The sequence below is a fragment of the Ambystoma mexicanum genome, chromosome 4q (assembly GCF_040938575.1).
Source record: "Ambystoma mexicanum isolate Mex_15411 chromosome 4q, UKY_AmexF1_1, whole genome shotgun sequence".
In the NCBI taxonomy this organism is placed as follows: domain Eukaryota; kingdom Metazoa; phylum Chordata; class Amphibia; order Caudata; family Ambystomatidae; genus Ambystoma; species Ambystoma mexicanum.
In genome coordinates this window covers 1,313,798,159-1,313,870,247 of record NC_090928.1, presented here as the reverse complement: position 1 = coordinate 1,313,870,247, position 72,089 = coordinate 1,313,798,159, and the positions used below count along the sequence as shown (strand labels likewise).

The 72,089-nt window shown below is 44.0% G+C and overlaps 1 protein-coding gene across 1 annotated transcript; it reads left to right on the top strand.

Annotated features, from left to right (window-relative positions):
* The first annotated feature begins 26,226 nt into the window (after positions 1-26,226).
* Positions 26,227-66,370, top strand: LOC138468423 (zinc finger protein 271-like). The gene is made up of 2 exons (XM_069608977.1): positions 26,227-26,364; positions 63,770-66,370. The coding sequence occupies exon 2, from the start codon at positions 63,816-63,818 to the stop codon at positions 65,229-65,231; it is 1,416 nt and encodes a 471-aa protein (XP_069465078.1). The 5' UTR covers positions 26,227-26,364; positions 63,770-63,815; the 3' UTR covers positions 65,232-66,370.
* Positions 66,371-72,089: the final 5,719 nt, after the last annotated feature.

The window sequence follows — 72,089 nt, the reverse complement described above, 5'->3', positions numbered from 1 at the left end:
GTGTCTACAATAAGGATGCCAAATAGGAGTACAATCAATATCAGGTGTCTACAATAAGTATGCCAAATAGGAGTACAATCAACATCAGGTGTCTACAATAATGATGATAAATAGGAGTAGAATCAACATCAGGTGTCTACAATAAGGATGCCAAATAGGTGTACAATCAACATCATGTGTCTACAATATGGATGCAAAATAGGAGTACAATCAACATCAGGTGTCTACAATAAGGATGCCAAATAGGAGTACAATCAACATCAGGTGTCTACAATAAGGATGCCAAATAGGAGTAGAATCAACATCAGGTGTCTACAATAAGGATGCCAAATAGGAGCACAATCAACATCAGGTGTCTACAATAAGTATGCCAAATAGAAGTACATTCAACATCAGGTGTCTGCAATAAGGATGCCAAATAGGAGTACAATCATCATCTGGTGTCTGCAATAATGATGCCAAATTGGAGTACAATCATCTTCAGGTGTCTACAATAAGGATGCCAAATAGGAGTACAATCAATATCAGGTGTCTACAATAAGGATGCCAAATAGGAGTACAATCAACATCATGTGTCTACAATATGGATGCAAAATAGGAGTACAATCAACATCAGGTGTCTACAATAAGGATGCAAAATAGGAGAACAATCAACATCTGGTGTCTGCAATAAGGATGCCAAATAGGAGTACAATCATCATCTGGTGTCTACAATAAGGATGCCAAATAGGAGTACAATCAACATCAGGTGTCTACAATAAGGATGCCAAATAGGAGTACAATCATCATCGGGTGTCTACAATAAGGATGCCAAATAGGAGTACAATCAACATCGGGTGTCTACAATAAGGATGCCAAATAGGAGTACAATCAACATCGGGTGTCTACCATAAGGATGCCAAATAGGAGTACAATCAATATCAGGTGTCTACAATAATGATGATAAATAGGAGTAGAATCAACATCAGGTGTCTACAATAAGGATGCCAAATAGGAGTACAATCAACATCAGGTGTCTACAATAGGGATGATAAATAGGAGTACAATCAACATCAGATTTCTACAATAAGGATGCCAAGTAGGAGTACAATCAATATCAGGTGTCTCCAATAGATATGCCAAATAGGAGTACAATCAACATCATGTGTCTACAATATGGATGCTAAATAGGAGTACAATCAACATCAGGTGTCTACAATATGGATGCCAAATAGGAGTACAATCAGCATCAGGTATCTACAATAAGTATGCCAAATAGGAGTACAATCAACATCATGTGTCTACAATATGGATGCCAAATAGGAGTACAATCAACATCAGGTGTCTACAATAAGGATGCCAAATAAGAGTACAATCAATATCAGGTGTCTACAATAAGTATGCCAAATAGGAGTACAATCAATATCAGGTGTCTACAATAATGATGATAAATAGGAGTAGAATCAACATCAGGTGTCTACAATAAGGATGCCAAATAGGTGTACAATCAACATCATGTGTCTACAATATGGATGCAAAATAGGAGTACAATCAACATGAGGTGTCTACAATAAGTATGCCAAATAGGAGTACAATCAATATCAGGTGTCTACAATAAATATGCCAAATAGGAGTACAATCAACATCATGCGCCTACAATATGGATGCCAAATAGGAGTACAATCAACATCAGGTGTCTACAATAAGGATGCCAAATAGGAGTACAATCAACATCAGGTGTCACCAATATGGATGCCAAATAGGAGTACAATCAACATCAGGTGTCTACAATAAGGATGCCAAATAGGAGTACAATCAATATCAGGTGTCTACAATAGCTATGCCAAATAGGAGTACAATCAACATCACGTGTCGACAATAAGGATGACAAATAGGAGTACAATCAACATCATGTGTCTACAATATGGATGCCAAATAGGAGTACAATCAACATCAGGTGTCTACAATAAGAATGATAAATAGGAGTACAATCAACATCAGGTGTCTACAATAAGTATGCCAAATAGGAGTACAATCAACATCAGGTGTCTACAATAAGTATGCCAAATAGGAGTACAATCAACATCAGGTGTCTACAATAAGGATGCCAAATAGGAGTACAATCAATATCAGGTGTCTACAATAAGGATGCCAAATAGCTGTACAATCAACATCATGTGTCTACAATATGGATGCAAAATAGGAGTACAATCAACATCAGGTGTCTACAATAAGGATGCAAAATAGGAGAACAATCAACATCTGGTGTCTGCAATAAGGATGCCAAATACGAGTACAATCATCATCTGGTGTCTACAATAAGGATGCCAAATAGGAGTACAATCAACATCAGGTGTCTACAATAAGGATGCCAAATAGGAGTACAATCATCATCGGGTGTCTACAATAAGGATGCCAAATAGGAGTACAATCAACATCGGGTGTCTACAATAAGGATGCCAAATAGGAGTACAATCAACATCGGGTGTCTACCATAAGGATGCTAAATAGGAGTACAATCAATATCAGGTGTCTACAATAATGATGATAAATAGGAGTAGAATCAACATCAGGTGTCTACAATAATGATGATAAATAGGAGTAGAATCAACATCAGGTGTCTACAATAAGGATGCCAAATAGGAATGCAATCAACATCAGGTGTCTACAATAGGGATGATAAATAGGAGTACAATCAACATCAGATGTCTACAATAAGGATGCCAAGTAGGAGTACAATCAATATCAGGTGTCTCCAATAGATATGCCAAATAGGAGTACAATCAACATCATGTGTCTACAATATGGATGCTAAATAGGAGTAAAATCAACATCAGGTGTCTACAATATGGATGCCAAATAGGAGTACAATCAGCATCAGGTATCTACAATAAGTATGCCAAATAGGAGTACAATCAACATCATGTGTCTACAATATGGATGCCAAATAGGAGTACAATCAACATCAGGTGTCTACAATAAGGATGCCAAATAAGAGTACAATCAATATCAGGTGTCTACAATAAGTATGCCAAATAGGAGTACAATCAATATCAGGTGTCTACAATAATGATGATAAATAGGTGTAGAATCAACATTAGGTGTCTACAATAAGGATGCCAAATAGGTGTACAATCAACATCATGTGTCTACAATATGGATGCAAAATAGGAGTACAATCAACATGAGGTGTCTACAATAAGTATGCCAAATAGGAGTACAATCAATATCAGGAGTCTACAATAAATATGCCAAATAGGAGTACAATCAACATCATGCGTCTACAATATGGATGCCAAATAGGAGTACAATCAACATCAGGTGTCTACAATAAGGATGCCAAATAGGAGTACAATCAATATCAGGTGTCTACAATAGGTATGCCAAATAGGAGTACAATCAATATCAGTTGTCTACAATAATGATGATAAATAGGAGTAGAATCAACATCAGGTGTCTACAATAAGGATGCCAAATAGGTGTACAATCAACATCATGTGTCTACAATATGGATGCAAAATAGGAGTACAATCAACATCAGGTGTCTACAATAAGGATGCAAAATAGGAGAACAATCAACATCTGGTGTCTGCAATAAGGATGCCAAATAGGAGTACAATCAACATCAGGTGTCTACAATATGGATGCCAAATAGGAGTACAATCAGCACCAGGTATCTACAATAAGGATGCCAAATAGGGGTACAATCAACATCAGGTGTCTACAATAAGGATGCCAAATAGGAGTACAATCAACATCAGGTGTCTACAATAAGTATGCCAAATAGGAGTACAATCAACATCAGGTGTCTACGATAAGGATGCCAAATAGGAGTACAATCAATATCAGGTGTCTACAATAAGTATGCCAAATAGGAGTACAATCAACATCATGTGTCTACAATATGGATGCAAAATAGGAGTACAATCAACATCAGGTGTCTACAATAAGAATGCCAAATAGGTGTACAATCAACATCATGTGTCTACAATATGGATGCAAAATAGGAGTACAATCAACAGCAGGTGTCTACAATAAGGATGCAAAATAGGAGAACAATCAACATCTGGTGTCTGCAATAAGGATGCCAAATAGGAGTACAATCATCATCGGGTGTCTACAATAAGGATGATAAATATGAGTACAATCAACATCAGGTGTCTACAATAAGGATGATAAATAGGAGTACATTCAACATCAGGTGTCTGCAATAAGGATGCCAAATAGGAGTACAATCATCATCTGGTGTCTGCAATAAGGATGCCAAATAGGAGTACAATCATCATCGGGTGTCTACAATAAGAATGATAAATATGAGTACAATCAACATCGGGTGTCTACAATAAGGATGATAAATAGGAGTACAATCAACATCAGGTGTCTGCAATAAGGATGCCAAATAGGAGTACAATCATCATCGGGTGTCTACAATAAGGATGCTAAATAGGAGTACAATCATCATCGGGTGTCTACAATAAGGATGCCAAATAGGAGTACAATCAACATCGGGTGTCTACAATAGGGATGATAAATAGGAGTACAATCAACATCATGTGTCTACAATATGGATGCCAAATAGGAGTACAATCAATATCAGGTGTCTACAATAAGTATGCCAAATAGGAGTACAATCAACATCAGGCGTCGACAATAAGGATGCCAAATAGGAGTACAATCAACATCAGGTGTCTACAATATGGATGCCAAATAGGAGTACAATCAACATCAGGTGTCTACAATAAGGATGCCAAATAGGAGTACAATCAATATCAGGTGTCTACAATAGGTATGCCAAATAGGAGTACAATCAACATCAGGTGTCGACAATAAGGATGCCAAATAGGAGTACAATCAACATCAGGTGTCTACAATAAGTATGCCAAATAGGAGTACAATCAACATCAGGTGTCGACAATAAGGATGATAAATAGGAGTACAATCAACATCAGGTGTCTACAATAAGTATGCCAAATAGGAGTACAATCAACATCAGGTGTCTACAATAAGGATGCCAAATAGGAGTACAATCAATATCAGGTGTCTACAATAGGTATGCCAAATAGGAGTACAATCAACATCAGGTGTCGACAATAAGGATGCCAAATAGGAGTACAATCAACATCAGGTGTCTACAATAAGTATGCCAAATAGGAGTACAATCAACATCAGGTGTCTACAATAAGGATGATAAATAGGAGTACAATCAACATCAGGTGTCTACAATAAGTATGCCAAATAGGAGTACAATCAACATCAGGTGTCTACAATAAGTATGCCAAATAGGAGTACAATCAACATCAGGTGTCTACAATAAGGATGCCAAATAGGAGTACAATCAATATCAGGTGTCTACAATAAGGATGCCAAATAGGAGTACAATCAACATCATGTGTCTACAATATGGATGCCAAATAGGAGTACAATCAATATCAGGTGTCTACAATAAGTATGCCAAATAGGAGTACAATCAATATCAGGTGTCTACAATAAGTATGCCAAATAGGAGTACAATCAACATCATGTGTCTACAATAAGTATGCCAAATAGGAGTACAATCAATATCAGGTGTCTACAATAAGTATGCCAAATAGGAGTAAAATCAATATCAGGTGTCTACAATAAGTATGCCAAATAGGAGTACAATCAACATCATGTTTCTACAATATGGATGCTAAATAGGAGTACAATCAATATCAGGTGTCTACAATAAGTATGCCAAATAGGAGTACAATCAATATCAGGTGTCTACAATAAGTATGCCAAATAGGAGTACAATCAATATCAGGTGTCTACAATATGTATGCCAAATAGGAGTACAATCAACATCATGTGTCTACAATATGGATGCCAAATAGGAGTACAATCAATATCAGGTGTCTACAAGAAGGATGCCAAATAGGAGTACAATCAACATCATTTGTCTACAATATGGATGCCAAATAGGAGTACAATCAACATCAGGTGTCTACAATAAGGATGCCAAATAGGAGTACAATCAATATCAGGTGTCTACAATAAGTATGCCAAATAGGAGTACAATCAATATCAGGTGTCTACAATAATGATGATAAATAGGAGTAGAATCAACATCAGGTGTCTACAATAAGGATGCCAAATAGGTGTACAATCAACATAATGTGTCTACAATATGGATGCAAAATAGGAGTACAATCAACATCAGGTGTCTACAATAAGGATGCCAAATAGGAGTACAATCAACATCAGGTGTCTACAATAAGGATGCCAAATAGGAGTACAATCAACATCAGGTGTCTACAATAAGGATGCCAAATAGGAGTACAATCAACATCAGGTGTCTACAATAAGTATGCCAAATAGAAGTACAATCAACATCAGGTATCTACAATAAGGATGCCAAATAGGAGTACAATCAACATCAGGTGTCTACAATTAGGATGCCAAATAGGAGTACAATCAATATCAGGTGTCTACAATAAGGATGACAAATAGGAGTACAATCAACATCATGTGTCTACAATATGGATGCCAAATATGAGTACAATCAATATCAGGTGTCTACAATAAGTATGCCAAATAGGAGTACAATCAATTGCAGGTGCCTACAATAAGTATGCCAAATAGGAGTACAATCAACATCATGTGTCTACAATATGGATGCCAAATAGGAGTACAATCAACATCAGGTGTCTACAATAGGGATGATAAATAGGAGTACAATCAACATCAGATGTCTACAATAAGGATGCCAAGTAGGAGTACAATCAATATCAGGTGTCTCCAATAGATATGCCAAATAGGAATACAATCAATATCAGGTGTCTACAATAAGTATGCCAAATAGAAGTACAATCAACATCAGGTGTCTACAATAAGGATGCCAAATAGGAGTACAATCAACATCAGGTGTCTACAATAAGGATGCCAAATAGGAGTACAATCAACATCAGGTGTCTACAATAAGGATGCAAAATAGGAGAACAATCAACATCTGGTGTCTGCAATAAGGATGCCAAATAGGAGTACAATCAACATCAGGTGTCTACAATATGGATGCCAAATAGGAGTACAATCAGCACCAGGTATCTACAATAAGGATGCCAAATAGGAGTACAATCAACATCAGGTGTCTACAATAAGGATGCCAAATAGGAGTACAGTCAACATCAGGTGTCTACAATAAGGATGCCAAATAGGAGTACAATCAACATCAGGTGTCTACAATAAGTATGCCAAATAGAAGTACAATCAACATCAGGTATCTACACTAAGGATGCCAAATAGGAGTACAATCAACATCAGGTGTCTACAATAAGGATGCCAAATAAGAGTACAATCAATATCAGGTGTCTACAATAAGGATGCCAAATAGGAGTACAATCAACATCAGGTGTCTACAATAAGGATGCCAAATAGGAGTACAATCAACATCAGGTGTCTACAATAAGGATGCCAAATAGGAGTACAATCAACATCAGGTGTCTACAATAAGGATGATAAATAGGAGTACAGTCAACATCAGGTGTCTACAATAGGGATGCAAAATAGGAGTACAATCAACATCAGGTATCTACAATAAGGATGATAAATAAGAGTACAATCAACATCAGGTGTCTACAATAAGGATGCCAAATAAGAGTACAATCAATATCAGGTGTCTACAATAAGGATGACAAATAGGAGTACAATCAACATCAGGTGTCTACAATAAGGATGCCAAATAGGAGTACAATCAACATCATGTGTCTACAATATGGATGCCAAATATGAGTACAATCAATATCAGGTGTCTACAATAAGGATGCCAAATAGGAGTACAGTCAACATCATGTGTCTACAATAAGGATGCCAAATAGGAGTACAGTCAACATCAGGTATCTACAATAAGGATGCCAAATAGGAGTACAATCAACATCAGGTGTCTACAATAAGGATGCCAAATAGGAGTACAATCAACATCATGTGTCTACAATATGGATGCCAAATATGAGTACAATCAATATCAGGTGTCTACAATAAGGATGCCAAATAGGAGTACAGTCAACATCATGTGTCTACAATAAGGATGCCAAATAGGAGTACAGTCAACATCATGTGTCTACAATAAGGATGATGAATAGGAATACAATCAACATCAGGTGTCTACAATAAGGATGCAAAAAAGGTGTACAATCAACATCATGTGTCTACAATATGGATGCAAAATAGGAGTACAATCAACATCAGGTGTCTACAATAAGGATGCAAAATAGGAGAACAATCAACATCTGGTGCCTGCAATAAGGATGCCAAATAGGAGTACAATCATCATCGGGTGTCTACAATAAGGATGATAAATATGAGTACAATCAACATCAGATGTCTACAATAAGGATGACAAATAGCAGTACAATCAACATCAGGTGTCTACAATAAGGATGATAAATAGGAGTACATTCAACATCAGGTGTCTGCAATAAGGATGCCAAATAGGAGTACAATCATCATCTGGTGTCTGCAATAAGGATGCCAAATAGGAGTACAATCATCATCAGGTGTCTACAATAAGGATGATAAATATGAGTACAATCAACATCAGGTGTCTACAATAAGGATGATAAATAGGAGTACAATCAACATCAGGTGTCTACAATAAGGATGATAAATAGGAGTACAATCAACATCAGGTGTCTGCAATAAGGATGCCAAATAGGAGTACAATCATCATCGGGTGTCTACAATAAGGATGCCAAATAGGAGTACAATCATCATCGGGGGTCTACAATAAGGATGATAAATAGGAGTACAATCAACATCAGGTGTCTGCAATAAGGATGCCAAATAGGAGTACAATCATCATCAGGTGTCTACAATAAGGATGATAAATATGAGTACAATCAACATCAGGTGTCTACAATAAGGATGATAAATAGGAGTACAATCAACATCAGGTGTCTGCAATAAGTATGCCAAATAGGAGTACAATCAACATCATGTGTCTACAATAAGGATGATGAATATGAATACAATCAACATCGGGTATCTACAATAAGGATGCCAAATAGGTGTACAATCAACATCATGTGTCTACAATATGGATGCAAAATAGGAGTACAATCAACATCAGGTGTCTACAATAAGGATGCAAAATAGGAGAACAATCAACATCTGGTGTCTGCAATAAGGATGCCAAATAGGAGTACAATCAACATCAGGTGTCTGCAATAAGGATGATAAATAGGAGTACAATCAACATCAGGTGTCTGCAATAAGGATGCCAAATAGGAGTACAATCATCATCAGGTGTCTACAATAAGGATGATAAATATGAGTACAATCAACATCAGGTGTCTACAATAAGGATGATAAATAGGAGTACAATCAATATCAGGTGTCTACAATAAGTATGCCAAATAGGAGTACAATCAACATCATGTGTCTACAATAAGGATGATGAATATGAATACAATCAACATCAGGTATCTACAATAAGGATGCCAAATAGGTGTACAATCAACATCATGTGTCTACAATATGGATGCAAAATAGGAGTACAATCAACATCAGGTGTCTACAATAAGGATGCAAAATAGGAGAACAATCAACATCTGGTGTCTGCAATAAGGATGCCAAATAGGAGTACAATCATCATCGGGTGTCTACAATAAGGATGATAAATATGAGTACAATCAACATCAGATGTCTACAATAAGGATGACAAATAGCAGTACAATCAACATCAGATGTCTACAATAAGGATGATAAATATGAGTACATTCAACATCAGGTGTCTGCAATAAGGATGCCAAATAGGAGTACAATCATCATCTGGTGTCTGCAATAAGGATGCCAAATAGGAGTACAATCATCATCAAGTGTCTACAATAAGGATGCAAAATAAGAGTACAATCAACATCAGGTGTCTACAATAAGGATGATAAATAGGAGTACAATCAACATCAAGTGTCTGCAATAAGGATGCCAAATAGGAGTACAATCATCATCGGGTGTCTACAATAAGGATGCCAAATAGGAGTACAATCATCATCGGGGGTCTACAATAAGGATGATAAATATGAGTACAATCAACATCGGGTGTCTACAATAAGGATGCCAAATAGAAGTACAATCAACATCAGGTATCTACAATAAGGATGATAAATAGGAGTACAATCAATATCAGGTGTCTACAATAAGTATGCCAAATAGGAGTACAATCAACATCATGTGTCTACAATAAGTATGCCAAATAGGAGTACAATCAACATCATGTGTCTACAATAAGGATGATGAATAGGAATACAATCAACATCAGGTATCTACAATAAGGATGCCAAATAGGTGTACAATCAACATCATGTGTCTACAATATGGATGCAAAATAGGAGTACAATCAACATCAGGTGTCTACAATAAGGATGCAAAATAGGAGAACAATCAACATCTGGTGTCTGCAATAAGGATGCCAAATAGGAGTACAATCATCATCGGGTGTCTACAATAAGGATGCCAAATAGAAGTACAATCAACATCAGGTATCTACAATAAGGATGATAAATAGGAGTACAATCAATATCAGGTGTCTACAATAAGTATGCCAAATAGGAGTACAATCAACATCATGTGTCTACAATAAGTATGCCAAATAGGAGTACAATCAACATCATGTGTCTACAATAAGGATGATGAATAGGAATACAATCAACATCAGGTATCTACAATAAGGATGCCAAATAGGTGTACAATCAACATCATGTGTCTACAATATGGATGCAAAATAGGAATACAATCAACATCAGATGTCTACAATAAGGATGACAAATAGCAGTACAATCAACATCAGGTGTCTACAATAAGGATGATAAATAGGAGTACATTCAACATCAGGTGTCTGCAATAAGGATGCCAAATAGGAGTACAATCAACATCAGATGTCTACAATAAGGATGCCAAATAGGAGTACAATCATCATCAGGTGTCTACAATAAGGATGATAAATAGGAGTACATTCAACATCAGGTGTCTGCAATAAGGATGCCAAATAGGAGTACAATCATCATCTGGTGTCTGCAATAAGGATGCCAAATAGGAGTACAATCATCATCAGGTGTCTACAATAGGGATGATAAATAGGAGTACAATCAACATCATGTGTCTACAATATGGATGCCAAATAGGAGGACAATCAATATCAGGTGTCTACAATAAGTATGCCAAATAGGAGTACAATCAACATCAGGTGTCGACAATAAGGATGCCAAATAGGAGTACAATCAACATCAGGTGTCTACAATATGGATGCCAAATAGGAGTACAATCAACATCAGGTGTCTACAATAAGGATGCCAAATAGGAGTACAATCAATATCAGGTGTCTACAATAGCTATGCCAAATAGGAGTACAATCAACATCACGTGTCGACAATAAGGATGACAAATAGGAGTACAATCAACATCATGTGTCTACAATATGGATGCCAAATAGGAGTACAATCAACATCAGGTGTCTACAATAGCTATGCCAAATAGGAGTACAATCAACATCACGTGTCGACAATAAGGATGCCAAATAGGAGTACAATCAACATCAGGTGTCTACAATAGGGATGATAAATAGGAGTACAATCAACATCATGTGTCTACAATATGGATGCCAAATAGGAGGACAATCAATATCAGGTGTCTACAATAAGTATGCCAAATAGGAGTACAATCAACATCAGGTGTCGACAATAAGGATGCCAAATAGGAGTACAATCAACATCAGGTGTCTACAATATGGATGCCAAATAGGAGTACAATCAACATCAGGTGTCTACAATAAGGATGCCAAATAGGAGTACAATCAATATCAGGTGTCTACAATAGCTATGCCAAATAGGAGTACAATCAACATCACGTGTCGACAATAAGGATGACAAATAGGAGTACAATCAACATCATGTGTCTACAATATGGATGCCAAATAGGAGTACAATCAACATCACGTGTCGACAATAAGGATGACAAATAGGAGTACAATCAACATCACGTGTCGACAATAAGGATGACAAATAGGAGTACAATCAACATCATGTGTCTACAATATGGATGCCAAATAGGAGTACAATCAACATCAGGTGTCTACAATAAGGATGCCAAATAGGAGTACAATCATCATCGGGTGTCTACAATAAGGATGCCAAATAGGAGTACAATCAACATCAGGTGTCTACAATATGGATGCCAAATAGGAGTACAATCAACATCAGGTGTCTACAATAGGGATGATAAATAGGAGTACAATCAACATCATGTGTCTACAATATGGATGCCAAATAGGAGTACAATCAACATCAGGTGTCTACAATAAGGATGCCAAATAGGAGTACAATCATCATAGGGGGTCTATAATAAGGATGATAAATATGAGTACAATCAACATCAGGTGTCTACAATAAGGATGCCAAATAGGAGTACAATCAACATCAGGTGTCTACAATAGGGATGATAAATAGGAGTACAATCAACATCATGTGTCTACAATATGGATGCCAAATAGGAGGACAATCAATATCAGGTGTCTACAATAAGTATGCCAAATAGGAGTACAATCAATATCAGGTGTCGACAATAAGGATGCCAAATAGGAGTACAATCAACATCAGGTGTCTACAATATGGATGCCAAATAGGAGTACAATCAACATCAGGTGTCTACAATAAGGATGCCAAATAGGAGTACAATCAATATCAGGTTTCTACAATAGCTATGCCAAATAGGAGTACAATCAACATCACGTGTCGACAATAAGGATGACAAATAGGAGTACAATCAACATCATGTGTCTACAATATGGATGCCAAATAGGAGTACAATCAACATCAGGTGTCTACAATAAGGATGCCAAATAGGAGTACAATCAATATCAGGTGTCTACAATAGCTATGCCAAATAGGAGTACAATCAACATCACGTGTCGACAATAAGGATGACAAATAGGAGTACAATCAACATCATGTGTCTACAATATGGAAGCCAAAATAGGAGTACAATCAACATCAGGTGTCTGCAATAAGGATGCCAAATAGGAGTACAATCATCATCGGGTGTCTACAATAAGGATGCCAAATAGGAGTACAATCATCATCGGGGGTCTACAATAAGGATGCCAAATAGGAGTACAATCAACATCAGGTGTCTACAATAGGGATGATAAATAGGAGTACAATCAACATCATGTGTCTACAATATGGATGCCAAATAGGAGGACAATCAATATCAGGTGTCTACAATAAGTATGCCAAATAGGAGTACAATCAACATCGGGTGTCGACAATAAGGATGCCAAATAGGAGTACAATCAACATCAGGTGTCTACAATATGGATGCCAAATATGAGTACAATCAACATCAGGTGTCTACAATAAGGATGCCAAATAGGAGTACAATCAATATCAGGTGTCTACAATAGCTATGCCAAATAGGAGTACAATCAACATCACGTGTCGACAATAAGGATGACAAATAGGATAACAATCAACATCATGTGTCTACAATATGGATGCCAAATAGGAGTACAATCAACATCAGGTGTCTACAATAAGAATGATAAATAGGAGTACAATCAACATCAGGTGTCTACAATAAGTGTGCCAAATAGGAGTACAATCAACATCAGGTGTCTACAATAAGTATGCCAAATAGGAGTACAATCAACATCAGTGTCTACAATAAGGATGCCAAATAGGAGTACAATCAATATCAGGTGTCTACAATAAGGATGCCAAATAGGAGTACAATCAACATCATGTGTCTACAATAAGGATGATAAATATGAATACAATCAATATCAGGTGTCTACAATAATGATGATAAATAGGAGTACAATCAACATCAGGTGTCTACAATAAGGATGCCAAATAGGAGTACAATCAATATCAGGTGTCTACAATAATGATGATAAATAGGAGTACAATCAACATCAGGTGTCTACAATAAGTATGCCAAATAGGAGTACAATCAACATCAGGTGTCTACAATAAGGATGATAAATAGGAGTACATTCAACATCAGGTGTCTGCAATAAGGATGCCAAATAGGAGTACAATCATCATCTGGTGTCTGCAATAAGGATGCCAAATAGGAGTACAATCATCATCAGGTGTCTACAATAAGGATGATAAATATGAGTACAATCAACATCAGGTGTCTACAATAAGGATGCCAAATAGGAGTACAATCATCATCGGGTGTCTACAATAAGGATGCCAAATAGGAGTACAATCATCATCGGGGGTCTACAATAAGGATGATAAATATGAGTACAATCAACATCAGGTGTCTACAATAAGGATGCCAAATAGGAGTACAATCAACATCAGGTGTCTACAATAGGGATGATAAATAGGAGTACAATCAACATCATGTGTCTACAATATGGATGCCAAATAGGAGGACAATCAATATCAGGTGTCTACAATAAGTATGCCAAATAGGAGTACAATCAACATCAGGTGTCGACAATAAGGATGCCAAATAGGAGTACAATCAACATCAGGTGTCTACAATATGGATGCCAAATAGGAGTACAATCAACATCAGGTGTCTACAATAAGGATGCCAAATAGGAGTACAATCAATATCAGGTGTCTACAATAGCTATGCCAAATAGGAGTACAATCAACATCACGTGTCGACAATAAGGATGACAAATAGGAGTACAATCAACATCATGTGTCTACAATATGGATGCCAAATAGGAGTACAATCAACATCAGGTGTCTACAATAGCTATGCCAAATAGGAGTACAATCAACATCACGTGTCGACAATAAGGATGCCAAATAGGAGTACAATCAACATCAGGTGTCTACAAAAGGGATGATAAATAGGAGTACAATCAACATCATGTGTCTACAATATGGATGCCAAATAGGAGGACAATCAATATCAGGTGTCTACAATAAGTATGCCAAATAGGAGTACAATCAACATCAGGTGTCGACAATAAGGATGTCAAATAGGAGTACAATCAACATCAGGTGTCTACAATATGGATGCCAAATAGGAGTACAATCAACATCAGGTGTCTACAATAAGGATGCCAAATAGGAGTACAATCAATATCAGGTGTCTACAATAGCTATGCCAAATAGGAGTACAATCAACATCACGTGTCGACAATAAGGATGACAAATAGGAGTACAATCAACATCATGTGTCTACAATATGGATGCCAAATAGGAGTACAATCAACATCACGTGTCGACAATAAGGATGACAAATAGGAGTACAATCAACATCACGTGTCGACAATAAGGATGACAAATAGGAGTACAATCAACATCATGTGTCTACAATATGGATGCCAAATAGGAGTACAATCAACATCAGGTGTCTACAATAAGGATGCCAAATAGGAGTACAATCATCATCGGGTGTCTACAATAAGGATGCCAAATAGGAGTATAATCATCATCGGGGGTCTACAATAAGGATGATAAATATGAGTACAATCAACATCAGGTGTCTACAATAAGGATGCCAAATAGGAGTACAATCAACATCAGGTGTCTACAATAGGGATGATAAATAGGAGTACAATCAACATCATGTGTCTACAATATGGATGCCAAATAGGAGGACAATCAATATCAGGTGTCTACAATAAGTATGCCAAATAGGAGTACAATCAACATCAGGTGTCGACAATAAGGATGCCAAATAGGAGTACAATCAACATCAGGTGTCTACAATATGGATGCCAAATAGGAGTACAATCAACATCAGGTGTCTACAATAAGGATGCCAAATAGGAGTACAATCAATATCAGGTGTCTACAATAGCTATGCCAAATAGGAGTACAATCAACATCACGTGTCGACAATAAGGATGACAAATAGGAGTACAATCAACATCATGTGTCTACAATATGGATGCCAAATAGGAGTACAATCAACATCAGGTGTCTACAATAAGGATGCCAAATAGGAGTACAATCAATATCAGGTGTCTACAATAGCTATGCCAAATAGGAGTACAATCAACATCACGTGTCGACAATAAGGATGACAAATAGGAGTACAATCAACATCATGTGTCTACAATATGGATGCCAAATAGGAGTACAATCAACATCAGTTGTCTGCAATAAGGATGCCAAATAGGAGTACAATCATCATCGGGTGTCTACAATAAGGATGCCAAATAGGAGTACAATCATCATCGGGGGTCTACAATAAGGATGATAAATATGAGTACAATCAACATCAGGTGTCTACAATAAGGATGCCAAATAGGAGTACAATCAACATCAGGTGTCTACAATAGGGATGATAAATAGGAGTACAATCAACATCATGTGTCTACAATATGGATGCCAAATAGGAGGACAATCAATATCAGGTGTCTACAATAAGTATGCCAAATAGGAGTACAATCAACATCAGGTGTCGACAATAAGGATGCCAAATAGGAGTACAATCAACATCAGGTGTCTACAATAAGGATGCCAAATAGGAGTACAATCAATATCAGGTGTCTACAATAGCTATGCCAAATAGGAGTACAATCAACATCACGTGTCGACAATAAGGATGACAAATAGGAGTACAATCAACATCATGTGTCTACAATATGGATGCCAAATAGGAGTACAATCAACATCAGGTGTCTACAATAAGAATGATAAATAGGAGTACAATCAACATCAGGTGTCTACAATAAGTGTGCCAAATAGGAGTACAATCAACATCAGGTGTCTACAATAAGTATGCCAAATAGGAGTACAATCAACATCAGGTGTCTACAATAATGATGATAAATAGGAGTACAATCAACATCAGGTGTCTACAATAAGGATGCCAAATAGGAGTACAATCAACATCAGGTGTCTACAATAATGATGATAAATAGGAGTACAATCAACATCAGGTGTCTACAATAAGGATGCCAAATAAGAGTACAATCAACATCAGGTGTCTACAATAGGGATGCAAAATAGGAGTAGAATCAACATCAGGTGTCTACAATAAGGATGCCAAATAGGAGTACAATCAACATCAGGTGTCTACAATTGGGATGATAAATAGCAGTACAATCAACATCAGATGTCTACAATAAGCATGCCAAGTAGGAGTACAATCAATATCAGGTGTCTCCAATAGATATGCCAAATAGGAGTACAATCAACATCATGTGTCTACAATATGGATGCCAAATAGGAGTACAATCAGCATCAGGTATCTACAATAAGGATGCCAAATAGGAGTACAATCAACATCAGGTGTCTACAATAAGGATGCCAAATAGGAGTACAATCAACATCAGGTGTCTATAATAAGGATGCCAAATAGGAGTACAATCAACATCATGTGTCTGCAATATGGATGCAAAATAGGAGTACAATCAACATCAGGTGTCTACAATAAGGATGCAAAATAGGAGAACAATCAACATCTGGTGTCTACAATAAGGATGACAAATAGCAGTAAAATCAACATCAGGTGTCTATAATAAGGATGATAAATAGGAGTACAATCAACATCAGGTGTCTACAATAGGGATGATAAATAGGAGTACAATCACCATCAGGTGTCTACAATAAGGATGCAAATAGGTGTACAATCAACATCATGTGTCTGCAATATGGATGCAAAATAGGAGTACAATCAACATCAGGTGTCTACAATAAGGATGCAAAATAGGAGAACAATCAACATCTGTTGTCTACAATAAGGATGATAAATAGCAGTAAAATCAACATCAGGTGTCTATAATAAGGATGATAAATAGGAGTACAATCAACATCAGGTGTCTACAATAGGGATGATAAATAGGAGTACAATCACCATCAGGTGTCTACAATAAGGATGCAAATAGGTGTACAATCAACATCATGTGTCTGCAATATGGATGCAAAATAGGAGTACAATCAACATCAGGTGTCTACAATAAGGATGCAAAATAGGAGAACAATCAACATCTGTTGTCTACAATAAGGATGATAAATAGCAGTAAAATCAACATCAGGTGTCTATAATAAGGATGATAAATAGGAGTACAATCAACATCAGGTGTCTACAATAGGGATGATAAATAGGAGAACAATCAACATCTGGTGTCTGCAATAAGGATGCCAAATAGGAGTACAATCATCATCGGGTGTCTACAATAAGGATGCCAAATAGGAGTACAATCATCATCGGGTGTCTACAATAAGGATGATAAATATGAGTACAATCAACATTAGTTGTCTACAATAAGGATGCCAAATAGGAGTACAATCAACATCAGGTGTCTACAATAGGGATGATAAATAGGAGTACAATCAACATCATGTGTCTACAATATGGATGCCAAATAGGGGTACAATCAATATCAGGTGTCTACAATAAGTATGCCAAATAGGAGTACAATCAACATCAGGTGTCTACAATAAGGATGATAAATAGGAGTACAATCAACATCAGGTGTCTACAATAAGTATGCCAAATAGGAGTACAATCAACATCAGGTGTCTACAATAAGTATGCCAAATAGGAGTACAATCAACATCGGGTGTCTACAATAAGGATGCCAAATAGGAGTACAATCATCATCGGGTGTCTACAATAAGGATGATAAATATGAGTACAATCAACATCAGTTGTCTACAATAAGGATGATAAATAGGAGTACAATCAACATCAGGTGTCTACAATAGGGATGATAAATAGGAGTAAAATCAACATCATGTGTCTACAATATGGATGCCAAATAGGAGTACAATCAACATCAGGTGTCGACAATAAGGATGCCAAATAGGAGTACAATCAACATCAGGTGTCTACAATAAGGATGATAAATAGGAGTACAATCAACATCATGTGTCTACAATAAGGATGATAAATAGGAGTACAATCAACATCAGGTGTCTACAATAAGGATGATAAATAGGAGTACAATCAACATCATGTGTCTACAATATGGATGCAAAATAGGAGTACAATCAACATCAGGTGTCTACAATAAGGATGCAAAATAGGAGAACAATCAACATCAGGTGTCTGCAATAAGAATGCCAAATAGGAGTACAATCATCATCGGGTGTCTACAATAAGGATGCCAAATAGGAGTACAATCAACATCAGGTGTCTACAAAAAGGATGCCAAATAGGAGTACAATCAATATCCGGTGTCTACTGTTAGGCAGAAACCTGTGCAGTTCCCTTAGGGAACACTGCAAAGGATTTATGACTACAGGTGTTGGCAGTAAACCCACTTGGTAGCAGTCTGTACCACCCAGATTTACCTGGTAGCTGTGGCTGAGCAGTCAGACTTCCCTCAAGAAGAGTTAGGCAGTATGCAAAGTATACTCAATAGGCACTCAGATGCAATAATACAAGCAAACACTGACCAGAGCTTTGGTATCAAAGTATATAATTATTTATTTAAAAACACACAGTTGAAACACTCCAGCACTCTTATTGTAAAATATTGTAAACACAGTTACTATTATGATATATACACCCCTTTTTCCCTATTAGAAAATCACAGTAAAACACCACTTATTTTCATACAGAGGTGAGCGCTTAACTAGATTGCACTCTAATAGTTTGTGAAAAAGGGAGGGAAAAAGACAGAATATGAAGAGGTACACCACTCTACGATTCCAGAACACTGTTAGCAAGGCAGAGAGCAAAAAGTCACTGGTGAGCCAAAGTCCAAAGGCTGGGCCCACTCTTAGAGAGAGCAGAGCACAAATGCGCCCAAGATCACACAGTTACACTAGGCTTAGAAAGTCTTGCAGAGGGTTCAGAAAAGAGTTTAGAGAGTCTTAGAAAAGTTTAGCCAAGGTGTCCCAGGCTAACCCAGGTTCGAAAGCTGGGGGCTAAATCTTCCCCGTACAGTCGGCAGCAAGGGAAGCCAGGCGGGACACGGTACCTTAAGTGGGAAGGATCCTCCAGCGGTGGCAGTTGTTCCTGGTAGTGGGTGCAAGTTGCGTCCTCGTCCAGGGGAAGAGAAGATCTCGACTTGGTGGATGGGCTGCCTGCGGGACATGAGCAGGGGTGCAGGGTAGTCCCCTGTGGTGTGGGCTGCCTGCAGGGGCCGTAGAGGGTGTAGAGGGAACACCTGGGAGGACCCACACGGCCAAATCACGTGTAGTACTCCCCGCGCACCCCTGAAATACACATACCCTGCTGAATTTGTGTGAGACTTCACGCGCACCCCTGAAATACACGTACCCTGCTGAATTTGCGTGTGATACTTCCCACGCACCCCTGTAATACACGTACCCAGGACAATCGCGTGTGGAACTTCCCGCGCACCCCTGAAATACACGTACCCTGCTGAATTCGCGTGTGAAACTTCCAACGCACCCCTAAATGACGTGCAAAGGGGTATGCGACAAACACGGACACCCGCTGTGTGAATAATAGCGTGTGTGTGTATTTCAGGGGCTCGCGGGTTGTTTAACACGCGATCGGGCCTGGGGGAGCAGGGTACCACTCAACGTCTGCCTTGCGTGTAGAAGACGCGTAGCCAACACCCACCCGCTGTGAAGTAATGGCGTATGAACCCCAACGCCTGCATAACACACGCACCACACCCCACGAAAGGCATGTACTGAGCAATGGAAATCCACGTGGGATCTTCAAGCCCTGCCAGGGCAACGCTCATGTGCGATACGTCACAGACGCGCTTACGCGCTAAGGGCCTTTGGTCCAATGGAATCGCGTATGCGTGCTGACGCGCTTAAGCGCTAAGGGCCTTTCCTTGAATTACACGCAGACGTGCTTGATTTTCACGTGCCAAATCACTCCGTATCAAGCTGGCCACGCGTAAGCACACGGAAGACCACTCTCCTGCCCAAAAGACCAGATTACTGCCCCCCAGAACCCTGAGCAGCCTCCCACGAGCCATCTGCTGCTGCCTGCCTGCCTGCCTGCTGCCACCGTGCCCTGCCATTTGGTGCCTGCACATCAGCCATCTGCAGGAGTCCAGTTGCTGTGTCCACCCCTGCTGGAACAGAAGACTCCCGACTGGGATACCTAACTCCACAGCCCAGCCCCAGGACCCAGTTGCCCACCCACGCCTGCCTCAGGGGTCACCATGTCGGGGCAAACACCATCCGAGACCACTGGTGACCCCCAGCCAGAGGGCCACCAGCTTTAGTCAGAAGGAAGTTGGTGTCCTGGTGGAGCTTGTCCTGGGGCATTATGATGCCCTCTTCGGATCATCACGCGCCGACAAGGATGGACGGACTCGGATCTGGACGGACATCGTGACTGCGATCAACATGGAGGGGGTGGCAGTCCGACTATTCCATCATGTCAAGAAGCGCTGGGAGGACTTCAGGTCCAGGACCCTCATCAAGGCCCGGCGCCTTTTGAAGTCAGTGGATGCTAAGGGGCGCTGGGGCCACTTGTCGGAAGATCAGATGAGGGTCCTGGAACGCATATCCCCAGCGCAGATAGTGCTCCCAGAGTTCATCAATCTGATACCGGATCATACTCAATTTACTCTTCAATTAGAAAACCAAACGAATAAAAATGAACGACTGATATTGAACTGAACCAACACACTTCTTCTATTAAAGGCAATTCCTTATTTGAGACCAATCTCTTCTTGCGATATCAAACTTATAACTTTCCAAGACCATGCTAGACTAGATAGAGTGACTATCGACTTTTGGGATCGAGCTACAATGGAAAAAATCCTCTCACAGTCTGAAGTATTATTAAACCTGGGATTTAAATGCATCAAAACGCAATCAGAGATACCAGCTGTACCATTACGTAGACAGAATGAGCGCTTAAATCCTCAAGTAGCCACGAATGTGGCAACCGATTGGTCGAATCATACAACATATGAGACACATTAGAGACCTCCGTTGTACCAGGAATTACCCATACCTACATTGAATAGGAAGGATAGCTACCCGTTCTATCGTGAATATGAAGATTCGATATATAACTCCTCCCAAGGCCTATCTACCGTTTCATAACCATCAACAACTGACTTCCAATGGTCCCTATGCACCTGGAATACGAGGGGTAATACGCATTTATTCAACCAACTAGCTGTCGACTTAGAACTACTAACCATAGTTTGCTTACAAGAAACTTGGTTGACAACGTGTCCAAGCAGTGAAGGTTTTATCACTTTACTGAACCCAGCAATACAAGGTGCACAGGGCAGACCAGTAGCAGGTTTACTGACATTAATCAAAGTTCTACCAGGTTGGTCAACTGTAAGTACCATAAATGTGAACCCCTTGGTGCAGAATACCATCATCAAAATTTCATCTGCCGACACGAACAACCGGGAGCGACTCATATCCATTATGAATTTATATTTGAATCCAACATCTATGAATGACAACTTATTTCTAGACGGAATCTTTCTAACCATAGATGAGACAATCTCAAACCATCAGCATGTGGAAGTCATTATATGTGGGGATTTAAATATACATTTATACAACAAACTTGGTCAACGTTTGGATTTCAACAAGCTGGCAATCCGCGCAAAAAAATGGCAGAAGGAAATTCTCATTCGAAACTTGAAACAAATAGAGCAACCCAAGGATCACATGAATAGATCATTACCTACATGGTGCAGTGGCAAAGCACAGCTATAATTGACTATGTATACCTTACATCAGAATTAATGGAATCGATCATAGAGACCTACACTAGGCCCACGCAAAGGAGCGACCACCACCAAATAATAATAAAGGGACTTGGCCTCGCTGAAGCCACGAAGACGAAGCCGCCATTGCAGATAGAACTCACTGGTAAAAATGGTAGGTTGCGATTAACCGAAGATCAAATGAGAGGACTTACAAACCACATACCAACATATCAACGGTGCTTGACTCTGCTAAATGAAACTATGATACCTTTTTGATTCCCTTTTTTCGACCAACGAAGAATGTTGTGAAGAATCATACTCATCAATAAGACTCTGCACTTGCTGAGAAAAAAAAGTAATGCGAAAGAATATCCGCAATCTAAAACCAACAAGTGGTACATCATTCAGCGTACAGAAACCAACAAGTGGTACATCATTCAGCGTACAGAAACCAACAAGTGGTACATCATTCAGCGTACAGAAACCAACAAGTGGTACATCATTCAGCGTACAGAAGAAAAAATCAAACAAGCCTATGTAAATTGGAAGAAATCACATCAGTCAATTTTGTTGCAAAATTACGCAGAACTTATCATGAAGGCCCACAGGAACAACAATCCAAGACAGCTCTGGAATCTTCTAAATAATAACTATAACAATGGACAACTTATGACAGCAAATGTGACTGAACAAGATTGGATAGTTAATTTTTCAAGTATATGTAACGCTTCTGTCCTTTCCACGCCCAGGCTCCCACAGTCTTCGATTAAAAATTGGAAGATCCATTATGAGAAAGAAGCGCTAACTTCCATCTTCCATAAATTAAACACCTCACGATCCCTGGGATCAGACAGCCTGTCAAACGCAGCTTTAAAACAAAATGCTGATTTATGGATTCTCTTCATGATATAGCTGCTAGAAATCATTAACAAGTTGAATAAAATTCCGCCATCCTGGAGAACAGCGATTATCATTCCAATCTATAAGCAAGGTGCTCGTGAGAATCCTCAAAACTTCAGACCAATTGTATTGTTAGACCCGTTAGGTAAGATCTTTGCAACACTACTTCTGAAATAACGTAAGGAATGGGCCACGAAAACTAAACAATTTGCTCCAAGGCAGACTGGCTTTACGTCTAACGTTGGTACCAATGTAAATCTCCTTATCATGAATCTGATTAAGAACAAAGCCATCAACAAAAAAACACCGATCTATGTGGCATTTTTAGATTTACACATGGCCTTCGATTCAATATCGAGAACAAGATTATGGCAAAAATTAACAATGTGGAAATGTCCTCTGGAGATTCTAGAGCCAATAAAATGACTCTATTCCAATACCACAATTACTGTGAGATTATCAAAAGCTGGCATTACCACCCCTGTGATAATTACAAACAAAGGCCCCCTTGCAGCCACCTTATACAACTTGTACACAGCGGATTGTGAAGAACATGTACGTGACCAGGCACTGAATCCTCCAAAATTGAATTCTGTTCCGATTCCAGCACTATTCTACGCCAATGACATTATCCTTCTCGATAAAACCATACCAGGCTTACAGCAAAGCTTACATCTCATGGGCGACTTCATGAAGGCCAACGACCTGCGTATAAATACTACAAAGACAAAAGTCATGGCTCTAGTTAAACTTCCGTTTAAGAAGAAAATATTATTGAATCTGATCATTGATGATACCTGCCTCGAAGAAGTATCAACCTTTAAATACATTGGCATCACGCTAAACCAGACGAAACTAGAAAAACCCTGATTTGACACTCTTGAAAGAAAAACTGATCTATTAGCCAGACAAAGTTGTAATATGGTAAATTTTCATTTAGGTCTATCATAACCTTCAACAGGCAGAAGGTTGTCCCGGTAATAACATACGGCAGTGATGCAATGATACATTCCCAACCAAAAAACTGGACTAAACTTGACGCAATCTTCTGGAGGAAGTTATTAAGATTGCCAGAATCTGATATGAAACTGCGATGCAATCAAATGCGTTAATAGTAAGATGGAAACAATTTGATCTGCTAAGAAAATTGCTGATAAATGACAATATACCAGCCATAGCAATCTTGAAATTCGATCATGGCGCCATGCACAACACAGTCTTACGGGCATGGCAAGAACATCTACTTCAACAGCTAAAAGCTGAGGACATTTCAGTTGACACACTCATGTATAGACCACAGCATGCAAAACTCAAACTGGCAAAGAATGACTGGATTAGAACTTGTCATACTAAAACTCTATACTCCAGAAACCTCCAATGCCACTCGGATATACGAACACTTAATGAAATCCCAAAATACTTGGAACTATTTCCTGACTCTATGGTCCGAGCCATTTCATGAAGATACGACTAAACAATCTACCCACAAGAGACAAACTAGCGACAATACGGAAAATACCAAAAAGTGAAAGACACTGCCACTTCTGCAAAAACAGTGAGGTTCCAGAGGCAAGTCATCATTTAGTAATGGTCTGTCCAGACCTCATGGACCAAAGACAAATCTTTGGCAATCATTTCAATATATCGGCCAAGCAGTTGGATGAAGATTCCCGTTGGTCATTAATACTGAATGGCCGGGATAAAAAACTAATTCTCACAATTGTGAAATGTTTACAACATGTTCTAAATCTGGATATTAGATGATGAAAATAGTAAAAAGGAAAACTGATTGACTATCTATTTTAGTTACTTGTAGAGGGAAACCAAGGAATAGATTTTATTTTCTTTTTTTCTTTTTTCTCTTTTTCTTTCTCCTTCCTTAAACTGTAAATAATAACAAATGAAAATAACAATTGTAATAAACTAAATAGTTTAAATAAAAAAAAAATAGAAAACATCTGCTAAAACACTTTTGGCCTTCTGTAAAAACGATTCACTTTTCTCACGAATCCTGCACTTTCAGTAAACCCATAATTGGAGTGGGCAACGTTCTTGCCAGGGAGGGAGAACACCTGCATCCTGGCCTTATACAATCTCTGGTGCCTTATTAGTAGACAAATCGGCCGGTGCAGAGCCTCTTGGAAGACGATTTACAGCGACACCCTTCAAATAACAAGGAGGGACAACTGACCCACAGAGCATGCGCACAAGATAAAAGTTTCACAGAACAGTGGCTCGCCGGGCCTACAGAGCATGCGCAGAAGCGACTGTTGAAACACCAAGGAAAACGACCGAACCACAGAGCATGCGCACAAGAGACACCCTTCACATAATGAGGGACAAAAGAGCTACAGAGCATGCGCACAAGATAAACGTTTCACAGAACTGTGGCTCGCCGGGCCTACAGAGCATGCGCAGAAGCGACTGTTGAAACACCAAGGAAAAGCGAGCGAACCACAGAGCATGCGCACAAGAGACACCCTTCACATAATGAGGGACAAAAGAGCTACAGAGCATGCGCACAAGATAAACGTTTCACAGAACTGTGGCTCGCCGGGCCTACAGAGCATGCGCAGAAGCGACTGTTGAAACACCAAGGAAAAGCGAGCGAACCACAGAGCATGCGCACAAGAGACACCCTTCACATAATGAGCGACAAAAGACCCACAGAGCATGCGCACAAGATAAATGTTTCACAGAACGGTGGCCCGCCGGACCTACAGAGCATGCGTAGAAGCGACTGTAAAAACAGACCAAGGAAACGCGACAGACCCACAGAGCATGCGTACAAGAGACACGTAATACAGGACAAGCAGCAAACCACGGAATACGCAGAAAGAGGCATCATTCACAGACCAAGGAGGCACGCCCGACACCACAGCACAGGTGGCGCTTGCAGGGAAGGGGGCGAATCCCGAACTGCAGAGGTGAGGCCCCGAGTGCACGCACATGTCCCTGACATGCTTCATTCTGCTGCTCCTGGGAAGTCCACTGGCCAGAAAGTCGCAGGAACACTGCATCCATGTAAAGAATGCGCCTCTCTGTGCACCCAAGTCACGTGCACCTGCTACATGCAGTTACTTTCTCTCCCATCTCCCTCACCCCCATAGTCACCTGCACAGCTCTCTCACGCCTCCCCCTACCCCAGTACCTCCCCCAGACTCCCCCTGTCTCCTAGTACCAGTGCTTCCCTCCCTGCCTCTCAGTACCAGTGCTTCCCCCACACTCCTCTCCTCTGCCTCTCAGTACCAGTGCTTCCCCCACACTTCTCTCCCCTGCCTCCCAGTACCACTGCTTCCCCCTGCCTCCCAGTACCACTTCTTTCCCCACACTCCTCTCCATCCCCCAGTACCACTGCTTCCCTCACGCTCCTCCATATCCCTATACCAGTGCTGCCCTCACACTTCTCTCCCCTGCCTCCCAGTACCAGTGCTTCCCCCCTGCCTCTCAGTACCAGTGCTTCACCCCTGCCTCCTAGTACCAGTGCTTCACCCCTGCCTCTCAGTACCAGTGCTTCCCCCACACTCCTCTCCTCTGCCTCTCAGTACCAGTGCTTCCCCCACACTTCTCTCCCCTGCCTCCCAGTACCACTGCTTCCCCCACACTCCTCCCTATCCCTATACCAGTGCTTCCCTCACACACCTCTCCCCTGCCTCCCAGTACCAGTGCTTCCCCCCTGCCTCCCAGTACCAGTGCTTCCCCCCTGCCTCCCAGTACCAGTGCTTCCCTCACACTCCTCTCCCCTGCCTCCCAGTACCAGTGCTTCCCTCACACTCCTCCCAATTCCAATACCAGTGCTTCCCTCACACTCCTCTCCCTTGCCTCCCAGTAACACCGCTTCCCTCTCACTCCTCCCTATCCCTATACCAGTGCTTACCTCACACTCCTCTTCCCTACCTCCCAGTAACTCTGCTCCCCTCGCACTCCTCACCCCTGCCTCCCAGTAGCACCGCTTCCCTCACACTCCTCCCTACCCCAATACCAGTGCTTACCTCACACTCCTCTCCCCTGCCTCCCAGTACCACTGCTTCCCTCACACACCTCTCCCCTGCTTCCCAGTACCACTGCTTCCCTCACATTCCTCTCCCCTGCTTCCCAGGACCACTGCTTCCCTCACATTCCTCTCCCCTCCCTCTCAGTACCATTGCTTCCCTCACACTCCCCCTCCCTAGCCCTGTACCACTGCTTCTATCACACCCCTCTCCTCTGCCGCCAGTACCGGTGCTTCCTTCACACTCCTTCTCCCCCCTGCCCCAGTACCACTGCTTCCTCCAGACTCCTCTCCCATTCCTCCCAGTACCACTGCTTCCCCTACACTCCGCACCCCTGTGTTAGGCAAAGTTTGTATGCAGTACCCTCTAGGACCACTACACACAACTAGGACTACAGGTGTAAGCAAAACCAACCTTTGGTATAAGTCTGTACCACACAGTTTTTGGTAGCGAGCTGAACAGGGAATGTGAGCTTGTAAGGGTGTTACACAAAGGTCTACAATAAGAAGTAGTCAGACACTTACTCAAGGTTTCTTGGTAAAACAATTATTAAATTATTACACAATCATTTAAAAGCATTGATTAAATGGAGCAACCAATATCACCCAAGAAAATATACTACAATAATGATTACTAAGCAACGGAGCTCCCTTGATTTCGGAGCCAAATCGCATTGAAGTAGGAGCAAAAAGGCATATAAAACGAATATTACAGTTACTTTAAAACAGTGCAAATAGTTTGAGTTCACCAGAGGAGTTTATTCAATGTAATAGATAGGCCAAAGTCAATGCACTAGTGTCTTGTATAAGTAAAAACGGTTCTGGTATTTAAAACTGAAAAGTCTTTGCCACAGTTCTTAGAAGTAGTTCACAGGAGAAAGGTCTGTATGTCGGGTCACAAGCTGACTAGGCCTGCAAGTTGCCAAAGTTGTACGCACTTTTGCAGTGAGAGATAAGTTCTCTCGGTCGGATTTTTACAGTACCTTAGGTTGAAGAAAAATATGCAGCTGAAGACTTCTGTTCCTGCAGATCTCGCTCTTCCTGAGCCTCAGTCATGGGGACAAGAAGGTGGACGTCGGGTACTCCTGCACTTCACGGGGACTGGTCGCAAAGCTGGCAAAATGGCAAATCTTCTATTCCGGTTGCTGTTCTTCAAGCACACAAGCTGGCATCCTTCCCCCTGGTTGATCATAACCAGCTCCGAGAATGTTATAAAGGTGGTTTACGAGTTGATTGGTCCTACCAACTCCTTGAAGGGCTTCTTTGTCGAGGTGAACTTGGCGATTCAGACCTGCAGCAGGGCTGCACTGGGCAAACCAACAGTCCAGTAGTTGCAGCAGCCGTCCTCTTCCAGCTCGTCTTCGGTTCTTTCGTTCCAGTGGTCGGCTCTGCTTTCCAGTGCAAGAGACTCACCTTTTAAACAGTTTTCTCCCATTCATTCCAGCCTACCTGCCACTCACCCAGCAGGGTGGCTGTCGTTGCCGGACGGTCAGCCAGCCAATCACTCCAGAGTGCATTTGGGTCTCCTAGGAGACTAAGCACAGGGAGTTTCGGGCACCTCCTTCACTTCCTGCCCTCCCCAGACACTCGAGCGCCAGAGGCGGTCTTCAGTCCTGAAACCCGCCAAAGGTGTAGAAACAAAGGGACCAAACCCTAGAAGGACCTTTCCATAAATAAATGGCAAAAAAAGAAGACCGGTACCTGTTTAAACAAAGGAGGCTCAGGTGCCATCTTGAAAAACATGGCTCCTGTGATTTTTAGCTACCGTTGTTCACGGTTGGGAAAAATAATGGTAGGTCATTGTAAAACCACTGCCACCAGCCATTTCGATAGGAATGGGTAGCATTTGACTGCTACATGAGTTTCTAGACACAGGGGATACTAGGTAACCCCTCCAGCACTCTATTGTAAGATAGTGTGTGCTGGGTCTAGGAATTTAAAAAGACTAGCAAAGTCAATTTAACTTTACATTCTCTGGGAAACAGTAGTTTATCCCAGAGAAGTTATTTAAACCTTGGCACAGCCTAAAGAGGCTACCCTGTGTCACTGCACTGAGGGTTCTGTGTAACACACATGAAAAGATGATGCCTATGGAGTTATGTAAAACTCCATAATCAAAGAACACAAGAGTAAAACACATATCAAAATAAATGAAAGAGTGGGAAAAAAGGCTCACACTCTTTCTAGTCCTCAAAATCCAGCAAATTTGCTGGGTGTTTCTAAGTTGAAGGGAATTAGCACATTTCTGAGAATTCTCCCTAACACCCTGTATTTTAATTTTTAATTTATTTTATTTATGTAAATTTATCGAGCGCACTCCAGGCATCGAGGCGGAATGAAGGCTTGATTCAGGGTTACATGAATGCGGCCCACAAAGTTACTTAATGCATAGTGATCAGTTACAATTACAGGGAAACAGACAGTGGCCCTCATTACAACTCAGGCGGTAAGGGGTTTACGGCGCCGTAAACAGCGCCGACCCTTACCGCCTGAGTACGAGGTCCCTTAGCGCCATGGCGGACTTAACACCTGCTTTTAGCAGGTGTTAAAATCCATGGCGCTAAGGGACCATGGAGTTAATTACGCCACCGTAATTTACGGTGGCGTAATTAACGCCTTCCCCACTCCCATTATGCCCTATGGGGCAAAAATGGGAATGGGGAAGGGTAAATGGGGATTGGGGACTTACCGCCCCGCCAAAGTCGGAATGGGGCGGTAAGTCCGCCAACCACCATGGCGTAAATGTAGTTTACGCCATGGTGGTAAAGTCACGGCCCAGGCGGTAACTTACCGCCTGGGTTGTAATGAGGGCCAGTGTGTAGCGCAGCTTACGACTGAACATGGATAAACATATCCTACAAAGAGCCTAGTTTTGATAGCTTTTCTGAAAGCTGCGTGAGAGTCAATCTGACGGAGTTCCGGTGGGAGGGAGTTCCAGAACGTAGCAGCCATACTGGGGAAGCGAGTGCCACCAGCCTGCACTCTGTGTGTGATGGGTGCCGTTATTCTGTTGGCATACGCCGCTCTTGGCGGTCTGGAGGTGGTGTGGGGGACAATTCTGTGGGCTAGGTGGGGGAGCAACCCATGAAGGCATTTGAGCGTCAATGCGATTGTTTTGAAAACAATCATTTCCTTGACGGGAAGCCAGTGGACCTTCCTCCTGACTTCCGAAATGTGGTTGTTTCTAGATATGCCCATTGTGGTTCTCAGGGCGTTATTTTGAGCAAGTTGGAGTTGGGCGAAGTTCTGGCGGAGGCCCCTACAAAGAGGGCATTGCAGTAGTCAATTGTAGAGCCAATAATTGCCCTTGCAATGATGAGGCAGTTCTCTTGGGACAGGAAGGGTCTGGCTGCATTAAGAAGTTTGGAATGGTACACTGAGGCAGACGCTACAGCATTAACCTGTCTATTCATGGTTGGGTCAGGTTCGATGTACACACCAGAGTCTTGATGACTTGGCGGACAGCAATAGGGATCTTGTCAACAGTAAAGGAGGAGTATTGTTTGTCGAGTTTACCCAAGGTACATGAGGATCCGATTAACAGAAGCTCGGTCTTCTCACTATTGAGTCATAACCATTTCTCTGCCATCCAGGATTGGATTGTAGAGTATATGGAGTTGAGGGTGTTGAGGTCAGCCAGATAATCACCCGAGAGGGGGATGAGCACTTGGGTATCATCTGCATAGTTGGTATAGGAGATGCCCAAGATTTTGAATAGCGGCCTTGTGAAAAGTTTGTATAGTGTGGGAGCAATGCATGAGCCCTGAGGGTACCCCGCATTTGATGAGACTCGGGTTGACACATGAAGATTCAGAAAAACCCTTCATGACTCTGTCCTGTAGGAAGGACGTTATCCAAGTACAAGCCCTTGGGGAGAAGTTAGCTGCGGTGGAGAGGTGGTGACAAAGGGTCTTGTGATGCACCAGATCGAAAGCAGCGGATAGGTTGAGTAGAAGAAGGAGCGCAGGTTTGCCCACATCTCTGAGATCGTCCATTTGATTTTTTAAGTCAAGCAAGGCCGTTTCCGTGCCATGCGTGGGTCGGAAGCCAGATTGCTGCAGACCGAGGAGGTGGTTGTCCTCGATGAATTATTGGACTTGCAGATATGCTGCCTTGTCTAGAATTTTTAGTAAGAACGGCACAGTAGTAATTGGCCTGTAGTTCCCTGGGACAAGTGGGTCAAGGGTATCCCAGTACCACTGCTTCTGCCAGACTCCTCTCCCCTGCGTCCCAGTACCACTACTTCCCTCACACTACTATCCACTGCCACCCAGTAACACTGCTTCTCCCACACTCCTCTACACGGTCTCCCAGTACTACTGCCTCACCTCCCACACTCCTCTCCAATGCCTCCCAGTACCAATGCTTCCCCACACTCTGCTCCCCTGTCTCCCAATACCACTGCTTCCTCCAGATTCCTCTCCCCTGCATCCCAGTACCACTGCTTCCCTCATACCCTTCTTCTGTCCTCCAGTACCAGTGATTCTCTCACACTCCTCCCTACCCCAATACCACTGCTTCCTCCAGACTCCTCTCCCCTGCCCCCAGTACTAATACTTCTCCAAACTCCTCTCCTCTGCCCCCAGTACCACTGCTTTCCTCACACTCATCCTCCCTACCCCAGTACCACTGCTTCCTCCAGACTCCTCTCCCCTGCCTTCCAGTACCACTGTATCCCCCACACTCCTCTCTCAGGTCTCCTAGTACTAGTGCTTCCCCCACACTCCTCTCCCCTGCCCCCCAGTGCTACTGCTTCCTCCAGACTTCTCTTCCCTGCCTCGAAGTACCACTGCTTCCCCCACACTCTGCTCCCCTGTCTCCCAGTACTACTGCTTCCTCCAGACTCCTTTCCCCGGCGTCCCAGAACCACTGCTTCTCCCACACCCTTCTTCTATCTTCCAGTGCTTCTCTCACACTCCTTCCCTACCCCAGTACTACTGCATCCTCCTCACTCCTCCTCCCTACCCCAGTGCTACTGCTTACCCCAGACTCCTGTCCCCTGCCTCCCAGTGCCAGTGCTTCCCTCACACTCCTCTCCCCTGCCTCACAGTAGTACTGCTTCTCCCACACTCCTCTTATGTCCTCCAGTACCACTGCTTCCTCCAGGCTCCTCTCCCCTGCGTCTCAGTACAACTGTTTCTCTCACACCCTTCTTCTGTCCTCCAGTACCAGTGCTTCCCTCACACTCCTTTTCCCTGCCCTCTAGTACCAATGCTTCTCTCACACGCCTCATCCCTCTCCCAGTGCCACTGCATCCCTCACACTCCTCCTCCTCCACCTCCAGTACCATTGCTTCTCTCACACCTCTCTTCTGTCCCCCGGTGCCAATGCTTCTCTCACACTCCTCGTCCCTACCTCAGTAGCACTGCTTCCCTCACACTCCTTTCCCTTGCCCTCCAGTACTACGGTTCCCTCACAATCTTATCCTCTGTCCCCCCACTAGCATTGCTTCCCTCACATACCTTTCCCCTGCCCCCAGTGCTACTGATTCTCTCAAATTTCTTTTAATTCTTTTAATTGTATTTGGTTATAAAACCTTTTACAAAATCGACAAACCAATTTACATACACTGAAAACAATAATCATTCATACTCAATTTTTGGAGTCATTTAAAAGAAAGATTTCAAAAGCAAGAGGAATAAAAACAACAGCTAGAGAAGAAGAGGAAACAAAGTGATCTCTGAAATGAAGAAAGCAAAGTTAAAAAGAGACAAAGCCTTCATAGGTCAGCAATCCTTAACAGGAATCCTTCGCTTTGCAAATGGAACAACCGGGAACGACCATACCCTTGGTGGCCGCCCTTCGGGCTCAGGATTTTTGAGACACAATGTGATTTCTTTCCAAGACCTGTACCACTGCTGTTATCAAGACGCTAGTTTGCCTGGAGATTAGCCTATCCCAGAACATATTAGGCAAGAAACCCTCTTCGCCAACTCCAAACCTAGCAAACAATGAAAACCTGGCAGGCCGGGTCCCCTCACACTCCATCAGCAGGTGCTTAAGGGATTGGTTAGCTGGATTCTTACACACATTGGGCCTCATTACGACCCTGGCGGTAAGGGGTTAACGCCAGCGTTAGCTGCGCCGACCCCTTACCGCCAATTCCGAGTTCCCCTAGCGCCATGGAGATTTTAACACCCGATTTTAGCGGGTGTTAAAATCCATGGCGCTAAGGGACCATGTTGTTAATTACGCCACCGTAATTTACGGTGGCGTATTTAACGCCTTCCCCACTCCCATTATGCCCTATGGGGCAAAAATGGGAATGGGGAAGGGTAAATGGGGATTGGGGACTTACCGCCCCGCCAAGGTCGGAATGGGGTGGTAAGTCCGCCAACCACCATGGTGTAAACGTAGTTTACACCATGGTGGTAAAGTCACGGCCCAGGCGGTAACTTACCGCCTGGGTCGTAATGAGGCCCATTGCATAGGATGTTAGTAGATTGCCCTAGGCCCCTTTTAGTCAAAACCCTCCCCAGTATGAGCTATAGTCAATCGAATTCTGTAGAAGTTTTCCCTAATCCTCCAGTCAGGGAACTTTACAAGGTATTTTGCAATAAACCCCTGCTTTTTATCGACTTTAAAAAAAAAGGTTTACTGGCGATGGGGAACGCATATTGTCAATTGTGGTAATCCAATCCATCCCATCCAAGGCCTTTTTTGCCTTCACCCGATTATGAATTAAAGTCTCTATATCCGTGTCTGCTTTAATAAATGCACCTTTGTACCATCTTCCAAGATTGACAGCATTCCTGTGCGATGGTGATGAGACGGAAGGAAGAGATCAAGTGACCGTAGACCCAGTGCAAATCTAAGACTGACATAGACTCATAGGGAGCCTGAGGACTCTCTTCCATACAAGGCCTTCTAGCCTTTCCCAGTCTACATTCTACAGGCAGGGTGTGGCCTCCAACCCATACATGATAACAGGGATGACCTTTGCTGATCAAACAGAGGATCGAGAATGTTCAGTACTTTATCAGCACCTTTTTCATCTGGGGTATTAATTGTGAGATCTTCCTCTGTACATCCTGCTCCACCATAGATAACGTTAGAAAGGCATATACTTTATAACCCAGATAGATCAGATCTTCACCTCTTGGAATATACTGCCCTCCCAACTCCCAATGGGGAAAGATCACCCTTTTATGCATATGTTTGAAGACAACTATTCTAGATGTTTTTGGGTTGATGGCAAGACCATTTTCCTTTGCGTAACAATCCAGTTTGTCCAGAAGGCGCTGCAACCCTACTGCAGTTTTGTCCAGCATGACTACATTATCAGTATACGCCAGCCAGTGGATCTTAGATCCATTAATCATTGGGCTGGCCAATGCTGACGATTCCAGGAACACCCCCATATCCGCTAGGTACAGATAAAAAAAAATAGGGGTGCTCCTAGGCAACCCTGTCGGACGCCCCTTTCCAACCTGATGGATTCGGCAAGATGCCCTTCATCATTAAGTCGCACTCTAATGGTGGTGTCCTTGTGGCGTTCAACTAGCATTGCCAAAATACCCCCTGGAATGCCCCAACTCCAGAGCTTTGACCAAAGTCGATTTCTATTTACTTGGTCGAAAGCTTTAGAAAATTCCACCAGGCCCCATAAAGTTGTTCTCCCTTGATCCTTGTTTTTTTCGCTCAAGACATTCAATACCAGCCCATTCAAGGCAGTAGAGAGACCCCCTCTAAACCCTGTTTGATGTTTGGAAAGGACTTTCGCCTCCTTCACCCATCTCTTCAATTCCCCCAAGAGGATCCTCATAAAAAGCTTACTTTCAATGTCCAGGAGGGCGATCGGGCGGTAATTTATTGGAAGCAACCGGTCGCCCTGCTTGAACAACGGTAAAATGATCACAGTTTTCCATGAAGGTGGAAACGTTTGTCTTGCGAGGATTCTCGTATTCCTCACCTCTTCCCCTCAGTACCACTGCTTCCCACTCATTCCTTCTCCCTACCCCAGTGCCAGTGCTTCCCTTACACTCCTCTCCCCTGCCCCAAGTACTACTGCTTCTCTCACATTCCTCTCCTCTGTCCCCAAGTACTACTGCTTCTCTCACATTCCTCTCCTCTGTCCCCAGTACCACTGCTTCCCTCACACTCCTCCTCTCTACCCCAGTACCACTGCTTCTCTCACATTCCTGCCCTCTGTCCCCCATTACCGATGCTTCTCTCACATTCCTCTCATTAGTAGCCCAGTATTGATGCTTCTCTCACATTCCTCTCCTTTGTACACCAGTAGTGATACTTCTCTCACACTCCTCTCCTCTGTACTTCAGTGCTGAGACTTCTCTCACACTCCTCTCCTCTGTACCCCAGCACCACTGCTTCCCTTACACTCTTCTCTATTGCCCTCCAGTACCACTTCTTCTCTCACACTACTCTCCCCTGCCCACCAGTGCCACTGCTTCTCACAGACTCCTCTTCTTTGTCCCCCAGTACCAATGCCTCTATCTCACTCCCCCTCCTTTTCCCAAGTACCATTGCTTCCCCCACACTCCTTTCCTCTATCCCCAGTACCACTGCTTCTCTCCCCCCCACCCTCCAGTACTACTGTTTCACACACACTTCTCTCCTCTGTTCCCCCACTATCAATGCTTCTCTCGCACTCCTTTTCCCTACCCAAGTACCACTGCTTCTCTCACACTCCTGTCCTCCCGTACCAATGCTTCTCTCTCACTCCCCTTACCTGAACCCAGTACCACTGCTTCCCGCACACTCCTCTCCCCTGCACCTCAGTACCACTGTTTCTGTCACACTCTTCTTCCTGGCCTCCAGAACCACTGCTTCCTCCACACTCCTCTCCACTGCCTACCAGTACCACTGCTTCTCACACTCCTCTTCTGACCCCCAGTAGCAACGCTTCTCTAACACTCTTTCCCTACCCTAGTACCACTGCTTCTCTCACACTCCTCTTCACTGCCCTCAGTACCACTGCTTCTCACTCACTCTCCTCTGTTCCCCAGTGCCAATGTTGCTCTCTCACTCCCCCTCCCTTCCCCAAGTACCACTGCTTCCTCCACACTCCTCACCTATGCCCCCCAGTACCATTGCTTCTCTCACACTCCTCTCTCCTTAGCCCCTCCAGTACTAGGGCCTATCACACACTCCTCTTCCCTGTGCCCAGTACCACAGCCTTCTATCTCCACTGCTATAGTTTGCTCACTCCTCTTCTCTGCTATCCAGTACCACAGCCATCTATCTCCACTGCTATAGTTTGCTCACTCCTCTTCCCTGGCTCTATTACCACAGCCTTCTATTGCCACTGCTATAGTTTGCCCACTCCTCTTCTCTGCTATCCAGTACCACAGCCTTCTATCTCCACTGCTACCCTTTGCTCACTCCTCTTCCCTGGCCCCAGTACCACAGCCTTCTATCTTCACTGCTATAGTTTGCTCACTCCTCTTCCCTGGCCCCAGTACCACAGCCTTCTATCTCCACTGCTATAGTTTGCTCACTCCTCTTCCCTGGCCCCAGTACCACAGCCTTCTATCTCCACTGCTACAGTTTGCTCACTCCTCTTCCCTGGCCCCAGTACCACAGCCTTCTATCTTCACTGCTACAGTTTGCTCACTCCTCTTCCCTGGCCCCAGTACCACAGCCTTCTATCTTCACTGCTACAGTTTGCTCACTCCTCTTCCCTGGCCCCAGTACCACAGCCTTCTATCTCCACTGCTACAGTTTGCGCACTCCTCTTCCCTGGCCCCAGTACCACAGCCTTCTATCTCCACTGCTACAGTTTGCTCACTCCTCTTCCCTGGCCCCAGTACCACAGCCTTCTGTCTGCACTGCTACAGTTTGCTCACTCCTCTTCCCTGGCCCCAGTACCACAGCCTTCTGTCTGCACTGCTATAGTTTGCTCACTCCTCTTCCCTGGCCCCAGTACCACAGCCTTCTGTCTCCACTGCTATAGTTTGCTCACTCCTCTTCCCTGGCCCCAGTACCACAGCCTTCTGTCTCCACTGCTATAGTTTGCTCACTCCTCTTCCCTGGCCCCAGTACCACAGCCTTCTGTCTGCACTGCTATAGTTTGCTCACTCCTCTTCCCTGCCCCAGTACCACAGCCTTCTGTCTCCACTGCTATAGTTTGCTCACTCCTCTTCCCTGCCCCAGTACCACAGCCTTCTGTCTCCACTGCTATAGTTTGCTCACTCCTCTTCCCTGCCCCAGTACCAGAGCCTTCTGTCTCCACTGCTATAGGTTGCTCACTCCTCTTCCCTGGCCCCAGTACCACAGCCTTCTATCTCCACTGCTACAGTTTGCTCACTCCTCTTCCCTGGCCCCAGTACCACAGCCTTCTATCTCCACTGCTACAGTTTGCGCACTCCTCTTCCCTGGCCACAGTACCACAGCCTTCTATCTCCACTGCTACAGTTTGCGCACTCCTCTTCCCTGGCCCCAGTACCACAGCCTTCTATCTCCACTGCTACAGTTTGCGCACTCCTCTTCCCTGGCCCCAGTACCACAGCCTTCTATCTCCACTGCTATAGTTTGCCCACTCCTCTTCTCTGCTATCCAGTACCACAGCCTTCTATCTCCACTGCTACCCTTTGCTCACTCCTCTTCCCTGGCCCCAGTACCACAGCCTTCTATCTTCACTGCTATAGTTTGCTCACTCCTCTTCCCTGGCCCCAGTACCACAGCCTTCTATCTCCACTGCTATAGTTTGCTCACTCCTCTTCCCTGGCCCCAGTACCACAGCCTTCTATCTCCACTGCTACAGTTTGCTCACTCCTCTTCCCTGGCCCCAGTACCACAGCCTTCTATCTCCATTGCTATAGTTTGCTCACTCCTCTTCCCTGGCCCCAGTACCACAGCCTTCTATCTCCACTGCTATAGTTTCCCCAAACATTTTTTCACTGAATTTTACAGGATTTCATTAGGGCAACATAACCATAATGTCCCTTTTACCACGTTTATATCTGAATTTCAATTGGTTTTATAACTGAAGATTATACATAATCATGAAAAAACTATAACACTCCTTTAAAAAAAAAAACATATTTTTGCCGTGCATATTGATGGACGTCATTTTGAGCAGCGCATGCTGGGGATGGAAGGAAGTTATGATATGATGTGGCATGTATAGCGCGCCTGTACCCAAGTGTTCTAGGCGCGACAAGACAGAGAGGGGCAAACAAGGGAGGACAATAAAGCGATCTTACTAGGCCTTGTGTCATTCAGATAATACAAGTGTGGGGAAGTGGGAAGGGGAGAAGTGCCTGGGGGAGGGGAAGGGGGAAGTGCAGTTAGCTCACAAGTGCAGCCAGCTGGTGGCTCATAAGTGCAGAGAGAAGGGACTGTAGGGTTTTAGATACAGACCCTTAAGTGCTGGGGAGCCCGGAGGCAGTGTGCGGGCAACTGGACATGCAGGAGCCTGGGCCTGAGCTCAGAGGGTGACCAGGTGACACGTGCCCAGAGCAGTCCGGTGCATCAGCAGCAGAGAGGAAGAGAAAAAGCGGAAGCAAAAAGGAAGGTCTTGAGTTGCTTCCGGAACCAGAAGTGTTTCTGCTCAAGTTTGAGAGAGGCAGGGAGGCTGTTCCAGAGGGGGGCCCCAGCCGAGGAGATGGATCAGGCCCCAACTCTCTGCTTGGAGAAGCGTCTGACCCTCAGAGAGTTGGAGGTGGATGAGCGGAGAGCTCGAGAAGGAAGATGTTTTGGAAAAGAAAGTTGGAGGTACAGCGGTCCCAGGCCCCAGAAAGCTGTGTGGACAATGCAGGCGGTCTTGAGGGTGATCCTTGCAGCCACGGAGAGCCAGTGAAGAGATTTCAGAGTTGGAGAGATACGATCCCAGGGCTTGAGGCCAAGGACAAGTCTTGCAGTCCTGTTCTGAATAAGTTGTAAAGGTCGAAGAGTAGAGGCAGGATGATTTAGAAAGAGGTTGTTGCAATAGTCCAGCCCAGAGAGGACCAGCGCTCTGGAGACAGTGAGCCTCTGGGGGTAAAGTGAGAAAAGGAAGAATGTCTCTGAGGAGGTGCAGCTGATAGTGTGACTTCTTAGAGACGTCAGATATGTGGGAAGAGAAGGAGAGGGTGGAGTCAAAGATGACACCAAGGTTTTTAGCCTCATAGGAAGGAGCAGGAAGAGGGCCCAGAGTGAGCGGCCAGAGAGAGTGAGGAAAGGAGGGAGCAAATGTCCCAATGAGGAGAATCTGTCTTACTGACATTAAGGCAGAGATCATTGGTGGCACACCATTCCTGAATTGCTGTCAAACAGTTTGGTGAGAGAGAAGAAGCAGAGGTGGCTGAGGGGAGCCTGAAAGAGAGTGGAGTGTCATCTGCATAACATTGAAAATTGGAGCAGAAAGTAGCAATGCGCTGGGCAAGAGGTGCCAGGTAGTGGTTGAAGAGCCAGGGAGAGAGGTTAGACCCCTAAGGAACACCACAAGTAGAGGGATAGAAGAGACCCCAGTTGGACCTGAGAGGGCTGGTCAGTGAGAAAGGAGGTCTTCCAGGCCAGGGGCTGTTCAGTAATACCAAGGTGGTCCTGGAGATGATTGAGCAGGATAGCATGGTTGACCTTGTCAAAAGCAGAGGATAGATCGAGGAGAATGAGAACAGAAGGGAGATTAGAGTCATGATTGGAGAGCAAGTCTTCACAGGTGTTCAGGAGAGCAGTTTCCGTGCTGAAGTGCATGGGACATGAGGTTCAGCCATGCCCTGCCACACCAAGCCACCGTCAATAGCTTCTAGAGGTCACCTGCAGACTGGTACAGTGTTAACTATACCCTGGAGGGAACATAAACCACTGTCCACAGCTTTTAGCTATAACTCATGCCCACAAACCATGGTGCATGGGTTTCAGCCATGTTGCCGGCTCGCAAAGCAATCCACAGTAGACTGAGCCTGGCCCAGTGGCCCCTATACCCTGATTCTGGGATCGTGGGGCACTGTCCATGACTTGCAGATGTAGACAGTGGCCACAATCACTGGGGCATGAGATTCAGCCATGTTTCACGAATCAACCCACAGTAAACATTGGCAATGGCCGGCAGCCCGGTCCTGTGGCCACTATACCAGGATAATGCAATCATGAGTCACTAACCTTAGCTTGAGGCCTTGGCCAGTAGCCACAGGTTTTGGGGCAGTGTCTTGAGCCATGTTTCGGGCCCTGTTGAGCATCTCAGATATGGAATTGGGCCTTGCAACAGGCAAGATATAGTGCCTGCTTTAACCCCAAAGCCAGTAGTGGTGGCTGGGTCCAGTGGCTAGATTTTCATGGGCATGGCTGGTGGCTGCCGGTCACGCCTCAGGCATCTAAGTTCTAGCACAATTGTTTTGTACCTACAGTTCAGCACTTTAAAAGAAAAATGCTGATGGGTGGGTTAACACCAAATTTGTAAAAACATGCTTTTGGGACCTCGCAGAAGCTCCATGGGCAAGTTTGGTGAACATCTGTCCAGTGGTTTGAGCTGTATGTAAGGCAGAACTTTGTTTCCCCTTCACACCAACAGTTCTGGACCTCTCCATAATGTGGTGCTCCCTTGATGAAACAACACCAAACTTTCCAAAAAGATTCAGAATCTTAGCTATATATTCTTGGGAATTATTCATGCAGATTTGTCAAAACGAGCTAAAGTTATAAACCAGCCAAAAAGTGTTCTTGGCAAGTGAACCATAACCAGGGCTAAACATGTGCACTCGCAACTAGCCATTGGCTAGTGATATTTGAATCTTGGCAAGTGAGAAATGGTGTGCTGTGTGTATGGATACAATGGAGGTGGCAAGTGACTTTTATAGCTGCTAGTAGCTTGCAACTTAAATTGTGCCTGTAAGTATAAATAGGTTCAGTTTGTTTGTTAGCCACGGGTTGAACAGAATGTTGATCCAGAACAAAACAATGAGTCATTACCTTGCTTAGGCTTATTTTGCATACCTGGTGCAATCTCTCCATTTCCTCAGGCATCGATGAAATGAAGCATTTGAAAAACATCACAGCATTACAGCTTAAATAGCCCCTCCTGCAGATACCCCGTTATCTGTGCCTGTCTCTACTCGATTTGAAGTGTTGCTCACCAAAGCATGTGGATGATCAGCTCCCCCCACATTGCGATCCTCAGGGTCTAAATGGTGAACTGCGTTAAGTGGAGAAGGGGTCAGTGAAGTCGAGAGCAGGGAAAAGAAATGAAAATAACAGCCCACCCTGTTAGTGTGCTCTCAGGAAGACAGGAGGTGTTGGTTAGGTGTCAGTCATTGTATGTGCAGGCCAGTTGTTTTACAATATCAGTGGCGGCACACTCATCAATTTATCAGGCGTGTGCCTCTAGAATTCTGAAAGAGGGGATATACATCCAGTTTATGTGTTAGGCCTGCGTCCCGTGGAGGCCAGTGTGGTAACCTTGTGCCAAATCTCATATTAGGATTGTGTTACATCCCAATCAAGAAGAAAGGGTAGGGTTTTGAATAGGGACAAGGATCCAGACATGCCTGTGGCAAGCTTTTCAGCTTGGGCCTTTTTAAGGCAGATGGGGCTGGGTTGGAGGGAGTCTGGCAACAATCCATTGCATTAGACAGGCTGGTTGGCGGGGCTGGTGCAGTGCCAGTTGAATGTCTGTGAATGGCTTTGGAAAAAATGATGGAAAGTGTCATGTCTGGATGTTGTGATCCCTGTATCTCTACGATTGGAAAAAGTGAAAGTCTGTTAGTTGGAATAGTGACTCATGAAACCGCGATGTCTGTTCTAGCCCCCTGCCAGTGTATTAAAAGTACACATGCATTTGAACGCATAGGTCTTTCTGTCGCTGTAAGCAGGCCACCAGATACTGCAGCCATACCGTTCTAATGTTAGCTAGCATTCTGCGGTTTCCTGTCCATTACCAACTCTGCAAACATCTGCAGTCATTGTAACACCTTTTCTCACTTTCCAGAATTTGGCGACTGTAGTGCGGGCCATGTACTTTATAATGCGTTGCGCTAATAATGTTTCCATAGAGCACACATTGAGGCGGGAGATACGTATCAAGATATGCACATTGTAATGAGTTTGCTGACAATAGTTTAAAAAAAACATATATTGAACTGGCCCATGACGTCATTGTGTGTGATGTCACATGCACTAGCGTCATGTCAATATGAGCCACACGGTTTACATTTCATACTTGTCTGCAATTTACATCTTGTATACATCATATGAACATTTGTAAATGTACATCAACGTTTTGTGTTGGCTGTGAGTTTTTATATGTATAGTGGTGTGCATCTACATAATACATACATTTCATTGACATAAATGTCCAGTTAGTGTACAAGATGTGCATTCATTGGTCACGTCTGCTAGCCCTTCCACACGGTGGTGAAAAGGTGCTGTAAATTTGTCATAGGAGTTCATGTCATGAGCAGGGGGCCAACATGTGATTTTATTGCATTGTCAGCAATAAAAATGTTACTCACCACCTCATTTCTATTTATACATATACAGAACAACATTTCTTACTCGCCAAAAGTGAAACATCATTAGCCTTAAGGGATTTTATCCCGACACTGTTGTAATACAACCAAATATATGAAGTGGGAAACGTCAAATTGCCACAGAAGGTGAGGGAAGCAAACTAAAAATTGTTTACAATATTTTCAAAACCAGTTTTAGTAGATGACCAGGCTTGGGGTTGGGAGATGCGGGATGTCCATTGTGAAATACCAGTGCAGCCATCTCGAACAATAGAAGGACAAAGTTTGGGTATGCCAAAGAGCCAACAATTGAGAGTGGACAGGGCACCCCCCATTACACTGACTATAACGGTGAGAGTATCAAAGCACAGTGTAGATCACCCTATAAACCACTCCAAAAAGTAAAAACGCAGGAGGATTCGATTTGTTTCGCTTGAGCCGACTTTTTGAGAGCTCTAATAGGTACCTTCTGAATAGACACTGGGCCTCATTACGAGAAGTGCGGAAAGGGTTTAACGGCGCTGGTAGTGGTGCCGTTAAACCCACTCTGCACTATTACGAGGTCCCCTCACGGGACCCGCTATGGACGTCTGGTTAATCCAGACGTCCATAGCGTGTCCCGCGAGGGGACCAGGGAGCTAACAACGAGCTGGTCGTAATCGGCCCGTTGTTAGCTCCCGCACCCATTCCCATTGAGCCCAATGGGGGCTCAAATGGAAATGGGGAAATACCGGGCCTGGGTTCCCTGAAAGAGTAATTACCGGGCCCTCCAAACTCGGAATGGCCCGGTAATTCCCCATTCAGGCAACCCGGACCCGATTTTGGAGGCAGCCATAGCGCCAATAGCGCCATTGCTACCTCCAAAGTTGTAATGAGGCCCACTACCTCCTGTCCCTTATGTATGAAATTCCCAATTTGAGGTTGGTAACAACTGGAGATATCAGTATTGTGGAGTTCGTGCATGAAGACTGTTTGGATGTATTGGATGTAGTAAAACTCTACTTAAAGGGGAAGTGCACTCAAACATGTTATTGTCCCGATCATTCGGGATGTATTTTGAAGCACACTGTAATCGATCTTAAACATTTTTCCTCGGCATCTTACCTTAGTTTTCCTCACTTTTACACATGCGAAAACAATGGGTTGGGCGCGACCATCTTGTGCTAATCGTATCCGTCGTGGCATCGCACTAACTTCAGGTGCGCTTGCGGCAAGAATACAGTTCACCCACCCCTGAAGCTGACATCACTAGTCCAAACGATATGCTCCACCTATTTTCATGACATAAGTGGCCAGCGTAGCCAAACGCGCCCAGTCATCTGTATTAAAAAATATAAATAATCCCAAAAAAATACTGTATGCATGTGGTTGAAGGAATTATAATACAGTTTTTTCTGCATAGATTGTATTACTTGTAGAAAGCAAACATGTGTAACCTAGTCGAACGAACACAGTGATAACTTTCTTACATAATTGATTGATATACCGCAAATCATAACATGTTACTCGTCCATTGAATGACCTTTCAAGCATCAATGGAAACCTGCTTGCAAAAATTCCATTCTATTACAATGCACAGTGATGCAATGTGCTATTTACAAATATCAAAATACTTGAAACATTAGATAATGGTGAGGTCTTTGAGATAAATGAACATTACAATACTGGGTAGATTAGGTGGAAATCGATAGAAACTTTCAGATCGGCAATCGATGAACATAGAGAAGTAAATAGGTGACCTACCCTTACCTGGACGAGCAAATGAGCTGATTCAGCAAGCAGGGGAGCAAGTATCCCTGGAACAGCTATTCGGGGAACAGGTAGCACGATGATGAGATACCTTGTAGATCTCATAGATGTGCTTCTGTTAAATGTCAAGTTGTTTATAAAGGCTTAGGAAAGTGGGCATATGTGTGACGTGTTTGTTGACATCCACTCAGCCTCGATGTCAACATTTCACATATCCCATACCCACCCGCCCTGCCCCCTTGCGAGCACAAAAGAATCGTCTTGCTCGCACAGCCTATAGGGCATTAGAGCCCGGGTTGAAACACTAACGCAAAATGCTTGTGTTAGTCTTTTTTTGTTAATGAAAGTGGCCTAATTTTTGGGGCCATGTGCCAGTTTGATGAGTTACTTCAATAAGCGGCTAGTAGTAGTGAACACTGTTGATGAATATATATATATAAATATATATGGATTTGGGGGAAATCAAGTTAATTAGCATTTTAGTCATATAGCATCAAACATCATTGAAATCCTCAATAGCACCTCAATTTGCATCACCTTTTCATCAAAATACTCACCTTTTGGTTAATATTAAAACTTTGCCTAAAAAGGAAAGAATAGCGAATTTGAACTTGTGCCACTTTTTCATCGGTGCCAGAGACAATCTTATGGCCCAGTACGACCCTGTTCATAGGTGTAAACTGCCATTGATACTGGAGGGGAGATGGATGGCCTTGAGGTGAGCGCAAAATGCCCGGAACACTGCTGAACGGAGACAAACGTATGTGTATAGTAGATTGTTTTTGTCCTTTCAGATCTCAGATTTGTAGTTACGGTAATGGTGGGCAAACAGGGATTTGTTAAGGTTTTTTTATGCTCACCATTTGCGCTCGAGGCAGCAGTTATGGGTTTTGACAGTCTTCATTTGGGTTGTGAACCATTTTGGGTGAGGTTCTTTTCAGGTGGAAACGGGGCGGGCGGGAGGGAGTGAGAGGGAGGAGTGAGTTGTTGAACCAGGAGTCAGAGGATTTGATAGGTAGAGGTCTGTGGTTGGGAGTGAGTGTAGCAAGGCTTCACCAGGTCAGGCAGAACCTTGACCATGTTCCAGCATTTGTGGTCATGTGGTGGGACCAGGCAGAACTTTGGTGGTGGGGTCGGTGTGCGGACAGACAAAGGTAGGGCTGAGTGGTCAGTCCAGATGAGGGGTTTGGGGCTGGACACCGAGACGTGGTCAGAGGAGCTGAAGATTGCATCAAAGGTGTGGCGACCCGTGTGGGTGGGACCTGTGGTATGCCAGGAGAGGTTGAGTGCCCCTAGGCTGTCGACCAGGGGTTGGGTCATGGAGTTGTTGGGTACATCAAACCAGATATTGAAGTCCCCCAGTAAAGAGAGTGAAGGATGGTTGACTAGAATGGAAGCTAGTGAGTCACTGAGATTGTTTTCTAAAAGTCTGTTGTATCCTGGTGGCCTGTCGATGAGTATTAAACTGTGTGAGATAGTGGGCAACAGGGAAACTCTGGCTGGTTTTCGGTGAGTGAGATGGATATTTGGGTTTTGAGGAGGATGGCTACTCCACCCCCTCTGGTGGCTCTATTGTGGCAGACAAGTGGGTAGTCTCGAGTGAAAGCCCTGTGTGCGACTGGTTTAAAGCGGTCACGGAATCATGTGTCAATGATCAAGATAAGATTGGGGTTGTTAGAGGATAGTAGGTCAAAGATGCAGTGTCTTTTTCTGGCCTTGGAGCGGTCATTGAATAGGAGGCAGGTGACTTGGTGGGGGGAGGAGATTCCTCTGATGCTATTGGCCGGATGGACATGATGGGTCTGGGTGGCTGGTGGGGAGGGGACGGTAGTAGTGGGATGCTGTATGGTCCGAGAGGCCGGAACAGTTGAGTAGTCCGGGATAATGTTTGAGGGGGGGAGACAGTGAGGTCAGATGGGAGCGGGAAGAGAGAGCGTGCAGTGGCCGGTTTGTATGCGATGGAGGTAGGTGGAGGGATCGGTGTATTGTGCCCGTGTGTTGTTTGGGTACCGCCTGGCTGATGGATGGGCTGTGGGTCTGGAGGGAAGTGGCGGTGTAGAGGTGGTAGGCGAGAGGTAGTGTATGAAGAGGAGGGTTCCTGACAGCAGGGCTATGGCTGGTTGGGAAGGAGGACTGATGCAGGTGAGGTGACACATGAAGAGTCGAGGGTGAGGACTGGTCATTTTTCCAGAGTTTAGTGTGTTTAGGCGCAAGAGGTGTGTGAGAGAGGGTGGGGGGGGTCGAAGGGGATGAGGCGATAGTGCTAGAGAGAGCAAGGCGTGCCATGCTGAGGAAAAGGATGGATGTTTTTTTTTCAGCAAGCTCCAAGGTGCATACCTCCCTTGAGGCTGCATCTACATGACCAAGAGCAGCACTCCTTATCTAGTCGTTAATCCGTTTCCCTTCTGTGATGTGGTAATACATAAAAATCATTAGGTCCAACCAGAACACACAGGATCGTTATTATCTTGACAGAGATGCAGTGTGACAGGGACCAGGACTGGACCCTGTCAGGGGGGAACAGAGACCCCTCCAGATGTGGGGCAGGGGCCCTCCCAGGCCAAAGCCAGAACCAGCACCATCCCAGAGGCAGGGAGGGTGTAACCCCCCCCATATGTGCCCCATTGGTATCATAATCGTACAATGCCCCGCAGTACTGTTTCTTCCGTCAATTCTCTTGTCTTTTGCAGGGCAAGCTCTCAGGAACCAGGGAAATTGAATGAAAGACAGGAATAAAATGGACTAGGATTTTTCTTGCCAAACAGAGGAAAGCCAGCACCCGATCGACCAACCCCACACAGACCCCAGGCGAATGGTGGGGCCATAGAAAACAAACGGAAAACAAACGGAACTGGCTGTTCGCGTGTGATAATTCCCGCGTACCCCTGTGATACACGTTCCCTGGCCTATCGCGTGTTCTACTTCACGCGTCCCCCTGTAATACACGTTCCCTGGCCAATCGCGTGTTGAACTTCCCGCTACCCCTGTAATACACGCACCCTGGCTGTTCGCGTGTGATAATTCCCGCGTACCCCTGTCATACACGTTCCCTGGCCTATCGCGTGTTCTACTTCACACATACCCCTGTAATACACGCACCCTGGCTGTTCGCGTGTGGTGATTCCCGCGTACCCCTGTAATACACGTTCCCTGGCCTATCGCGTGTTCTACTTCACGCGTACCCCTGTAATACACGCACCCTGGCTGTTCGCGTGTGGTGATTCCCGCGTACCCCTGTAATTCACGTTCCCTGCCTAGTCGCGTGTAGTACTTCCCGCGTACTCATGATTTGAAGATTGCCCGCTTTGCTTTCCTTGTTTGCCTGCCCTGTGAAGTGGTCCAGGGTTAGCGCAGCCCTTAGCGATGATTTAGCGATTTTGATGGCTTTTCCTTGCGCGAGGGCGTTCTTGGGGGCGTTACTGGCGCTGCTGCAGGCTCGCTGCGATTCTCTGCGCCACGGCTGGTTTGGGAGCTTGAAATCCATGAATACGCTGTGCGCGGAAATCTGTTTTAGCGCACGTGCCTGGCGCAGACTATCGCAGGCGCACGCTGTGCGCCAGCCGCGTGCGCTACTTGTGCGCTGGATTCTATGAATTAGCCTGATAATGTGAACAAGGGACAAAGTAGGAGGGAGTGGTTACCAGACATTTGGTCGAAAAAATTTGGTCGACTGGACAAATGGTCGAACCAATTTGGTCGAAAGCCAAATGGTCGAATTTTTTTTATTTTTTATTTTCACCCCTTTTTTTTTTTTTTTGGGGGGGTCCCCCGCACCCCCTTTTTTTCTAAAAAACCCTTTTTTCCCTAAATGAAAACCTAAAAAATACATATATAAATAAAAAATTCAACCATTTGGTTTTCGACCAAATTACGTCGACCATTTGTCTTTCGACCAATTTAGAGTCAACCACTTGTCTGGACAGCGGAGGGAGGAGCAGAATAGGAGAGAGTTGCCACTTGTGAGGGAGAGACAGACTGCAAAGTAGGGTCTATCTGAATAGGAGGGAAAGGCACCATGCAATGGAGGGATTTAAATAGTAGTGTGGGACAATCACGTAGAGAGTAAGAGGGATGCACATAACGGGAGGTAGAAACAGAAGAGGGCAGAAATGGAGGGCGAGAAAGCAAGACGTAAGAGGGAGATACAGAATAAGAAAGAGAGAATAGGAGGGAGAGACGGAATAGGAGGGAGAAACAGAAGAGGACAGAAAAGGAGGGCGAGAAAGCAAGACGTAAGGGGGAGCTACAGAATAAGAAAGAGAGAATAGGAGGGAGAGACGGAATAGGAGGGAGAAACAAGTGGGCAGAAAAGGAGGGTGAGAAAGCAAGACATAAGAAGGAGATACAGAATAAGAAAGAGAGAATAGGAGTGCGAAACAGAAGCGGGCAGAAAAGGAGGGTGAGAAAGCAAGACATAAGAAGGAGATACAGAAGAAGAAAGAGAGAATAGGAGGGAGAAACAGAAGCGGGCAGAAAAGGAGGGTGAGAAAGCAAGACATAAGAAAGAGACGGAATAGGAGGGAGAAACAGAAGAGGGCAGAAAAGGAGGGCGAGAAAGCAAGACATAAGAAGGAGATGCAGAATAAGAAAGAGAATAGGAGGGAGAGACGGAATAGAAGGGAGAAACAAAATGTGAGTGCTGGATGAAATGGGAATGGACAGAATAGCAGGGTCAGACTAGGGGAGAAAAAGTAGGATACGCAGAACATGATGCAGAGACATAAGAGTATGAGACATAGAATAGGAAGGGGAGGCTAAGGTAGAGTAAGAAGAGACAGATCGAGTGGGAGAGGCAGAATAGGAGACAATAAGAGCGAGCACCATGGAGATAAGTGAGAACCAACCAGAGTGGGTGAAGAGAGGATACAGATTGAAAGGGAGTGACTAAGAGAGATAGAGGAACTGCGATTTTGAAAGAGAGTGCAGAGGATTCAACTGAATGGAGGGGTGAAAACAGGCAGATTCATCGAGATGAGAAACAATAAGACAAAGAAAAGGAGGCCATCAGTAAGATAAGAGACAGAATGGGAAAAGAAGTAGGTCAGATGAGAGCGAAACTAAAAGAAGACAATGAAATGGGGGGAGAAAGAGTGAGTCTGGGAGAGAGAGCATACACGAAAGGAAGGAAAGGAATAGAAAAAGTAGGTCAAGTGTGATAGAGAACCAACCAAAATACAGAATGGGTAGTATAGAGAACCAAGGGTCAGACTGGGTGGGGGCGGGGGCAGAGCTGAAGTGTACGGAGTGACAGTATACACTGAATTTGAGGGGATGCGAAGGAAGAGGTCAAGTGAGCTAACAGAAGAATGAGTGAAGGAGACTGATAAGGAAGAAGGGAGACAGAACATGTTGTAAGGGTGTAGAAGGAGGAGTCTGACACACACGAGGCATGCTTTTGGCCAAAGACCATTTGTGTAAGGTGTTCCTGCAAGTTTGGGATTAACCAATCTCCCTGGAGATCGGCAGCAATATGTTGTTTTGAACTGTGGACTGGAAAGTGTAATTGTTGGAATGCTATATATAATAGCTCGACAGGCATGACAACTTTTCCTTTTGTCTGCTGTTGCCACAAGAGGTTGGAGGGTGATAGTGTGCACCCCCGTTTAAGTCATAGATCTTGTTCCACTGTTGGCGCTCTTCGTTGTAGTTCTATAATCTGCGCTATGGGCAGTGCTGTTTATGCGTCTGTTGGTTGAGCCGTGTTTGTAGTGGTGACAACATATTCTGCCCCATGTGAATTGGGAGATAAGCTACTATTTTTGCTGCTGCGTCTGCTGCAGTGTTTCCCACTGAGATTTCATCTGTGTTATGAGTATGATCGAGGCACTTGACGACAGGTACTACAGAAGGCTCTGAAAGAGCCGTAATCAATTTGTTCAGTAATTTTGGATGCTTTACTGAGGAGCCGTCTGCCCTTCTGAACCCTCTTCTTCTCCGCCTGGACAGACCCGCCAGCACTGTGGTGGTGATGTATGCCGAGCCAGAATAAATGGTAACACAACACCGCTTTGCTGTTCTTAGTGCTTCGATTAATGCTACGAGCTCTGCAGCCTGTGCAGAAAAATGCATTGGCAATCTTATCATAATTAGTGTGCCATATTCTCCTTCTCACTACTGCAGCCCCAACATGTTTTTCACCTGTTTCTTGGTTTATGGACGCTGACGCATCACTGAAGCACACCTCTCCTTCGTCCAATTCCCTATCTCTTGCCTTTGGGATATCATCCGCTTCTCCTTCATATGTTTCACAGTCATGCTTCTGCATGTCCTCGACGATGCATGCTTCTGTGAGAATTGCTGGGTTTATTGTCTTGCATCTTACTACATGTATATTGGGACTTGACAGTATGATCTCATATGCGGAAGCTCTGTGTGTGGTTAGTGTGGATTTTGATCGCTCCAATATTGTAAACAGTGTGTGTTCGACATCCAATGTTACTGAACTCCCCATTACAATAGTGGAACTTTTTTCAATAGCGAAGGCTGCTGCTGCGAGAGCCTGTTTGCAAGCGAACTGTCCTTGCATGACCGAGTCAAGTGTGCCGCTGTAATATGCCAGGGGTTTGTGTCCAACTGAACTTTTATGTGTTAACACGGCGGTCATGAATGTGCCGTTTGAATGGGAGAACAGGTAGAACTCCTGTTCATATTTTGGGGTTGCTAGAACGGGCACTGTTGATATCAAATTCTTTAGGTCGTTAAACCCAGTGATCATTTCTGCTGTCTACTTGATGGGCGCTCCCTCTTTTTGTGCCTCTTTAGGGCCTTTTGGAGCAGCCTGGTGTAAGCTGCATAATCTAAAATCCAAGCCCTGCAGTAGTTGCAGAGCCCTAAGAATGTTTACATCTCCTTCACTGTGTGTGGTTTGGCAGTTGTGCAGGCTTTAGATATGTGGTGGCACCTTTAGGGAGGTTAGGGCCTTGGGATCGGGTCAGTGAATTGTGGCCGGGTCCGGCCCGGCTGGGTGGGGGTCAGAGGCCCAATGGCAGTTTAGTGGAGATGGATGGACGCAGTGCAGAGCCTGGGGCTGTCTCACGCTCTTCGCAGGGCGCATTCCTGGAAGTGATACTAGATATTCGCAACACTGAAGTGACAAGCGGGAAATGGACTTCCGTGGGAACAGGGCTTGTAGTGAGCAGGCTTGTTGTGCTGATAGTGAGCTGGGCACCTCTGTGTGAACTCGGGATGTGAGCATCGCAGGCCATCAGTGTTTGCTTTCTTGGCCTAATACAAAATGGAGTCACGGGGCAGATATAGGGCTAGCACTGTTCGCCTATTTCTATTCACTACAGGACCTTTTATATGTGCCCTGGGGTTGGGTGCTACTCCCTCTTGTGAGTTATATTGCCTCATATGGGGTTCATCTAACCTGGAGGTGCCTGGAGGTGCCTGGGGGTGGGGGGGGGGTGTTCATAGGTTCATTTCCATCCCAACAATATCAAAAAGAAAGAAAAAAACTCAAGCTAACCCGAACTCTAAGAGGGGTTTCCTTGCCTCAAGTAAAACTAAGGAAATGCCTGTAACTAAAAAGTCCACAGTCCTGTGTCTAAATCCCAATTCTAACCCTCACACTTAGAACAAAACCCACCTGGATTTGTCTCTTCAAAGTCCAGAAGAATGACTCCCTTCTTCTTGATAGTACAGTTTGTAAGTTAGGGGGAATATCTCCCTTCCCCAGGCCTTTCTCAGGCTTCTTTAGGTAGTTCAATCTGCAACCCTGGTATACCCTCCTGCCAGGCATTCCCTTGGGTCCCAGACCCCTTCATATTGGTTTCTTGCGCATGGGTCCCAGATCCCTTCATAATGGTTTCTTACACGTGTCCCCAACCCCTTTACAATAACTTTTCACACACGGGTCTGTTAGGAAAGATTTCATATTAGAATGTAATTTTCCCTCCATGTGTCAACCCCCAAACTTTTTGCTGCTGTTTTACATCTAACCTTTGCCAGAGAAGTGCAGCCCTCAGCCGCACTCCTCTGGGCTTTCGCTCACTTCTTATGGGGAAACTGACATGCCCTTAAAACAGTCTGTACTGGGAGACTTCGTTTCCCTTAGTCCTTTCCTCATGTTGCAGCTTTTGTGCAACATATAACAAGAGTGCAATATAACTTACTTTACCGCACCCTTGGGTCTCTAGTCATTTCCAACGCCCTAGAAACTCTTGATGGACTTTTTATGAACTGTGCAGATGTGTCATGGACAGGACTGTTGGCAGCTATCGTTTTTCTTATGTTTTGAACCCTTTCTTGCCATATTATCTGCGCTTACCGCGTTTGGCACAAATAGGTGGCCTGGCTCCAAAATGGCCATGCCACGAGGTTCTTTGTCCTGTCCTCTGGCCATCTTGCCCCTTCACCTTCCCCAGGTCGAGCCGACCCGGGTCAGTCCTTATTTGGTCATGCACTTTCCTGCGAAACCCAAAGCTTTCGCGGGCTTCTGCATGCCTTGTGTGTGTGCCTCCAGGATGTGGGCTGGGATGTCTGTACCCAATACACATCCGGGGTGCCAGAGAGTCTGGAGTGCCATGAATGACTGGGACCACTGTGGTCTGTGATTGGTCCACGTATGGAGTGAGTGTTTGTGAGCAGATCTCCCATTGGGTCCTCTCCGCTTTGGCGCGAAGGGAACTTTGGATAAGAGGAGGCCGAAAACACCACTACCAGGTCGATCTCCTGAGTTCACACGAACAAAGGATAAGGAACCAAGTATCCTGCAACAAGAAGCCGAGTCGAGGAAGCGCTGGTGACCCGCTGGAAGGTTTGAACCCTGAGCCCGCTGTCGTCCTGCGAGACCCCTCTGCATCTGATCGTCCTAGAAGGTCTGGGAAGGCGCTTCGACTCATTGGAATAGTGGGACCAACTATTCTCAGCACCTTCATCAAACCCTGCAAGTAAGCCTCTTGGGAAGTGTCCCTGGGCCAACCAGTGGGCTGACCAGCTTACATGGGACGTTTGCTCTGATACCGCTGCGGTTTCGAGGAGGCCCTCGAAACTTGGTATACTGCTTGCTCTGTGTCCACGGCACGCTCACACCGAATTTCATACACTTGCCATTCCCAGGTCTGAAGTGAGACGAGTGCGCCCGGACAGGAGTAAACGCGGTTACCATGTTGCCCTGCTGTGGCAATGACCTGTGCAAGTTCGCTGCACTTGTGACCCCCTTAACCCTGAAGCCTGCTACCGCAGAAACTACACGGTGTCGAGACGTCCTGATTGTTGCATTCGAACCTGCCAGCGAAGTGGACTGAACTGGTGAAGTCTGGGTCTGCCTGCGTCGGGAACCGGTGAGTAGTCCATACCCCAACTGGTGGCCCCTAGCGCAGGAGCCCATTTTTTTGCACAAAGTGGCTTCTGACGGCCCCTTTCCGTTCCACTGCTATTGGGGAAATAGCGACTCTATCCCGCACTCTCAACCTGCCTCTGCCCGCAAGTCGAGGTCCTGCTTGAATAGTGGGGACTTGTTCTTCATCAACCTTATCCACCTTCCTGAGCTGCTAGTGACCCTTGAAGAGACCCTATTTTGTCCGTTGGCACAAGCGTGTGCATGTACTATTGAGCATAAGGCTCCTCTCTTCGTAGGGCTTGGACTGCCCCTTAGTTAAGTGCATTCTTGATGTGGAACTGTGTTTAAAGATTACTTGCACTGCCTGTTTTCCTCCCCATCTAGGTGGTCTACATATTCTGTGCTTCCTAATCCGTTAGACCCCTCTGGTGTTGTATATATATTGTGTTGATTGTGATGTGTTGGTTTACTTCAGTATTATTGTAATTCTTTGCTATGGTCTATATTACAAAGGCCTTGTAATAAATGTGTCTATATTTTTAATATGACACCTGTCTGGAGTAATTTGTAAGTGTCCTTGCTTTGTGTGCTCATTGAGGTCTTTCAGTCACCCTCACCCCTCTTGAGACTTAGGGCCTCATTACACGGAAGGCGGTGAACCATGGCGCCATTAGCGCCATGGTTCATGCCGGTAAAATACCGACACCGCCTTGGTGGAAAGGGGAATTACCGCCCCATTCCAGCTTGGCGGGGTGGTGATTCCCCCGTCCACCATTGCCCTTCCCCATTCCCATTTTTGCGCCATAGGGCTCTATGGGAATGGGGAAGGCGCTAATTACGGTACCGCAAATTGCGGTACCGTAATTAGCTCCACTGGTCCCTATACGGTTTGGTTTTTAACACCTGCAAAAAGCAGGCGTTAAATTCCCCAACCCGCAAAGGGAACTCGTAGTAAGGCGGTAAGGATTTTCCAGTACCGGTAAAATACCGGTACCGGTAAACCCTTACCGCCTACCGTGTAATGAGGCCCTTAGTCTTGACCACCTGCCATAGCTACCCTGATTGGTCTGTCTTGTCCAGAGGTTACCATGTTCCAAGAAACTAGGTTGGCCTTCTGAACCTCTGCCCCTCCAGGTTAGGGTTCAGAAATCCCTCTTTACAGGGTCCCATACTGCTTTATCTTAGTCTTCCCGGTTCCGAGACCCTCTAGATTGTCTTCTTTGGTCCCAGACCCCTATTTCTGTGTTCCTTTCTCTGGTCCTAGACTCCTCTATATTGGCGTCTTGTGTGCCCCTGAGCTGCCCCTGTACCTTCTGGATGAACTCCCAGCCTCTCACTTCAGTCTCTGGCCTTATTGTGTTTTCCAATAGTTCTTCTGCCTTGTTGCCTATTTGTGTGTTGCCATTTTTGGCTTCCCTTCACTCTCTGGGAGTCCGGCTGTGCATACATGCTGGACTGTCTTTCTCAGCGTTCTTCCACATCGGGACCTGTAACGCTCACCTGGCATCCACGGGTACGTCACTCAGCCTGTTCTGACCTCAAACGCTTCCCTGGAAGCTATTCGACTGGAGACTGGGCCTGAAACACAGAATTGGTAGAGTTTAACTCCCTATTGTCCCTGTGTGCTTGAACCCCTTCTTCCCCACGGTCCAACCTTTCCCTTTGATCCACAGGCCACCTTGTTTTCTTGGATAGTGTGCTCTCCGTCCTGCTTTCAGTGCAGGGGCGCGTTGATTGATGCGGGCTCGTTGCTGCCTAGTTACTTCACTGGCAAGAGTCCGACAGGTAAGTATGAGTCTTTTGAACAGTTCTCTAACTTCGTTCCTTTCCTTTCTTAGATGATGGCCGGCGTCCGGGGATGGCGGCGTGCTGCTGAGATGAGTAGCGCTGAAGGCGAGTGAGAGCGCGATGCACGATGCACCCCTTTCGTATTTGCATTGAATTGAGTTCTTTTTCTGTGTCTTTTATGTGCTGCAACGTTTTCAGCGTGGATGCCGGTTATGCAGAACAAATGTGGTGGGTAAGCGCGGTATGCGGCGCCTCTAGATGTTTCCACACTAACCTGGATTGTCTTTTCCCCTCTTGCAGATGGATGTGAAGTTCCGGAGACAGAGTTCCCCCAGAGCGGCTGGGATTCAGGTAAGCGTTTGAAGCTCGTACAGTATTTAAAAATAAGCAAATATTTGCAGAATGCTTACTAATGCCCTTTTACTGTTCTTTTCCCTTTTCCTTAGGAAGCGGTGTGCCGGGATGGGAATGACACCGCCGAAGATGCCCGCAGAACAGAAGGAGCGATGAATGATGGGCAGAAGCGCCGCAAGGTAAGGCTGTTCCTAACGGTGTTCTTGTTCTTGCAGGAGCTGAGCGCAGAAGAAAGATGCAGGCCTACTGGAGACCGATGTGAACACGGTGAGTGTCACGCTGCAGGTGCAGAAAACGCAAAGCATGTTTCTCAGCCTGGGTGTGGCTTAAATAGTCTCTGGGTATCCCAGGTGTCTCTGGGCTGAACCACACCCAAAAGACTAGACCGCACATGCAGTTCTGGGAACCGAAATATGTGGGGGCATCCATCTTGTCCCCATCAATGCACTACAAGTCCAATCCCCAATGTTATCCTATGGGAGTGAGTGAGTCTGGTGCCACATGCGGCAAGTCTGACTCCAAGTGGGTCTTTGGAGGGATGGAGAGGCCCTTGAGGGCCATGTAGGTGATCGTGGCCTGACATCTTGGACCGCTGGGGACATGAGGGGCAGGAATCATGACAGGAGCCACAGCCTCTTCTGTCCTTCGGTCCTCATCCAAGCAGGTAAGGACGCTATCTTTCCTTACACCACGTCCTGGTCAGCATCTGCAGGCTGTCTGCCTGTGCTGTGGTTGCCTTGCTCGGGCTGCCTACAGGAAGGGACTGACAGTATTGTTAGTCCTTCTTTGCTTTTTAAGTTCCACGGAACACAAAAACTACGTTGCTTAATGAGATAATCTTGTGAGCTCTTTCTGGTCCAGAAACCTGTTCTTCGTCTCAATGGAGTCAGTCTTACTCTTCCTCATCTCAGTAATTGGAGGAAATGTTTGAGTGGAGTCGGCTCTAATCTTCCTCGTCCCAGTACTGTAGGTATAGAAGGGTTGACATAAGTACTTGGGGAGACTGTCAAGGTAAGTAGGGAGGTGTGAAAGAGGTAAATGAGAGATGGGGGGGGATACTGCGTTAGCCCCTAATGTCCTCCCTGTATCCCAGAAGGGGAATCCCCCACCCATGACAACCCTCTGCTGAGTTCCACCCCGAGAGGGACTATCAGGTTGCGCCCTCACCTCCCTGACCTCAAGGAAAGGTTCTCCATCTCGGCGAGAAGGGGCAACATCATAGGATTCTTATCTCTCCAGGGCCCAGAGATTGTATCTCTCCAGGACTGAAATCTCTGCACTGACTCCCAGTGGTGGTGCGGATTAAGTTCAAAACCCTCTGCATTGTCCAGAAGGCCTTCTGGGGCCTGGGGCGTCAATAACTTCAACTCTCTCTTCCTAAATATCTTCCTTCTGGAGCTCTTCGCTCATCCACCTCCAACTCCCTCGGGGTCAGTCGCTTCTCCAAGCAACGAGTTGGTGGTAGATCTTTCTTCTGCCTCTGGAACAGCCTCCCTACCTCTCTGAAACTTGAGGAGAACAATCTCTGGTTCTGGAAGCACTTCAAGACCTTCCTCTTTGATTCTGCTCTCTCTTCTCCTCTCCCCTGCTGATCTTCCTACTGAAACCTAAACTGGTTACCTGGTTACCCTCTGATGTCGGGCCCAGGTCCCCTCCCCAGCAGTTGTGCACCTGCACTACCCCCCTGGCAACCCTTGCACTCAGGGGACTGTTTCTGTATCCCTGCAGCCCCCTGCCAGCACTTGACACCCAATTTCTGCATTTACCCTTGCACTTGCCACCAGCCGGCCACACTTTTATTTATTGTCTCATTTATTTTACTATTATCCTATGTACTGCACTGCCCCTCCCCCTCTCCGCCTGAACTTTTCCTTTCCTTCCTCTCCCGCACTTACGCAATCTCAATGTCACCTGGCCTAGTAAGACCGTTGTCTCTGTCTTCCCTGTGTACCCCCTCCCTTGCCTCGTCGCGCCTTGAAACATTTGTGTATAGGCGCATTTTAAATGCCATATCATATTACAAGGTTTAGTGAAAAAGAAAAATAGGGAACAGCTGAGATACAGTTAAGAATGGAAGAGATTTAGTACGGAAGAAGGGCCAGACAGAGGGAAGAAATAAACGAGGTGATGCCAACAGGTAAAAAAGAAATAAGAATGAGTTTGCTTCTGCACTTCACTGTGTAAATCCCATCCTAGTCACTAACATTGTGATGCTGGCTGTTCGGGAACTGTGTTCTCTCTCAAATTCACTCATTGCAAACAAACACTAACAATCCCAGATATGAATCATCACATTTAGATTAGGAGCCTTTACTTTGCTGTATCCTGCTACTAGTCTGTAAGTACCCATCTTTGCTTCTTCTGGACGTCACCCTCACCATGCACTTCTCATGCTGTCTTTTGTTGTCCTTTCTACTTCTCTCTACATTCTTCTCTGCTCGGAACCGTCTCAACTCTTCCCATCCTATCATCTCTTCTCCTCAGTGCCACCTCTTTTTGCTTCACTACGTTCTCTATTCACAAAACCTACTCCAACTTCTATTGCACTTAATCTTCTCGCACCTCTCCATTTCCCAGACTCAATGTCGCTATGCTTCTACATCTCTATTGCTCTTTGGAATGTGCAGTCTGCAATAAATGCTCCTTTACCTCCGATGTCTTCCTTTCTCATTCTCCTTTTCTTGACCTCATTGCCCTCACTGAAACCTGGATCTCTGACTCTGCAACCCTTCCTGCCCTAGCTTCACAGGCAGGGGTAGTGGTGGTTGCATACTGTTTTCCCCAAAACTTCCTATTGGGGACTACAACCCGCGCTCTCTGTTGCTCTTTTCACTGACCTTTTCTTCTACTGTTCTGTCCAGTCTCTGCCCACCCATTCAAATGGTAACTCCCTTGACCTTATTCTCATCTCCTCTCGATTCTCTGCCTCTAATATCGCCACCACTCCTTCTCCCTCCAATCATTCTATCGTCTTTGCCTCAGTCTACAACCCTGCTTCCCCCAAACTCTCTACTACAACTATTACTAAGTGCAAGTTTCCCAACTCCCTGACTGCATCTTTGACCTACACCCATCTCTTTCTCTTCCTACGCTGAACTTTGCTTTCCACCCACTGAATAAGCCTTCACTAACTTTATGGTCCCTTCTCCTATCAGTACCCTTGTACGACACTCCTAAATCCTACGCTCCATGGCTCTGGATTATACCTCTCTTATGCTCCCTGAAAACAAAAATACAGAAAGAGCTTTGCATTTGACAAAGGTCCAGATGCTCCTCTGATTTCCAAATTGATCTCACTGCTCCTTAAATCTACTCCTCTATGCTTAACTTCCAAATGTGTCATTTGTCGCTCTCCCATTTCGTCTCAATCCTCCCAACCTAAGAGTCTAAGGGCCTCATCACGAGTTGGGCTGTATTCCCGGCTATAATACCGCCGACTGTAATAGCCCTAGCGCCGACTGGTCCAGTGGTATTACCACCGGATCACGGGTTGGGCCTTAACGGTAAATCCCCATTCCTGAATGGGTCCATTGGATCCAATGGAGAATTTTCGGTGCTAATACTGCGGGCTAATACAGCCGGCTGTAATACAGCCGAAAACAGGAATTTTCACCTCCAGAAAAAAGCTGGAGGTAAAACAGCCGATTTAGCGCCCCACTCGTGATAGGGCAAGCCCTTAAATGCGGCTGTAATACCCTTACCCCCACATTTAAGGGCTACAGCCCAACTCGTGATGAGGCCCTAAGACATTTCTCATCTCCTAAACCCACTTCAATCTCCTCTAAGCTTTCTGCAAATGGTCTTTCTCTCTAGAGCGACTTAGCTTCTATCACCTCCTCCTGCTCACTTTTCTTCACCACTCCAGGGATCAGAATTAATATTGGATTAGTAGGAGCTAAAAGCTCCTGGTGATCCAGCATTAACCAGTGACTAGGAGCTACCACTGGGGAACGAGGAGCTTGCACATAACATTCTGCAAATCTGGATTCCATGCTTTAAGTATGGTATAGATGTGTCCTAGTGTTTATAGATTGTCCAAAATGTTCACAGTTCAATTTACATAGGTGTGTTTTGCTCAGCACATGTTGGCATGGGGAGCCAATAGTAGCTCCTGATAACTGTTCATTTTAAGCTGACCCTGCTCTCGTAGGCTTCAGACAGGAGCTAAATACCTCCCAGCTGCCCCCAATTTCAAATGTGTGCCACCTACCTTCCTCTCCTGCTACTACGTGTACCTTCCCCCCCCCTCACACATCCTGATGAGATTCTTGCCGTACCCCTCAAGGATAACTTTACCCGCATCCTAGAAAACAGCTACGGCCATTCCTCCTACTTAAAAAACCTGGTCTAGATCCTAAATGTCCTGACAACTTCCTCCCTGCCTCTCTTCTACCACACTATTCCAAAATCCAAGAGTGAGTAGTATTCAATCGACTCACTGAGTTCCTTGATACTCACAACCTCTAAGATCTGGTGTCCGACCTGCAATCTACTGAGACAGCTCTCTCCAATATCAGCAATATCATCTCCTCTGTTCGTCATGCAAACCCTTCAACTATTCTTATTCTTCACAACCACTCTGTTGCCATTGATACTGTTGACAATTCTGACCTCTCTACATTCTCTCCTTTGCATCAGAGATGAGGCTCTCGCTTGGTTTGCTTCCTATCTTGCCCCCATACACTTTCAGGTATCCTGGAGCAGCCTTATGTCCATACTCACCCCCTTACTATTGGAGTTCCCCAAGGGTCTGTCCTTGGTCCATTTCTCTTCACTCTCTATCCTGTTGACGGCCCGATTTCTTCTTACGGCTTCTCCTAGCAACTCTTTGCTGTTGACGCTAAGATATTCTTCTCCTTTCACTCCTTATCCAACAAGCTGTTGTTCGAAATAATAAATGGTCTCTCCGTTATCAAATATTGGATGGCATCTCACTCGCTCATGGTCAACTCCACTAAGATGGAAGTTCTCTACTTCCCACCAAACTATCTCCCCACCCCCCCCTTCTCTTTTCTCCTGACTACCAACCAATCAACAGCTTTATTTTGGGTGCCACCCATTAAAGCACAACTATATCAACGTTTATGACAATGAAGGGCAAAGCAATCAGCAATTCCTCTCCAGTTCTTCATAATGGTTGTCATGTGTATTCAATTCATGTTATAAGTTCCAAACATTAGATATGTGTCACAATTGATCTATACTGAATATGAAATAATATAAAATACCATGTATAGTGCTGCACTAACTGCACATATATCCTGTTCCATGATACATACATGTAAGTCGCCACTGTGAAAAGTTGGGATGCCTGTTTTTTCAAGAATTTCCTGGCTTCTTCCACTGCTCTTATTCCTGCTGTGCACAGCGGTATCTAAGAATAAAGGACGTGCCGTCATAAAATGAGCTGCAGACTCCACTTTAGGCAGCCAATTAACACATTCATTTGTCTGATTACTGTCCCATTTATGCACGGTTTGGGCCACATTCCTTACTCTGCTTCCGCTCGTCACATTGGTGTCATCCTTAAACCACCACACCACTTCTCGCTCTTCATCTTCAAATCTGCCGCCGCTGCAGTCAGACTCAACCTTCTCAATATCAGAAACGTCTGTCGGCTTCCTTTCAATACAGCTAAAAAGCTTATCTCCTCGTTAATCCTTTCTAGATCGGACTACTGAGTCTCCTCGATGGCCTTCCAACCTATGCTTTTTTCACCTCTGGACAAAGTCTTTAACTTTGCATTCTGCACACTTTTTTCAACCTTTCTCGCTTTACCTCTCCCTCCACTGCCCATCACCAGATTGGCTAACTATCTATGAAACAGAGGGCTAAGTTTAAACTTATCGTCTTCAAAACTATCCATGGACTTGCCCCACCCCAGCTGGCCAGCTGCGCTAAGTCCCTTTGGTTCGAGATCGACTGACACCTCTCCTTCAAACGGAACACAGCAAGTAAGACACAAACGGCTTGGTAAACCTTTCTCTCCTACAAAAAAATCAAGCCCTTCATCTCAGAAAACAACTTCATATCTGCTGCCTAAGCCTTGGTCCTCTCCCACCCGGATGGCGGCAATGGCCGTTTGGAAGGCCTTCCAGCAATTCATCTGGCTCCCCTGAGATGTGTGCTGCATGCTGCAGCACGACTCATCAACAAACTCCTCTCGACCAATCTTCAAATCCTGCTGCATCATCTATAAGGCTGTCGCCCGGAAGTCCCCAAGTTACCTCACTGAGAAACTCTGCATCTCCAGAGGCCTACGATCCACAAGAAGGACATATGCAAACTTGAACTTTGCTGGAAAAAACAACCAGTCTTTACAGTCTACAACTCAAGACTCTGAAAGCTCCTCCCCATCAACATTTGACTCACTCCCTCTCTTCTACAGTTCAGGAAGGAGCTCAATACCATCTTCTTCAAGGAATAGCTACTCCCTAATACCTAGGTCCATACACCACGCACGCCCCTCTTTTCTGGACACAGCATGATCTGATCCATACTGTTTCCTCCCCCGGGTTAGTTGGAGATCCTTTGCCAACCCTCCCCTGTTAGAGCCTCACTGCCTTTTTTCTATGCTTAATAACTTATTCTTCCCCTATGATTGTAAAGCGCTCTGTTGCTTCCCAACCTAGTCCGCTCTCAATAAATACCTTAATAATGATAACCCTACCGATCTGCTCATCTCGCTCACTACTCTCGCCCTCGCTCGTTACGATGATCCTCTGCTCACCTCCTTGCCACCACTGGAGCCTCCTGTGCTCCCTCTCGTTTCTGCTCTCTCCCTCTCCTCATTCCCCAACTCGGGAATTCCCACTCTACCACTATTGAAATCCAACCTCAAAGCTCTCCTTCTTTCTGTACAGCCTGTTTCCTAGCACTCAACGTTACTTCATCACTTGTCCCGGGAGGATAGCTCGGCGGCAACGTGCACCTCTTGGAAGCAGGACGACATGAAGCAACACAGATTTGATCCCCGGGTCCGCGCTTAGAAACCTCTGGGTGTTTAAGCGTGTTATAAATACGCAACTAAGACAAAAACAATTGTGCAACTAAATAAACAAAAACATTTCCTGTAACAGCGCCTCGATGCCCGCGGACTGTGTGAGCACTTTAAAAATGTAAATTAAAAAACAACTCTGTTTCCCTATCTCCCTACCCACACACAACCCTCCAGCACTTTATTGTCACTCCTCCATCCCATTTCTTTGTTATTCTGTCCTGTCCCTGTCCATTTCCACCTTACTCTGCAACGTCTACTCTTGAAGTGACATTCTCTCACCCCGTTATAAAGTACCGATGTCATCTCTGCGCTGTTGTCAATGGTGAATTCTGTCAGCGTGTTTGTGCCAAGAATGTATTGCTTTCCCTGTGATTTTTATATAAATGCATTATAACATAAAATAATACATTAGATAAAGTTAAGAAAAAATAAATGAAATGTAAAAGGTCAAAAGTATCACAAACCTCATTTGCATATAATGGGGATACATTACAGGAAAAGGAGTGACATTAAGGGTTGAAAGGCTTTAGAAAGAAGTGGATAGCATTGTCAATATTGGGAATAAAATGCAAACATTAACACCACCGTAAAGAACACATTCAAATCAATTTCCAATCACTGCTAATAAGATCCTCCATTTATATTAAAGTGTTATTGTGAGGGATGGGTATTACCCAGATGGTAATGGGGACACACATCCACAGCTTAACATTAGGCGCATAAACCTACAGACTGTCCAATAGCATATAATAATGTCTGAATCCTTTGCTTCTTTCCACAGACGGAGCTGCTACCAAAACCAAGTGTCTGGAAATAAATCTGAGACGATGGGATCCGTAGAGGGGAATACAAGGAATCCTATGGAAGACGCACGCGATGCAGTGAAGCCCAGCACATCTGTGAAAGAGACCGCATTTTCCTGCAAGATTTGTGGGGCATGCTTTACTGACCAGTCCAATCTAGTCATACACAAGAGGTCTCACGTGGGCAAGGCACCCTGTAAAGGAAGAGAGTGTAATGAAAGTGTCACTAAGATCTCAGATTTGTTCGGGCGTCAGAGGATCCATGCTGGGGAGAAGCAATATGAGTGTGTCGAGTGCAAGAAAAGCTTCAGTGACCCCTCAGCTCTGCGAAGCCATCAGAAGATCCACACAGGGGAAAAGAACTACAGTTGCACAGAGTGCAAGAAAAGCTTCAGTAAATCCTCAAACCTGAAAACACACCAGAGGATCCATACTGGGGAGAAACCTTTCAAGTGCACAGAGTGCAAGAAAAGCTTCAGCCAAGCCTCAACTCTGAGAAGCCATCTCTTGATCCATACTGGTGAGAAGCCATACGCATGCATAGAGTGCAAGAAGAGCTTCAGTCACGTCTCAAACCTGTTAACCCATCAGAGGATCCACACTGAGGAGAAGCCCTACAAATGCATAGATTGCAAGAAAAGCTTCATTAGCTCTTTTCATCTGAAAACACATCAGAGAACCCACACTGGGGAGAGGCCTTACACGTGCAGCGAGTGCAAGAAATGCTTCAGTAACTCTTGTCATCTGAAGACCCACGAGAGGATCCATTCAGGGGAGAAGCCCTACCAGTGCACAGAATGTAAGAAATGCTTCAGTCACTCCTCAGGCTTGCTAAGCCATCACAGGGTCCATACTGGGGTGAAGCCCAATAAGTGCACACAGTGCCATAAAAGCTACAGCAATGTCTCAGCTCTGCGAAGCCATCTCATGAGCCATTCTGGGGAGAAGCCCTACAAGTGCACAGAATGCAATAAAAGCTTCATTCAGTCCTCTGACCTGATAACCCACCAGAGTACCCATACTGGGGAGAAGCCGTACAACTGCACTGAGTGCAAGAAAAGCTTCAGTCATGCCTCGACTCTGAGAAACCATCTCATGGGCCATTCTGGGGAGAAGCCCTACAAGTGCACGCAGTGCAATAAAAGTTTCAGTAACCCCGCAGCTCTGAGAAAGCATCAGAAGATCCATAGTGGGCAAAAGCCCTACAACTGCCCAGAGTGCATGAAAAGCTTCCGTGACTCATCAGCTCTGAGAATCCACCAGAATGTACATACTGCGGACATGCAGTGGAAGAGTGCAGGAACAACTTTAATCAGTCCTCATCCCAATAACACATCAGTGGTTCCATATTGGGGACAAGCACTGCAAATGTTTAGCGAGCAAGAAAACCTTTGGTCGGTCCTCAAATCTGAACAGATATCAGATGATCTATTCTATTGAAAATACTCTAGGATCCCCTAGGATTTAGAGGATCTTTAAAGATCACAGTCTTCCCAACATTGTAAACTTGGGAGAGGATGAGAATGTGTTCTTGTTCCCAATTAGCACTGAGATGTCATAAGACATTCTCCATCACTGTACAAGTGATTAACAACTTGACATTAGCCAATCACAGCAACAATCAGGTCTTGACAACACAAGATGAACCCTGCAATGAAACTAGTAGCATTGTAAAAAGTCTGAAACAAACATTCTCCAACACTGAGCAGGAGAAGTAATTATTAATACGAGCAGCAAGATGGAACCCTGAAATAAATTAAAAATCCAGCCTCACCACCATTTCAAAACTGAATAGAAATAAAGAAATAAAGATCGAAAAGCAGAGAAAGCTTGAAATTCATTGCTTGCAAAACAAGATGAAGGTCATTCAAGAAGCAGAAAATCTGCGAAGGTGCCACCGAATGCCAGTCTCCTACAAGACTGTGATCTGGGGAACGCTTGGAAAGACCCATTTGACCATTTATAAGCAGTTCAGCTATTTGGATGTAAAGAAATAAATGTACAAATGAAATAGAAATAGAAATGAAAGTGAACGCCTAATCCTTGAATATGCTGCGTTACACAGTAGTGCGCCTAGAAACACCTGTGTACAGGTGCGTTATAAATGCATATCATATCAGGACCTCGTTGCTTTATCACCATGTACATGATTGAAGCATGGCTGGGGATTAAAGAATTCTGCCAAAGAGCAGTGAGTGGGTATGAGTGTCGGTGGATGCAATTTAATTATTTGATGTTTATGATAAATTGATGCGGTTTTATGGAGACATGTGATATCTACTTTTATGTAGTGGTATCTAATTTGGTAAAATGGATTGTTTTTATTATGGAACGTCAACATTCTTTAACCAATTTATAAAGTTAAAACACTTTTTTTAAAATTGCAGCCAATCACAAAAGAAATAAACTGGAAATGGTGATAGACAAGAAAACTCGAAACTCTGCTAGCAACGAGTACAACATGCCTACTGCGTACTCTACAAACTCCGTAAACAGAAAGAGGATTCAACTTGGGAACCCTCCCGTCCCCTGCACACTTTCAAATGTTTGGATTAATCCAATACAATTGTTTAAACTGCGTTATATGCATTGTACATACATTTGTTTCTAACACATATGGTCAGACACAGGAGTGTGAGATAAAAAAATATATATCTTTATAGTCAGGCTGTATTATTTTCAGCAAGAATTATAGTTCAGACAAAGATTATTTACAGTGCATAGAAACAGTATCAATAGATAAAGCTCAAATTGAAGAAAAATGGAGTCCAAATTGATTAGCGACGCGTTTCGAGGAAGTTCTCCTCTTCTTCATAAGGCCACACTTGGACTCTTAATGTAAAAGGAAAGCATAAATTCAGTAAAGAAAATTTTGTAAGCACAATGCATAGACTGTTCATGTCATATTAAATGTATACAGTTAAAAAATAAATGGCATTAATTGTATTTAGAACATTAATCTGTCCCTAAAAAATAGGGAATTGAAACAATGTAACATGTTCTAATATGCATTGTAATTCATGCAACATTATAAGATTAACTAGGTTGCCCCTGCTCGAGAGAGGGGCTGAAGGTCTACTGAAGCATCTTTTCCTGCAAAATTAACTGTATAACGTCCATCATGCTGTAATTTAGTAGAGTACTACCTCTAATGGGATCTATCACGTGGATGGTGAAACATAAGCTAAAGAAAATTAAATATGTAGGTAAAACAACACACAGATAATTCTTAGGTTATATCAATCTAATATGGAAGAAATACAAAAATCGTTACCTCTGTGAGTAGAAAATGCCGGAAACAGAGAACCGGACGGAGCGGTGAAAATAGATAGACAGTCTTCGTACATCAGTTAGTTCCTTAAAACATGGCTAATTCCCAAAAAGATACCAGAAATCTAAAGAAAACAAAGCCTGATCAATGCCAAGCTCAATGTTCAAACGTAACAGTCATAGGTGTGAGATAAAAAGAATTGAGTAACATACCTAACCAAAATATGGAGGGCGGAAAATAATCAATACAGCGGCCCACATAAGGATGTAGAACTTAAGTTTCCCGCCGTCACTACAGAGGTGCCTCAGTATGTGGGAATTCTGTCATACGAATAGCCAAACTGAACAGGAATGAAGTCCTGATTAGTATAATATACCTAGCAATCTGATATGAAGTAATAGAAACATAATATGATGTTTAATCAAGGCAAAAAATGTAAAGAATTACTGTGGTAAGAATGTGCAAATGGCACAATTCTCAAAGCTGATGTGCAACTGATGTCAAGATTGTGTGGCCGGTCAACAGCTGAAGAATCCGGCAGTAATAGGTCAGTTAGAGTATCAACTAAAGAAAGTGTAAGGAAAACAGAAAAAAAAGAAAGAATCATGAGACTAAGGAACTATTTCCCTGGTCCCTAGATAGATAAATGCACATGCATTCACGCTTACCTGGAGCATAGGGGGCAATCCTGAACAGAGTCTGTTTAGCCGAGTGGCTTGTTGTTCACAAACCATGGAGACTACATGTGACCATGGAGATAAATAGAGGACTGAAGTAATAGGTAAAGAAAAAGGACTAAGAAGTAAATGGGCCTCAAGGTCGGCCATCTTGGAACGAGGTTATATTGTAATGAAGGTGTAGATCTCTAGGCATTCAATGACAAGAAGTAACTTAAATCGGGAAGCGTAAAGGTGCGTAACTAAATAAATTAAAAGGAAAAAATTCATACAGTACAGAAACCTATTGTGCGATGTAAATCGGACATTACAAATACTAGTCCGCACATTGTAGAACGGGGAGAGGAAAGTTGAGAAAAATAGTGTACCATGTGAAATAGAGTCGAAATTAGCAATGACAAAGGGTCTTGAATCGAACGAAACGCTCGGATCTTAAAAGGGAAAAAAATAGCACGGAAAAAATGAATATAATGTTCAGATTATCTGGCTAAGGTCATTTAATGACCATGTGTAACCTATCAGTTCAAAATAGGTGGATCACATGGATTCACATTATGCAGGAAGAGGGAAAAAAACCTTAAATCTCTCTCTCATTGCATGGACAACCTAGTGCAATATAGCAATCTCAATGGGGTAAATGCATTTATTTTACAAAAGATCAAAATTAAATGTGATAAGTATAACAGAATGACAAAAAATGAAAATTAAGAATAAGAACAATTTTTACACTGTGTTTACAGGCAATTATTTTTATGGCAACCATCTACTAGTCTCAACAAAGTAGTGCCTTAGATCACAGTCAGACACAGGAATAGCGATGTGACTCTCAATTTTATGTTAAAGATCAATCATTCCTTATTGTCAAATTCAAATCACAGAAAACAGTTCAATGTGAAATCTTCATTTAGACCCCAGGGCTGTAAAGAGCTTAACTTATCAATCCAATAAGCTTCTCTTTGTAGTAAGAGTGACTGATAGTCACCTCCTCTTGTAGGTCGTTTAACAACTTCTAGCACCTGGTATTTTAGTTGGGCAATTGTATGTTTTTGCATGTTGAAGTGGCGAGCTACCGGTGAGTATTGATTATTACATCTTATGTTCGACTTGTGTTCAGACAGTCTTGATTTAACAGGTCTTTTGGTCTGTCCTACATACACTTTGCCACAAGGGCACTTCAACATATATATGACACCTGATGTCAGACACGTAGAATAGTCTCTTAATTTGATTTTTTGACCATTCCTGGGGTGAGTCACTACATTACCTTTGATTGTGTTATTACAGTGTATACATCCTAAGCAGGGGAAGGTGCCTAGTTTTTTGGTAGCTAGGAGAAGTTGTTTCTCCTTTGGTACTCTTTCAGCTTTCACCAGCTTGTCTCTTATATTTTTACCCCTTTTAAAACACATCATTGGTGGTGTGGGGAACAATTCCAATAGAGTTTGATCATTATGAAGAATATTCCAATGTTTCTTTATACTTTTTGTGATCTGAAAACTCTGTCTTGAGAATTTTGATATGTATAAAAGTGGGGTGTCTTTAACCTCCGATTTAGGTTTCAGTAAATCTGTACGGGGGATCTCTGAAGCTCTGTCTTTGGCAATTTCCAAAATTTCTGGTGGATAGCCTCTGTTCTGAAATTTACTAACAAGATTTGTGCATTCCTTATCTAGAACTTCTGGGTCCGAAATTATTCTTTTCAGGCGTAATATTTGACTATATGGTAGACTTTGGAGCATCGCCCTCGGGTGGAAGCTGGAATAGTGAAGCAGATTGTTTACATCAGTCGGTTTGTGGTATATAGACGTAGCTATCTTATTGTTAACAATACTTAAGTTAACGTCAAGAAAATGTAAATAAGGGTTACCAATCTCAATAGTAAATTTAATCCTAGGATGCACTAAATTGAGGTATTCAAAAAATTGGTCCAAGTCATCTCGTGTGCCACACCAAATGCAGAAAATGTCATCAATAAACCTCTTCCAGGTTAAAATGTATGCTGCCCATGTGGGATGTTCCAGTACATGCTGACTTTCGAACTGAAACATAAAAGTATTAGCGTACACGGGCGCCATCGATGATCCCATCGAGGTACCCGATGTTTGTAAAAAGTATTCGCCCTGATGTCTAAAATAGCTATTGTAGAGGATTAAGTTTAGTAGCTCCAGAATGAATTGGGGATTACCTTTCACACCTGAATTGTTAAGTAACAACCATTCAACAGAATCTATACCTTCACTATGGGGTATTGAGGTATATAAGCTACATACGTCCAGGCTGAATAGTATGCAGTCTTCACTGATAGCTGAAAAGTCTTTAAGTCCATTAAGGAAGTCTGTTGTATCCTTTAGGTATGTGGATGATGCCTGTATAAGCGGTTGTAGTAATCTGTCAATGTAGACTGCCAGTGGGTCGAAGATACTTTCTGTCCCAGCAACAATCGGTCTGAGGGGTGGATTTTGTTTATCTTTGTGATCTGCTAAGAGCACCAGAAATTAGGGCACAGAAAGAATTTATATTGGCTCTTCTGCAGTTCATCTCAGAAAATTCATATTTTCAGTTTCAGAACAGCTTCTTATTCCAAACCTCTGGGACATCAATGGGGGCCACCATGGCACCATCATATGCGAACTGTTTTATGCATAAGTTTGAAATGGATCACGTGCTTAACAATCTTGAATGGAACAAGAATATACATCTATGGTTACGTTACATCGATGACATTTTTGGATTATGGATGGGCACTGAAGATACATTCAATGAGTTTTTTTATATATTTTAACAATGTTGACCAACGCATTCAGTTCACTAGAGAGATCTCCAGAGATAAGATCACATTTCTTGACGTCCAAATAGATAAAAGAGAGAGCAATTATAGCACCTCTTTGTTCCGCAAACCTACAGATCACAATAATTTACTGCACCGCTTGAGCTTTCATCAGCCCAGTCTACTCAAAAATGTACCTTACAGTCAACTATTGAGAGTCAAGAAAATTGTGAGTGACCCCGACGACTGCCAAGCACAACAATCTAAAATGAGAGAGAAATTCACCGCACGTGGATACAAGAGGGAAGAACTCGACTTGGCGACTCAAAGAGTAGATTCCTTAGACCGTGATACCCTACTGATGAGTACGTCTAAACCCAAGAGAGAACTTAAAACTCCAGTATATGTCTCGAAGTTCTCCATCCAAAGTAACAAAATAAAAAACTCCATCAAAAAACACTGGAGCATTTTCAAAAATGATGTCAGGGTACAGAATCTTTTTGAACAACTTCCAGTATTCGCCTACCAGAGAAGCAAGAACCTACGAGACGAACTAGTCCACACACGACCCACCGTGAAGGAACCTATTACCCTACGCACAGGAACGTATCCGTGTTTACACTGTACCAATTGTAATCTAGTAACCAAGGGCAACACGATATACCATCCTAGAACAGGCAATAAGATTCTTCTAAAAACATTTGGAACCTGTGATAGTGTGAACATAATATATGTTATCAAATGCCCCTGTGGGAAGTATTATGTCGGACAGTCCACAAGAACGGCCAAAGCACGGTGGAACGAACACCGTTCTTGTATACGTAACTGTAACCCTAATTCAGCAGTGGCACGACACTGGCGGGATAAAAGCCACAATTTGAACCAAATCAGGTTCCTGATCCTGGAAGTATTGAAGAAAACCAACCCACATGAAGATTTGGGCCTGCGACTCAATCAAAGGGAAACCTTTTGGATAGACAGACTCGGTAGTCTTTATCCGAATGGCCTGAATGAAGAGATTAATTACCATTGTTACATCTGAGTTGTTATGTTCCTATGTTTTCTGATCCTGGAAGCATCATCTGAATTACTATGTTCCTATGTTTTCTCTTAGCGGTTCGCTAGCGAAGCTTTGCAAGTCAATATATTAATGGTACGAACATTGTGATCCGTCACCTGTACACCATTCTATCTGGTACATCTATCTTTGTGGTGAAACACTATTTGTCCTTTGCATTGAGTAGTCTTGACTTCTTGTACGTTGCAACCTTGACCATGTTAGGTATGGGTTGCTTCCTCATACATTTGAGGGTATCCATGTTGTTCCATGGTATTTGCACATATACTTGCCTTGTATCAATATAACTTTATGTAATCTTACCTGGATACTTTTCCCCTCTCCTGAACTTTTGTTTGGGACCCAAGGTAGCACAATTGGTCGCTACCATTTGGGACCAGTGTCCATAGAAATTTTACACTTTGATGATTAATTGAAGACATGGTCTTTATATAACTGTGCAACACTATAATTGCTCCTGATACTCACAAGTTTCTTGTGTACACATAATTGTGTCATTTAATTT

Excerpts from the sequence above, each read along its gene's own strand:
- LOC138468423 (XM_069608977.1), top strand. The coding sequence starts at position 63,816 with ATGGGATCCGTAGAGGGGAATACAAGGAATCCTATGGAAGACGCACGC.